Source organism: Salmo salar, chromosome 04 (assembly GCF_965601325.2).
Source record: "Salmo salar chromosome 04, fSalSal1, whole genome shotgun sequence".
Classification (NCBI taxonomy): Eukaryota; Metazoa; Chordata; class Actinopteri; order Salmoniformes; family Salmonidae; genus Salmo; species Salmo salar.
Genome location: NC_138294.1, coordinates 58,810,069 through 58,882,157, shown reverse-complemented (window position 1 = coordinate 58,882,157; position 72,089 = coordinate 58,810,069). Strand labels below are relative to the sequence as shown.

Genomic DNA, 72,089 nt, shown 5'->3' with positions numbered 1-72,089 from the left:
CTCATAATAATGCGATTAAATGGTCCATCTTCTGATACATCCAATTTTTTATGATATATTAAGTAGGCCTACATAGGCTCTCGAGTGGCTTAGAGGTCTAAGGAACTGCATCTCAGTGCTTGAGGCGTCACTATAGACACCCTGCTTCGATTCCAGGCGGTATCACAACCGGCCATGATTGGGAGTCCCATAGGGTGGCGCACAATTGGCCCAGCGTCGTCAAGGGTTTGGCCGGTGTAGGCCGTCATTGTAAATAAGAATTTGTTCTTAAATGACTTAGTTAAATAAAGGTTAAATAAAATAATACATAAAAAGAGGTAGATATCTGTCAGACCTGACGTATGCAGGCAACAGCCTTTATTCCATAATGGGTTCCTAGAGTATATCGTGTCCCATCATTATTATGTTGCTGCCTGCCTTGACGTCACCAGATACTAGCACATCAAGTTCGCACATTGTGAACAATGTTCACATCTGTACACTCTGTATGATCGAATTCATCCCCCTGAACATTGTGAACGATTTTCATATCTGTACACTCTGCTTGATCAAATTCATTCAACTTTTCCCAGGCAAAACAAGCAACAGAGTTGGGTTGCCATATTAAGTGGCCACTAGAGTCGATCACCATGCATGTACATTGTTTTAGATACGACGCTGAGGAAAAACTCTTGAAATGGACAAATGTTTCTTTATTAAAAAGTACTTCTGAACTTTCACATTTTTCTAAAAAGGCATTTTGCATACATTTCAGGCAAGACTGTATATCTATGATGATATTCTTTATAAAGACGATCCCAGGTAGATAATGGAGTGTGTTCTGTTAACACTTGTGACTGTTGTCATGACAGATGGAAGTGTGACCAGCCTTGGACCGGTACAGTCTCCCATCAGCACACACACACTTCATACAGCTGCTCCCCAGGACTTCCTCTCTTTCCCTATCCACACAGAGGTAACCTCGCACCATCTCAGCATCCAGAATCAACTGCAGAATCAAATCAAATCAAATAATATTTGTCACATGAGCCGAATACAACAGGTGTAGACGTTACAGTGAAATGCTTACTTACAAGCCCTTAACCAACAATGCAGTTTTAAGAAAATACCTAAAAAAGTAACAAATAAAAGTAACAAATAATTACAGAGCAGCAGTAAGATAAGAATAGCGAGGCTATGTACAGGGGGTACCTGTACAGAGTCAATGTGCGGGGGCACAGTTTAGTCGAGGTAATTGAGGTAATATGTGCATGTAGGTAGAGTTATTAAAGTGACTATGCATAGGTAATAATAGAGAGTGGCAGCAGCGTAGATGGGGGGGGGGGGGGGGGGGGGGGGCAATGCAAATAGTCTAGGTAGCCATTTGATTAGTTGTTCAGGAGTCTTATGACTTGGGGGTAGAAGCTGTTTAAAAGCCTCTTGGACCTAGACTTGGTGCTCCGGTACCGCTTGCCGTGCGGTAGCAGAGAGAACAGTCTATGATTGGGGTGGCTGGAGTCTTTGACAATTTTTTAGGCCTTCCTTTGACACCACCTGGTATAGAGGTCCTGGATGGCAGGAAGCTTGGCCACGGTGATGTACTGGGCCGTACACACTACACTCTGAAATGCCTTGCAGTCGGAGGCCGAGCAATTGCCATACCAAGCAGTGATGCAACCAGTCAGGATGCTCTCGATGGTGCAGATATAGAACCTTTTGAGGATCTGAGGACCCATGCCAAGTCTTTTCAGTCTCCTGAGGGGGAATAGGTTTTGTTGTGCCTTCTTCATGACTGTCTTGGTGTGCTTGGACCATGTTAGTTTGTTGGTGATGTGGAGGCCAAGGAACTGCTCCACTACAGCCCCGTCGATGAGAACGGGGGTGTGCTCAGTCCTCCTTTTCCTGTAGTCCACAATCATCTCCTTTGTCTTGTTGAGGGAGAGGTTGTTGTCCTTGCACCACACGGTCAGGTCTCTGACCTCCTCCCTATAGGCTGTCTCGTTGTAGTGAGTAAACAGGCCTACTACTGTTGTGTCATCAGCAAACTTAATGATGGTGTTGGAGTCGTGCCTGGCCGTGCAATCATGAGTGAACAGTGAGTACAGGAGGGGACTGAGCATGCAACCCTGAGTGGGCCCCCATGTTGAGGATCAGCGTGGCAGATGTGTTATTACCTACCCTTACCACCTGGGGGCAGCCCATCAGGAAGTCCAGGATCCAGTTGCAGAGGGAGGTGTTTAGTCCCAGGGTCCTTAGCTTATTGATGAGCTTTGAGGGCACTATCCTGTTGAACGCTGAGTGTGAAAGGGCAGTGTGGAGTGCAATAGAGATTGCATCATCTGTGGATCTGTTGGGGGGGTATGCAAATTGGAGCGGGTCTAGGGTTTCTGGGATAATGGTGTTGTTGTGAGCCATGACCAGCCTTTCAAATTCCTTCATGACTACCGACGCGAGTGCCACGGGTCGGTAGTCATTTAGGCAGGTTACCTTAGTGTTCTTGGGCACAGGGACTATGGTGGTCTGCTCGAAACACATTGGTATTACAGACTCAGACAGGGACAGGTTGAAAATGTCAGTGAAGATACTTGCCAGTTGGTCAGCGCATGCTTGGATGGGAGAAATCATTTAAACTGATAGCCTACACACTATGATGCACCATTCATTATTTGTTTGGGCACATTGAATTAAAAGAAGACAGTTGATGTATTTTTTTTTCTAACAATAAGACATATATTTGGAAACACTGCTTTACAGTGTCCTTATTCCAATGCAAATACATTAATAATTACAGTGTAATAAGTATTGTAATCAGGACACTGAAGTAAAGTGTTGCCGTGTATGCTATCCTAGATTTAGTGGTGTTACCCCCAGCCTTTCTTACCACTCCATCCATAGAGAGTAGAGAGATGTCCATTCTGGACACTGCCTGGGCACTGCCAGTCACTGCTTTGATATGGACTCCCTTTGGAGCATCCAGGTGGAGGGTACAGGTGGGGGCCTCTAGCCTGACCACACAGAAAGATGGGGTATACAATAAAATATATGATAATAAGAGAATGGACAATTGGTGCATACTTCACACTTACAAGGTGGAATAGGACTTGTGAATTATTTGCATGTGCAACAATAAGACTTTAGGTAGCAGCAAATCCAAACATTGGCAGTTTAGAACATTTATTAATTATACATGAAAATGAATTCAATTATGTTATCAATTAGAATTCAGAACATATTTGAATTGCATTAGTTTGCAGAGGCTGGAAGAACTGTGGGCAACTTCACTGGGGTTTTCACCAAACAATATGAGCTAATGACAGAGCTATTTACACCCAGTATCTCCAAGCTGTTGCTATGAGACCCCTGGATCCCTCCAAATAAGAAAACATCTTAATACCCCTCTGATACCTCTTATCTTAATTAAATATGTAAATTGGATTCCCTTATTTCTAAAAAAAGCTTTAAGTGTTCCCTTTACATCAACAGTAAAGCCTCTGAATACATAAGTTCCAACTTATTGGTCTGCCCACTCATGTACACAAGAGAACAGTCTTTACTCCCACCAACTGGCACTACATGGAGTGTGTGACATTAGGATTTAGAATTGTTATAAGGTAGGACACTTTGTATGCTGAGGGAGAGAACGAGCAGAGCACGGTGCATGCTGATGGCCACATACTGGGGTGAACCAAGCTGGAGGGAGAAATAAAAATGGCACAGGAGACACATGCTGCTCAGAACCCCCAGCGCAGGGGACTGTTGTTCCTGTTAAACCTGTGTTGCAGCCTGGGACATTTATATTGAGGAGAGACGACATCTTGTGAAATGTTGCCCTGCTGTGTGATATTTATGGTAATTGTAAAACGTCCAATTCTCTTTAATCACTTAAGGTATGTGTTTACCAAAGAGATGACAATATTATCAGAAGTCTAATTTAACAATACAAGAAAAGCAAAGGCCTCTCTCCCCTATGATCAGGAAAAACTCCCATTACGTGTCAAATTTTCAAAGTTACCTCAAGTCCTTGGAAGGCTCTGCCCTGACCAGGGATCTCTCTATGGAATGTTCACAAAGAGCACCATCAGATCCTGTGGAACATAAATGTAGGAGCGCTGCCCAATTTAGATTATGTTCTTATGGTAACATGTGAATCAGTATGCAGATACATTATGTATGCCACATGCCTTAGTTACATCAGACACAACTAGCATAGAATGTTTTATGATTCAACAAAGTTGGACTGTCTTCCTGAATAGTGTGAAATGTCCACATACCTGTAATGGTTAGTTTATCTGCTCCAACAACAACCTCGTCTGTACCAGCTGAAAATATACATTTCCCAGTGCCCGACATCCCCTCAAAATGTTATCCTACCGTTTCCATGATCTTCGGACCTAAAGACAAATAATCTATTATATTACCAAAGTGATTCAAACACAGACATTTAACAATTTTAAGTAAATAGATGCAAACAGTGGTTTGAGTTTAAATGTTCCCTACACATCTACTCAAATAGCATTTTGATGCAGCAGAACATAAATGTTGTCTCCCACATACATATACATTAAGTAGTGGGAGATGTGAGTTAACCCCAATATGTAAAAGATTCTTAAACAAAAGGTGCTTCATAAATGGGATCCATTGAGTTTGATAAGGCGTCCGCATACATAGGTTCGGTTTGCTCCTAGCAGATCTCGGCTAGGCGAAGCAAACGTCTGTGGTTCACATACTACCCTAAAAGACTTTGCTTAAAATACTAGAAAGAAGCGACAATATTATTGTTTGTCCCTCTTATAGCCAGTATACACTTCCTCAAAACAGTCAAAATAAATCTGAGATAAAACAAGAAATCTGTCATAAACTGACGGTTTTGCAAAAGAGGTCTTAGTCACGCAATTTTGCATCTAACTAATATGTTTGGTGCAGTATTTCTCAAGTGGAAGAATGTGCATGAAAACTAGTCATGTCTCGTGACAGCAAACACTTCCCATCAATAGTTCCCTCTCCTACTAGGAGTAATTACTGTTGACCAATCACAGACGAAGGGGCGTAGACTTCGGCTACCGAATTTCGACTTGCCTCAAGAAAAAAATGTGTGTGCACAAACAGCCGAAAAAACCTTGCAAAGGCCAAAATGAACAAAAACGTGCCAATTTCGTCATAATATATGCGCAAACTGTTTCGATTGGGAAGTATACGGTAAGATTAATGGGGGTAATTACCGAAACACAATGAATAAGGATACATTTTAAGGATTTGGGCAAACACACACAGTGTCTTTATACTAGCCGTCAAATGTAGGGATATAAAGTTTTCATCATACATTTAATATATGAACCCATAAAGTGAGGAAAATATATTTTTCAGGGCTCATGTGGAGGCATCCCATCCATGGCATTTTGATTTGAATACATTAAAAGCTATACTTTCTGATTCTTCAGAGTTGCCACACTGATATGTCCATTTCTCATAAATCCATTTAGAAGTCCAGTAGGTCTGCATCTTATCAGAGCCACAGAGAAACTCACAGATCACAATACATATCACAGTCATCTAGTGTCATTTGAAAGTAAAAAACATATACTGAACAAAAATATAAATGTGACATGCAACAATTTCAAAGATTTTACTGAGTTACATACAGTTCATATAAGAAAATCAGTAAATTTAAATAAATGTATTAGGCCCTAATCTATGGATTTCACATGACTGTGAATACAGATAAGCATCTGTTGGTCACAGATAGCTTAAAAAAAAGGTATGGGTGTGGATCAGAAAACCAGTCAGTATCTGGTGTGACCACCAATTGCCTCATTCAGCGTGACACATCTCCATGGCAAAGAGTATTTTTTATTTTTTTGTACTTTTTACCCTTTTTTCTCCCCAATTGTCCCATCGCTGCAACTCCCATACGGGCTCGGGGGAGGTGAAGGTCGAGAGTCATGCGTCCTCCGAAACACGACACTGCCAAGCCGCACTGCTTTTTGACACATTGCTTGCTTAACCCAGAAGCCAGCCGCACCAACGTGTCTGAGGAAACACTGTACAGCTGGCGACCAAAGTCATATAAGGTTTGTGTTTCGTGTAGGCTTACCCTGGCATGATGTTTTGATAGCTGTGCAAATCTCTCTCGGTCAAGGTAACTTTTATCCATATATTTGCCTGTAACTATCCCCCAAAAACGAAATGCTAATTAGCCGTTAATGTGGCTATCATACAGATCCAGATCATTCTGTCAGAACTACACATCTTGTCGCAAGCTTTGACGTCATCCAAGATGGCATAGCAGTCGGTCGTTTGTTGTGTTTGTCTTCGTCTTATCCCGTGTAATAGACGGTTTTTAAATTTTTCTCGTATACATTTTAATCTCACTTTCTATCTACGAACTAAATATACTTTCCTGCAACCCGCCTCACCCAATGTGGTACGGATTTGCTATTTTTATTCCTGGAACCTCCGTCAGGAGCTAGCCAGCTAACTAGTTACAAGTCTTTGTTAGCCACGGCTAGCGGTCTTCACCTTTTAGCTAAAACACCGCCAGCTTTAGCTCGGACAATACATGCCAGTCTGCACAGCGTGATATCAACCCAGAGCATATCGGACTGCTTCTCTCTACCACATCACCGGATTACTGCCACTCTGGATCATTACACTGGATCATCGCAGCTAGCTAGCTGCTATTGAGTGGCTACTGTTAGCTAACGCCTCTGTCCCGAAGCAAGCACCAGTTAGCCTTGAGCTAGCCACGAGCTAAGCACATACACCAGCTAAATCTAGGGCTACAATACCTCTTTTGCCAATTGGCCTGGACCCTTCGTTGTCGACACGGAGCCCCGCCAATCCATCATGACTAGTCTGCGACGTGGTCACTCGATGTGGTCTCAACTGGCTTTTCTGTTGCGATGTCGCCGAAGACCCATCTTCTCACCCCGGCCCGCAAGCTTTCTAAGCGCCGTGTCTCCCACTCGCCTAGCGTAGTACTGACGACTGAACGGCTCCCTGACTCATCTATTGCTGTTCTTTGGACCCTATGATCACTCGGCAACACAGCTGATGCCCCCTGGACTGTTTCAATAACATGGTACCTCATTTTGTTTATCTGTTGGCCCCAGCCTCGAACTCAGGTCCTGTATGTATCTAACTGACCCGCACTGCCCATTCATCGCCATTTACCCGTTGTTGTCTTAGCTCTCCCGATCAACACCTGTGAATGTTTTATGCCTCTCTCTAATGTCAATATGCCTTGTCTACTGCTGTCTCGGCTAGTCCTTATTGTTTTATTTCACTGTAGATGCCTCAGTCCCGCTCACCTTGCCTTAGATAGCTCTTTTGCCCCACCCACGACACATGCGGAGACCTCACCTGCCTTAACTGGTCCCACCAGAGACAAAACTTCTCTCATCGTCACTCAACGCCTAGGTTTACCTTCACTGTACTCACATCCTACCATACCCTTGTCTGTACATTATGCCCTAAATCTATTCTACCACGGCCAGTAATCTGCTCCTTTTATTCTCTGTTCCCAACGCACTAGACGACCAGTTCTTCTAGCCTTTAGCCATACCCTTATCCTACTCCTCCTCTGTCCTCTGGTGATGTATAGGTTAATCCAGGCCCTGTCGACCCCAGTACCACACCTATTCTCCAGGCACTCTCATTTGTTGAGTTCTGTAATCGTAAAAGCCTTGGTGTCATGCATGTTAACATCAGAAGCCTCCTCCCTAAGTTTGTTTTATTCACTGCTTTAGCACACTCTGCCAACCTGATGTCCTAGACGTATCTGATTCCTGGCTTAGGAATGCCACCAAAAATTCTGAAATTTCCATCCCCAATATTTTCCGCCAAGATAGAACTGCCAAAGGGGCGGGGTTGCAATCTACTGCAGAGATAGTCTCCAGAGTTCTATCATGCTATCCAGGTCTGTGCCCAAACAGTTCGAGCTTCTACTTTTAAAAATCCACCTTTCCAGAAACAAGTATCTCTGTTGCCACTTATAGACCCCCCTCAGCCCCCAGTTGTGCCCTGGACTCCATATGCAAACTGATTGCCCCCCATTTATCTTCAGAGTTCGTACTGTTAAGTGACCTAAACTGGGATATCTTCTTACATCTAGGCGTTCCGCTAGCGGAACCCCTAGCCAACAGCCAATGGGATCACATGGCGCGAAATACAAATACCTCAAAAATGCACTAATTTCAATTTTTCAAACATACGACTATTTTACACCATTTGAAAGATAAGACTCTCATTAATCTAACCACATTGTCCGATTTCAAAAAGGCTTTACAGCGAAAGCAAAACATTAGATTACGTTAGGAGAGTACATAGACCAAAATAATCATACAGCCATTTTCCAAGCAAGCAAATATGTCACAAAATCCCAAAACACAGCTAAATGAAGCACTAACCTTTGATGATCTTCATCAGATGACACTCCTAGGACATTATGTTATACAATACATGCATGTTTTGTTCAATCAAGTTCATATTTATATCCAAAAACAGCTTTTTACATTGGCATGTGATGTTCAGAACATGCATTCCCACCCAAAACTTCTGGTGAATTTACTAAATTACAAATCATAAACATTGACAAAATACATAACAATTATTTTAAGAATTATAGATACAGAACTCCTTTATGCAATCGCTATGTCAGATTTTAAAATAGCTTTTCGGCGAAAGCACATTTTGCAATATTCTGAGTACTCAGACAGACAGAGTTCTCAGACATCACGGCTAGCTATTTTGACATCCGCCAACTTCGGGGTCACCTAAACACAGAATTACTATTAGAAAAATGGTATTACCTTTGCTGATCTTCGTCAGAATGCACTCCCAGGACTGCTACTTCCACAATAAATTTAGTTTTTGTTCAAAATAATCCATAGTTATGTCCAAATACATCCGTTTTGTTCATGCGTTCAGGTCACTATCCAAAGGGTAACGCACGAGTGCATTTCGAGACAAAAAAATAAAAAATGTTCCATTACCGTACTTAGAAGCATGTCAAACACTGTTTAAAATCAATTTTGATGGTATTTTTCTCATAAAATAGTGATAATATTCCAACCGGACAATAGTGTATTCATTCAAAGAGGAAAAACAGCGTGCTCACGTGAATGCGCATATCCAATCTCTTTGTCACCAGGCAGACCACTGACAAACTGAGCTGCTATACTCTGCCCAGAGACAGAAGACGCCTCAATCCGCTTTCTGAAGGCTTTAGAGAGCCAATGGAAGCCTTAGAAAGTGCTACGTAACCCCACAGATACTGTAGTTTCGATAGAGAATCAAAAGAAGAACTACAAATTGTCAGACAGGCCACTTCCTGCTTGGAATTTTCTCAAGTTTTTGCCTGCCATATGAGTTCTGTTATACTCACAGACACCATTCAAACACTTTTAGAAACTTCAGAGTGTTTCTATCCAAATCTACTAATAATATGCATATTCTCGTTTCTGGGCAAGAGAAGTAACCAGTTTAAATCGGGTACGTTTTTTCATCCGGCCGTGAAAATACTGCCCCCTATCCCAAACAGGATATGCTTAACATCCCGGCCATCCTACAATCTAAGCTAGATGACCTCTATCTCACACAAATTATCAAGGAACCTACCAGGTACAACCCTAAATCCGTAAACACGGGCACCCTCATAGATATCATCCTGACCAACCTGCCCTCTAAATACAGGTCTGCTGTCTTCAACCAGGATCTTAGTGATCACAGCCTCATTGCCTGCCTCCGTAATGGGTCCGCGGTCAAACAACCACCCCTCATCACTGTCAAACGCTCCCGAAAACACTTCAGTGAGCAGGACTTTCTAATCGACCTGGCCCAGATATCCTGGAAGGATATTGACTTCATCCTGTCAGTAGAGGATGCCAGGTTGTTCTTTAAAAATGCTTTCCTCACCATCTTAAATACGCATGCCCCATTCAAAAAATGTAGAACTAAGAACAGATACAGCCCTTGGTTCACTCCAGACTTAACAGTCCTTGACCAGCACAAAAACATCCTGTGGCGTTCTGCATTAGCATCGAATAGCCCCCGCCATATGCAACTTTTCAGGGAAGTTAGGAACCAAGTCCATGAAAAATGTGAGCACCTCCTCCCAGCTGCCCACTGCACTGAGGCTAGGAAACACTGTCACCACCGATAAATCCACGATAATCGAGAATTTCAATAAGCATTTCTCTACTGCTTGACATGCTTTCCACCTGGCTACCCCTACACTGGGCCAACAGCTCTGCAGCCCCCACAACAACTTGCCAAAGCCCCCCACCACTTCTCCTTCACCAAAATCCAGATAGCTGATGTTCTGAAAGAGCTGCAAAATCTGGACGCCTACAAATCAGCTGGGATAGACATTCTGGACCCTCTGTTTCTAAAATTATCCACTGCAATTGTTGCAACCCCTATTACTAGCCTGTTCAACCTCTCTTTCGTATCATCTGAGATCCCTAAAGATTGGAAAGCTGCCACGGTCATTCACCTCTTCAAAGGGGGAGACACTCTAGACTCAAACTGTTACAGACCTATATCCATCCTGCCCTGCCTTTCTAAAGTCTTTGAAAGCCAAGTTAACAAACAGATCACCGACCATTTAAAATCCCACCATACCTTCTCCGCTATGCAATCTGGTTTCCGAGCTGGTCATAGGTGCATTTCAGCCACGCTCAAGGTCCTAAATGATATCATAACCGCCATCGATAAAAGACATTACTGTGCAGCCTGTCACGTCCTGACCAGTATAAGGGTTATTTGTTATTGTAGTTTGGTCAGGACGTGGCAGAGGATATTTGTTTTATGTGGTTCAGGGTGGTGTTTTTGTAGAAGGGTATTTGATTTATGTATTCCGGGGTTTTTGGGCACTGTTCTATGTTTATGTATTTCTATGTTTAGTCTAGTTAGTTGTATTTCTATGTTTAGGTTAATGGGGGGTTGGACTCTCAATTGGAGGCAGGTGCTCTCTCGTTGCCTCTGATTGAGAGTCCTATATATGGGTAGTTGTTTGGTTTAGTGTTTGTAGGAGATTGTTTCTTGTTTTGCTGAGTGTGCCTGACAAGACTGTTTCGTTGTTCGTTTGTTTTTGTTTTTTTTTGTTGTTTTTTTGTATTCTTGTTATTTAAATAAATATACAAGATGAGCATTCACATTCCTGCTGCATTTTGGTCCTCCATTCCAGACGACAACCGTGACAGAATCTCCCACCACAAATGGACCAAGCAGCGGAGTAAGGAGCAAGGGGAATTCAATATGGACTGGCGGGAGAAATGGACGTGGGCGGAGATGAGGATGAGCATTTCCAGGGCTATGGAGGAGTTAAGTAAACCCGAGAGGCAGCCCCAAGAATTTCTTTGGGGGGGGCACAAGGGCAGTTTTTCGGGGCGAGTATGGAGCCCCAGGCCAGCTCCCCGCACTAGCCCTGAGGTGCGTGTTCCCAGTCTGGCACGTCCAGTACCAGCACCACGCACCAGGCTTCCAGTGCGTCAGCCCAGTCCGACTCGTCCTGTTCCCGCTCCCCGCACTAGCTCTGAGGTGCGTGTTCCCAGGCTGATACCTACAGTATCAGCACCACGCATCAGGCATCTAGTGCGTCAGCTGCCCGCCAGTCAGGAGTCGCCAGAGCTGCCCGCCAGACAGGAGTTGCCAGAGCTGCCCGCCAGACAGGAGTCGCCAGAGCTGCCCGCCAGTCAGGAGTCGCCAGAGCTGCCCGCCAGTCAGGAGTCGCCAGAGCTGCCCGCCAGTCAGGAGTCGCCAGAGCTGCCCGCCAGTCAGGAGTCGCCAGAGCTGCTCGCCAGTCAGGAGTCGCCAGAGCGGCCCGCCTGCCCGGAGATGCCAGAGCGGCCCGCCTGCCCGGAGATGCCAGAGCGGCCCGTCTGCCCGGAGATGCCAGAGCGGCCCGTCTGCCCGGATCTGCCAGAGCGGCCCGTCTGCCCGGATATGCCAGAGCGGCCCGTCTGCCCGGATCTGCCAGAGCGGCCCGTCTGCCCGGATCTGCCAGAGCGGCCGCCGCACCGGATCTGCCAGAGTGGCCCGCCGACCCGGATCTGCCAGAGTGGCCCGCCGACCCGGAACCGAGGAGGTCTGCCTGTGACCCGGAACCGGGTGAGTCTGCCTATGACCCGGAACCAAAGGAGTCTAGCAGCAACCCGGAACTGAGTAAGTCTATTAATGATCTAGAACTAAAATTAAGTAACTGTGTTTCAAATGAGTATGCCGACAGTGTGGAATGGAAGAGGTCTGCCTACGATCCGGAATGAGGGGAGTCTGCCTACGGCCCGAAACGGATTAGGTCGGTCTGCATTCTGGAGGACAGTAGGCCGGAACCTGAACCACCACCTGTATAGGTGGGTTGGGGAGGGGGGGTGTAGCACAAGTGCCGTCGGTGACGGCAGCCAACCTCCCTTCCCTCCCTTTAGTTTAGGGGGATTTTTTTTGTTGTTGTGGTTTTGGGTTTTTTTTTTATTCATGAGGTGCATCCAGGGTCTGCACCTTTAGGGGGGGTACTGTCACGTCCTGACCAGTATAAGGGTTATTTGTTATTGTAGTTTGGTCAGGACGTGGCAGAGGGTATTTGTTTTGTGGTTCGGGGTGGTGTTTTTGTAGAAGGGTATTTGATTTATGTATTCCGGGGTTTTTGGGCACTGTTCTATGTTTATGTATTTCTATGTTTAGTCTAGTTAGTTGTATTTCTATGTTTAGGTTAATGGGGGGTTGGACTCTCAATTGGAGGCAGGTGCTCTCTCGTTGCCTCTGATTGAGAGTCCTATATATGGGTAGTTGTTTGGTTTAGTGTTTGTAGGAGATTGTTTCTTGTTTTGCTGAGTGTGCCTGACAAGACTGTTTCGTTGTTCGTTTCATTTTGTTTTGTTGTTTTTTTGGTATTCTTGTTATTTAAATAAATATACAAGATGAGCATTCACATTCCTGCTGCGTTTTGGTCCTCCATTCCAGACGACAACCGTGACAGAATCTCCCACCACAAATGGACCAAGCAGCGGAGTAAGGAGCAAGGAGAATTCAATATGGACTGGCGGGAGAAATGGACGTGGGCGGAGATGAGGATGAGCATTTCCAGGGCTATGGAGGAGTTAAGTAAACCCGAGAGGCAGCCCCAATAATTTTTTTTGGGGGGCCACAAGGGCAGTTTTTCGGGGCGAGTATGGAGCCCCAGGCCAGCTCCCCGCACTAGCCCTGAGGTGCGTGTTCCCAGTCTGGCACGTCCATTCCAGACGACAACCGTGACACAGCCGTACCTCATTCGACCTGGCCAAGGCTTTCAACTCTGTCAATCACCGCATTCCTATCGGCAGACTCAACAGCCTTGGTTTCTCAAATGACTGCCTCGCCTGGTTCACCAACTACTTCTCAGATAGAGTTCAGTGTGTCAAATCGGAGGGCCTGTTGTCTGGACCTCTGGCAGTCTCTATGGGGTTGCCACAGGGTTCAATTCTCGGGCCAACTGTTTTCTTTGTATATATCAATGCTGGTGATTCTCTGATCCACCTCTACGCAGACGACACCATTCTGTATTCTTCTGGCCCTTTTTTGGACACTGTGTTAAAATAACCTCCAGACGAGCTTCAATGCCATACAACACTCCTTCCATGGCCTCCAACTGCTCTTTAATGCTAGTAAAACTAAATGCATGCTTTTCAACCGAACGCTGCCCACACCCGCCCGCTCGACTAGCATCACTACTCTGGACGGTTCTGACTTAGAATATGTGGACAACTACAAATACCTAGGTGTCTGGTTAGACTATAAACTCTCCTTAAACACTTCTGTTGACAGTAAGCATCTCCAATCCAAAATTAAATCTAGAATCGGCATCCTATTTCGCAACAAAGCATCCTTCACTCATGCTGCCAAACATACCCTCGTAAAACTGACCATCCTACCGATCCTCGACTTCGGAAATGTCATTTACAAAATAGCCTCCAACACTCTACTCAGCAAATTGGATGTAGTCTATCACAGTGCCATAAGTTTTATCACCAAAGCCCCATATACTACCCACCACTGCAACCTGTATGCTCTCGTTGGCTGGCCCTCGATTCATATTCGTCGCCAAACCCACTGGCTCCAGGTCATCTATAAGTCTTTGCTAGGTAAATCCCCACCTTACCTCAGCTCACTGGTCAACATAGCAACACCCACCCGTAGCACGCGATCCAGCAGGTATATCTCACTGTTCATCTCCAAAGCCAACACCTCCTTTGGCCGCCTTTCCTTCCAGTTCTCTGCTGCCAATGACTGGAACGAATTGCAAAAATCACTGAAGCTGGAGACTTACATCTCCCTCACTAACTGTAAGCATCAGCTGCCAGAGCAGCTTACCGATCACTGCACCTGTACACAGCCCATCTGTAAATAGCCCACCCAACTACCTCATCCCCATATTGTTATTTATTTTTGCTCTTTTGCACCCCAGTATCTCTACTTGCACGTCATCATCTGCGCATCACTCCAGTGTTAATGGTAAATTGTAATTATTTCGCCACTATGGCCTATTTATTTCCTTACCTCCCTAATCTTACTACATTTGCCCACACTGTATATAGATTTTTCTTTTTTCTATTGTGTTATTGACTGTACATTTGTTTATCCCATGTGTAACTCTGTGTTGTTGTTTTTATCGCACTGCTTTTCTTTATCTTGTTCTGAACTGGCCTACCTGGTTAAATAAAGGTTAAATATTTTTAGTTGTATTTTTTTTAATCCCTCAAGGCACATTTCTCAATGCAAACTCATTGACAAGTAGCATGTAACCTATCAATTAGATATTATAGCCTTTTTAGTTTCTCAGGTAATTAATTGATATTGTGTTTCTCTTGTGTATACTTGTTTCGATTTTTCAAATGACCTTATTTTTTATTATCTCTTTTTCAACATCTGTAATCGAGAGGCATTGCTGGAGCCGTGTGATAAGGTCAGCCCTGTTTGCTAGCTGCTAATGAGCAGTTTTGGTTAGGCCAAAGATCTGTGGTTAACTAGGTGCTTATGAAAATTAGCTAGATACCCACCGACATGTACAACGCACGTTACCTTCCTTAAAAGTACAAAGAAAACCAGCATAGGCTAACAATGACTGTTGTGACCTTTTTATTGAATCTTTAGCGAACTAGCCATCTGCTTTTACAAGTGGTGATATGCTAGCTAATGTTAGTCCACCTGGGAAGGGATATTTACCTAGCTAGTTCACGTTAACTCACCGTTCATGTAGTCAGACTTGCTCGCTAACGTTAGGCCGGCACCATGGCAAGGATAGTTGGTTAGCTAGCATGTCACCTCTTAGAAAAGTCTGACTACATGAACGGTGAGCTAATGTTAACTATCTATCACTGTTGGTCCTCATCAGTGACCTTATGGCTGAGGGTTTTAACTTTACTCTTGAGAATTAGAATCAGAAGTACAGTCGTATAGCTCAGCGCAATATTTCATCTCTTCGGGCAAATAGTACCCTAGACTGTGCTGATCAACTAGTTGAGTATTCCAGATAATTCCTCCATCCCAGCAGAAATGTCCCATCCACATAGTAGGATTTTAGATGTGCAGATAGACCAAAGCCCAGTATATTTTACCATTACTACAGTCAAGTCTGTGGGTTATTTAAATATAAATGTTACCATTTAAGTAATCAACCTAACTAGTGTCATGACGTTGGCCTGTGGGTAAGGTTTATGACCCCCCCCCCCCCCCCCCCCCCCATAAATACCTTTTACCACTTCCCCTCTCTGAATCTACTGAAGGACTTGAATAGCCTGTGTTAAATATAGAGAGTCTGGGAACATCAAACAAATGGGGAAAGCTACCACATATTTTGTTAATAAAACCAGTTGGAAATATCCTTGGGAACGTAATGAGTATGTATGTCAGTTCGGTTGTCATCTGAGACATTATGACTGATGACAGGACGACATAAACTGTATCTGAGAAAGTATACGCCCTCTAGTTATCAGAGTCACATGGAATTGTTATGCAATTTAAATGTTTGATATTGAAAATGTTTGTTAGGAGATGAAATGTAATTTTAGCTTCCGAATGAGAGATTTGGGTTTTCATAAGGAAAGTGCCCTGCTCGATCAGTGGCCCAACCCTGTGAAGGGACAGGGGTTATAAACGATGAAACACCTCCCTCCCTCCCCCTCTCCACTATATAATCCTTTGACGAAAAGATAACCAGGTTGTTCCAGTACGGGAGGTCTGCAGCCTCTACGTTAGAAGGACACACATGTCAAGGACAGAACTAAGCCAACGTCGGCGTGAGCTATGGTATGAACTGGTATGAACTTTGAGCTTATTCACTACAGAAGTGCTACTTCCTAGCCGTTGAGTTAGCAGCGGCCGCTGTAACGTGGGCTAGGAAAGGACGGACGACGGATCCAGTCTAACAGACGGACGAAGATACCACCACGTATCCAATTTACCACCAGAGACATTCTTCCGAGTACAGGAAGATCTGTTGGCCAACCTGGCCAGCATCTACGACCAATCTACCGAAGCGCAGCTCAGAGTAAATATTTATTGCATTTTCCTTTTCCAAATGGGCGGTAATTTAGAATGCATAAGATAATGTATTTACGATAGCCTAGCTGCTGTTTCTGTGTTCCTAAATCTTCCCGCTCTTTCAGTCAAGCCCAACCCCCTTTCCTTTGTGTAACTAGCTTTCATACAGGTTCAGTCCACCAGGACGTTTTCTGTATGACATCATTGTATTCTGTGTATTTGTAATTCTGTGTGATTAGTTAGGTATTTAGTAAATAAATAATTAAACTCAATTTTACAGTGCCTTCTCCACTTGTTAGCAGAGTATACTCTGCTTCCTAAGAATTTAACATTGTTCAATGATCCGAAAATTTTTGGCGCCCCCTGTGTGGACTCTAAAACTAGGCCGCACGTTTGGGTAATTTCGATAACATATTGGAGCCCCCGTGCGAGGAATCTAAAATAGGATGAAGCTTTTATTTTGATTCAGCATATATAAAATTGAAAAGCAGATTACATAATATACCAAGTTGATTATATACATTATGGGAATTGTAGACTGGAATTATTGGTGCGTGTGTGTTCCGGAGAATAGCCTCCGTGTTGTGCTCTGACGTAGTCAGTGGGTAGCATAAACTATACATGTATGTATGATGGCTGATAAAGCTATCTGAGAAATAGCGCGTTTGGCCAAATGCTAAGTATTTCTGCCTCTCGCGTTTCAGACGCGTGTTGGCTAGGTCATTATTAATTTCTCGAGCGAGGACAAAGAGCCAGCCGATTGAAATTTAGGAGAGATTAGCTTGACCAGCGATAAGTATCTCTCTGTCTCTCGCGTTTCGATGCGAGTAGACCACGGTGCGTTTCGTTGTTTCCCGCGAGTTCCGGTTAAAACATCGTCAAATATCGCCGAAAAGGGTTGAACATAATACGTTATAAGTAAAACCTTTCCCTTGCCAAGGGAATCCTATGTTCAGCATTTTTCAGGCATAAAGTAGCATTAGCTTGCTCGAGATGCTAAGCTAACAAAGGGAAAACAGCCATTGTGTTTTGTGCCACATTGTAAGTCATCCGACTTGCGGAACGAAAGTCCCGCCCTGGGTACTTCCGTTTGATTTCAGTGTGTGCCCTCTGAAGAAGTCACCAATACTTTCCTTCAAATAATTAGTCAGGTGACACTCAAGTCGTTACTCGTGATATCCAGACGGATATCGATGTCTTTTTCAATTGAACTAATAAGTGAAATTGCCAGATTTACATTCTCAAGTTTAAATAATATCCAAATTGATGAGTTTTCTAAATGAGACATTGTAATCTTTTTCCACATTAACCTAGATGAATAAACCTCTCAGGTTAATTAAAGTTTAAATCCCAAATAGCATATACAGGTTTGATTTATCATTAAAATGGATCTATCAGTAAAACTTGGTTTTTGCAAAACCCATTCAGTAATCCAGTACTGACAGAAGTCCCGCCCCAGCAGGAATCCCATGTGGCTTCGGCCCAAGGAAGAAGTGTACCATAGTGGGGAGTGTTCCCAACATTTGATCTACTGTTTACACTTATGATATCCAATCAATGGAGATTGTATGGATTATCATCTCATTCAATTTAATAAGTTAAATTGTTGAACATACCTTAATGTTCTTGCAATCAAATGAGACACTTTTAAACTTCCCATATTAACCTGGATGAAGCAACCTCAGGTTAATTCAAGTTTAATACCCAGATAGCCTACCCAGGTAAGATTAATCATTGGCATTGATTAATTAATTCAATTTGCTTTGCAAATTCATTCACGTCCGACTTCCACATTACTGGTACAGTACTGATGGTTCGTCAACATCTATAAATAGATTAAACTTGTCTTTGCAGCTTCCAATGAATTCCAAACCCAAACATTGAAAAAAAAAATAGGAACATTTTTCCTCAAAATTTTTCTAATAATGTGCAAGCTACCAAAGGAGGTGGTCACCACTCCTCCGCTAATTAGTGAACCTCCACCCATAAAAGGATTGATCTCTGACCTCAGCAGTGATACCAACCCTAATTATGCCATTAGAAAAACAACAGCCGAAATTGCGAACGCTCTCCAAAATCAACCATCAAATACAGGCTTTGTGACTGTTCTCTCCACTTTAGCACTTATGTATCGCCATCAAAGGTTGGCATCGGTCCAATACCACAGTGCACAGCTGAAGCACGTGCAAGACATGGCTAACATGAGGGCACAGGTGGAGAGAACTGAGCAACTATTGACAAAAGCAGGAAATGAAAACATTCTGCTAGTCGAGGAAACGCGTTTGAAATCGGAACAATTAAAAGTAATTGCAAATACTTATGACGATGAACGAGCACAAACTCTCCAACAAAATCGTCATCTGCAGGAACAACTCGATTTAGCCAAAACTAAATGCGATGTAGTCCACGCCAAACTAGATAAATCTGTCGAGTTATCTACAAACAGGAACGCGCAATTTGATAACATGCAGGCAGTTTTGTTGAACGTTACTCAAGGTAACAATGTTCTACTCCAAATTCTGCAGACCAAAGACGATCAGTTGATGAACACAATGACAAAGTTGGATGACAAATCAGCAGAACTTATTGAAGTCGCTGACCAAATGAATGATGAGAGAACTCGGGTGATGAGGATGGAAATATTGATTTCTAAGCAAGCAAAGGAAATCTCATCACTGAATCTCTCGCTCCGTACTCGAGACCTCTATCTGCAAACCATGACAGATAAGTTTGAGACCGAAAGGAGCAGGTGTGACACTCACGTGTCCAAAATTGGTACTCTAAGCGCTCAAGTGGACTCTGCAATGCAGCAGAAGACCACCCTTAGGTACCATCTGGAGGAAGTCCAGAATGGTCACGCTCTACAGCATGACTACCCATCCAAGCAACCGGAGTCCAGTACTCAAAGGAGTGAAGACGATAGGCTTCAGACATTGCCTCCATCATGTGTCCCTCAGTCTTCTCCTCTTGGCCATTCGGAACTGAGTAATATGGAGCCTCTTGGCCAACAAAGCCAAAGCTTGGCTTCTCCTCTTGGCCTGTCGGCCCCTTATTTCTCCACAGGATGAAGCCAACCCTCTCCGCCCGCTTGGCGCGAATACCTTGACAAACTCGTCAAGAATTTCCCCACCTTTGACCCCGTTCCAGGTCAGCCAAACGATACTGAGACGTTCCTAGCTGACATAGAGGACGCGTTGGGTGGCTACCCGAATGCTACGGGTTCTGACAGGGTTTACCTATTGAAGCGAACGTCGAATAGACACGTGACGAGGTTCATTCGCCTACAACAGCAACACGTGCTAAATGACTACGCTAAACTTGCCACAGCTTTGATATTAGAATTCAGTGGTTCTGCGACTCGCAAACACGATAGCTCACTGGCTAACACCGTCAAACAAGCTCGGAACGAACACCCACAAGCTTTCTATCATAGGCTTCGTTCAGCTTACTTTGGCCTACTCACGGAAACAGGAATGGAAGAGCTGTTACCATTCAAACAAATGTTTCTGTCGAACATGTATCCCACCTTCATTACCTACTTGGGCCCTGCAGCCCACGTTGGCTTGCCTATCTTACAACTCAGAGAGCTTGCAAGCACAGCTTTTGAGGCATCAAAAGTTCACAACGCTAAGAGCCCTGACCACTCGGTTTTGAAGTTTGACCAGGAGCACTCACTCCAGTTAGAGGGTGCATTATCAGGTATTGGAGCGTCGAGAGATGACGCACCACAACAGTTTCTACCACGAAACCATGATTCCAATAACCTCCGCGGTCGAAATAACTGTAAAGTACGTAGCCATCAACATGACTACCGCTACAATCGACCCGTTCGCTACGTTCCTGCACCCAACCCACAAAAAGTGTCAGAGCACAAGGGTAACAAAGGGTTGAAGGACGATCAAAACGTAGACCAATGTTCTCCAGAAGTCCCACTACGGGAAGAACTTAAGCGAGAACAATTTGAGAAAAGGGTAAAAGATAAGTCACAAGGACTAGACGGGGAATTACCGGACACCAGGTCCGCAGAAATTAACACCCATAGCAAGGACGTTAAAGTTCAAATTTCTCCCGCTCTCATTCAAGACCCTATCCAGGGCCCGCTTGATCAAGCAACAAGCCCCAGGGCTTTGTCTGTAGACTCTGATACAAAAGTTAAGAAGAAAAAGGTCAAACTCTTCGTTAAAGCCAAGCCCACTCAAAATCGGAAAAGTCAATCTGCTTCCACCTTGAACAGAAATGGCACATCACGTCGTTGCGAACGACCACTCCACTTTGTGGGGAATATGTCCACTAACCACGAATCTAAACGGCCATACCTGGAAACAGTCCTGGAGGACTGCTTAACTTGTCATGCGCTAATTGATTCGGGTGCGACAATATCACTCATCTCTCAAACATTGTTTAATGATCTCAAAAGGGCTTTGAAGCCAACTAAACCTTGGTTAAAAGTGGAACGATGCGACACTAAACTTCGAGGGGTCACTCAGACTACCTCGCCTCTCACATTGAGAGTCATGCTGAAACTACACTTCCAGGACGTATCGCTCGTTCACCCTGTGTATGTTACCAGCCTCGAAACTGTAACCCTGCTACTTGGAGCAGACTTGATGGATCGGTTACTCCCATTGATGGATTGGAAAACCAACCAGGTATGGTCACAGGCCACAGTGCCTTCTCCACTGACCACACTGTCTTCCCCTAACGCTAGCTGCAATGCAGTCATTCACGGGGGGTATCTGTCGAAAGCACCCCTTTGGGAAAAGACGTTTAGAAACCTCTTGGTGCAGAATCCGATCCAAGGAGATATTACGATATCTCGACACATTCCACCAGCCAATCTGATTGACCATTCTTTTCATGATTTCGAGCCAGCTGTCTCTGTGAATGAGCAACTTCCCTCCTCCTTGCAGTTGTGCAATACGGTAGTTGAGATTAACTTCTCTTGCTCTTCGGACACTTCCGCAAGCACTGCGGCCGTCTCAGCAAGAAAAACATTGATGCGCAGAGTACACTCTGCTTCCGATGATACACCTTCTGCTTTGTTAGGGACTGTCACCCCTTACAATGACACTAATGGCGTCAGTCCAGCAACTGACCCGATGACTCCCACTGGTGAAACACTTTGCGATATCACAGACCGATATCCTCGTCTCAGTTTGCAGGTACTGAAGAGGTTGCCACACGCGGACGCGGTGGTGACTGACAGACCTCGACAGCCACTGAGGGTGTTGAAGCACAAACACCAGGAGATTTGGTTGAAAGGTTACAGCCATTCTCATAATAACGCGGCCACGGACAACTCGTACATAGGGTCCGACCTTTTCGTTTGCGCCTCGGACACCAACACCACCCGCTGGTGGGGGGGTCCCGAGACACAAAGGGGGGGAATAGTAGCCCAGACCCATGATGAGCCTCATCGAGGCCGGTGGGGGGGTCGAGACTACGGACAATGCCGTACGAGGCCGCCAGAGCATAAATCAAATCTAGTTGTAAACTCCCCTATGAGAACAGTGAGGAGCAGACAGGCCCCTAGACGGGGATTATCTTAGAACACGTCTAAGATAGTACTGAGGTGTACCACACTGGTCGTAAAGGAAGTCCAATGGACTTGTCCACCTCCAAAACAAATGGCAACAATAATCATACCTTGCCATGTGTAGGTTCAACTACAATACAACTAGTAATATGCTCCAATCATGTGTTCCGGTAGATAATATTTCAGAGTAAATCGGTAGGACAACTGGACCCCTTGAATACCAGTACCAATACCACAGTCAGTCCAGCAACACTCAGTAAGAGGATTAGTAACCTCACAAGTTAAATTGCTATTGATAATAGCGACATAGGAGTCACTCAGAGTGCAACACGGGGAAGGGAATCTCCATTGCACTCTTCCAATGGTTAACACATGCCACTAATAAATAGAACCCTCCGTTCAGGAGAAAATTATTAGAAGTCATGAACCATGATCACACCACGTACGACTGGTCTAATACTTAGAGTACTTCCGTCGTGAGGTTAGCTCCTCCGTGGATAACATAGCTATGAAATTGACTTCATACCTACTGCCACTACAATAGTGGAAGACACAGTGACTTGTAGAAAACTACTACAGACTCCCTTGACACCAATTCTGACTGACCTCCAGGCATTGACCTGAAAATTACCTGACTACGTCAGACTCATTCTGAACAAGTTGTAATCTGCCAGGATACTTGGTTTTCTTCCCTTGACATGCGCGATTGTGTAAGCATAAACGCACATGCACAACGGAACATCCAATTAGGATTTATGCTAGGATCACTTAAGGGTCCAAGCAAAATACCAGCCTTAGTAAAGTTGAACATTTACTTCTAGGCCTTTGACTCTACAGCACTCACCAGTTTTCTAACCAGAAGTCCATAGGTCATCCTGTTGACTGCCCAAAACTAGTGCCTTACAGCTGTAGACTTATCATATAGTTGTCAACTTAGGATAGTACCCTAAGCGCCACCCCGCAAATTAGGAAAGCCCTAGATATGACATTAGACAATGCCATGATAGGGTCATTTTGCCAAGACCATGGACGTAGATAGAATACAGTCCAATTAGATGATTAAGGTGGCATAACTATATTTTGTTTTGTTTATGCTTTCATTCATTTTGTTTCATTTTCTTCGGCACATAGAAAGTGATAGAGCCATAAACAACTCCCCCATACAACCATCAGTTAGTGCCACAACGCCGCTCATTTGGGGGGAAATGTAATGATATATTTCATGAGTGTGTGTGCGTTGTTAACATCTGCCTAAGTTACTGCCCAGATATTCCAGTCTGGACGACCAGACGACGGGTCCGGAACGGCGATCCCAATCTGGACATCCGCTGCCGAGCCATGGAAAGGACTTCTTCATTTGCAAAGACCCTACCCGGGTCGACCACCAGAGGGGGGACTGCAATAGCAACCACCAACTGGACATCTGCTGCCCAGCCTTGGAGCGGACTTCTTCATTTGCAGACACCCTACCCGGGTCGACCGCCAGATGGGGACCACAACGATGATCCACAACTAGGACAACCCACGTTCATTTTTATGTTGGGTTATAACATGCAGGTTAATCGCAAGATTGAACCCAACATGGGGGGACTGTCATGACATTGGCCTGTGGGTAAGGTTTATGACCCCCCCCCCCCCCCCCATAAATACCTTTTACCACTTCCCCTCTCTGAATCTACTGAAGGACTTGAATAGCCTGTGTTAAATATAGAGAGTCTGGGAACATCAAACAAATGGGGAAAGGTACCACATATTTTGTTAATAAAACCAGTTGGAAATATGCTTGGGAACGTAATGAGTATGTATGTCAGTTCGGTTGTCATCTGAGACATTATGACTGATGACAGGACGACATAAACTGTATCTGAGAAAGTATACGCCCTCTAGTTATCAGAGTCACATGGAATTGTTATGCAATTGAAATGTTTGATATTGAAAATGTTTGTTAGGAGATGAAATGTAATTTTAGCTTCCGAATGAGAGATTTGGGTTTTCATAAGGAAAGTGCCCTGCTCGATCAGTGGCCCAACCCTGTGAAGGGACAGGGGTTATAAACGATGAAACACCTCCCTCCCCCTCTCCACTATATAATCCTTTGACGAAAAGATAACCAGGTTGGTTCCTGTACGTGAGGTCTGCAGCCTCTACGTTAGAAGGACACACATGTCAAGAACAGAACTAAGCCAACCTCGGCGTGAGCTTTGGTGGCGAATGGTATGAACTTTGAGCTTATTCACTACAGAAGTGCTACTTCCTAGCCGTTGAGTTCGCAGCGGCCGCTGCTAACGTGGGCTAGGAAAGGATGGACGACGGATCCAGTCTAACAACCAGACGAAGATACCACCAAGTATCCAATCGACCACCATTGACATTCTTCCGAAAACAGGGAGATCTGTTGGCCAACCCGGCCAGCATCTACGACCAATCTACCGAAGCGCAGCTCAGAGTAAATATTTATTGCATTTTCCTTTTCCAAATGGGCGGTAATTTAGAATGCATAAGATAATGTATTTACGATAGCATAGCTGCTGTTTCTCTGTTCCTAAATCTTCCCGCTCTTTCATTCAAGCCCAACCCCCTTTCCTTTGTGTAACCAGCCGTCATATCTGTTCCGTCTACCGGGACGTTTTCTGTATGACATCATTGTATTCTGTGTATTTGTAATTCTGTGTGATTAGTTAGGTATTTAGTAAATAAATAATTAAACCCAATTTTGTATTGCTGATTCAACTTGTTAGCCAGGGTTCGTGAAGATAACCAAGAATTTACAACTTTCATTATGAGACTGAAAATAAAACAAGGGTTAATATTGACTGCTATCGATGTAAAATATTACAAAGTATTTTAAGAGTTTATACTGAAGATAACGGCTCTATAAACGTTCTTCCGTGGTGCCCCGACTTTCTAGTTAATTACATTTACATGATTAGCTTAATCAGGTAATATTAATTACAGAGAAATCATTTTATAAGTTAGCATGTCATATCACTTAATGCGGCATAGCCAAAGACACGACACTAGCTAGTAAAAGTAACTTTTTTTTCCTTCTTTCAGATGGGCGGACCGGAAACCCAGTGACAACACTCGGGTCTGCAGCTGGCTTTTTCCGTTGGGAAAGAAAAATGGCCTTGTATTTACCAGAAAAGGTAGCTCATCCACCATGACAGAAGAGGAAGATCCAGACTCATCCACCTTGGCAGAAGAGGAAGATCCAGACACATCCACCATGGCAGAAGAGGGAGATCCAGACTCATCCACCATGGCAGAAGAGGGAGATCCAGAAACATCCACCATGGCAGACGATGAAGTTCAAGGCCTCTCAGCCACTGAAGTATGTAGGAGGCTGTTGTCTGTACAATTGCAGAACGTTCTCACTGAGGTGCATTTTGAGGAAAGATTAGCGCAGTTGAAGGTTCTACAGGAGAATAAGCTGTATACCAGCAATAGGTATTCAGCATCACAGCTGTCTGATAAAGTACTTAGGATGGAAACAGGACTTCCAGTCAAAGACATGTTCAACATTGTTGTTGAATACTTGGAACGTTACAAATACTGCGTTTACTTTGCCAAGTGAAGAGTCGAGATGCTGTCATTTGAGGATCAAGTGTTTATGGTGCTTTTGAAGTTGCATCAGAACTACACCAACTTGCATCTGGCTCAACAATTCTGTTGTAGTGCAAGCACTGTCAGAAATGTTACCATCCCTTTCATTCACGTGATCCACAAGCTTTTTTTCATTAGCATCATGAAGACTGTTTCAAGTCGGGTGAAGAACCAAACGTGCTTGCCTGCGTCTTTTCAAGGGTCGAGCAGAAACTGCTGACTGTACTGATATAGAAGTTGCTACTCCAAGTCCGATGGATCTGCAGAAGCAAACCTATTCTGTGTATCATTCAATGCACTCCTTCAAGCTACTCCTGGGAGTTTCACCTAATGCAGTGATAACATACTGCAGTGATCTGTATTTAGGATCTGTGTCGGACAAAGCCATTGCCAAGAAGTCGGGGTTTGAGAAGATCTTCACGTCTGGAGACATGATTTTGGCAGACAAAGGCTTCTTGATCCAGAGCTCGATGCCTGCCGGAGTCACTATGAACATTCCTCCATTCCTGAACCATGGAAGGTTCACAGAGAGTGAAATAGCGAGAAACAGGATCCATGTTGTGAAGGATCCATGTTCCTGAGATTTATCCCACCTTATCTGCGTTGTCATAATAATGTACTAGTGCAGACTTGTTGTGCACTTGTAAACCTCCAAAACCCACTCCTCAGGTAAGTAGCTGTTGATTGGGAACCAAGAACAAACAATGAGGCATGAGGAGTGGGTGTTGACGGACCACTTGTCACATTGTCCAAGGTGGGGTTGTGTTATGACAAACAATGCATTTTCTTTCCAGATTTTCGTATTGTTTGTAACTTCTTCTGTAAAACATGTTTCTGCCACCGTCTCTTATGAATGAAAATATTTTCTGGATATCAGAACAGCGATTACTCGCCTCGACCTGGACAAAGATTTTTTATTTAATGAGTCGGACGCAAAGGATTTACTGCTGCTCCTGGACCAGGCCCAAATTCCGTCAATCCACACTGATACAGGGGCCGCAGATCCGGTTGCCTTGTGAGAATTCGTTGGCAAGTGGGTAACCCGCCTCTAACATCCATCCTACTGGCCAACGTGCAATAATTGGAGAATAAACTGGATTAGCTCCGTTCGAGACAATCCTACAAACGGGACATTCAAAACTGTAATATTTTATGTTTCACCGAGTCATGGCTGAACGACAACATGGATAATATATAGTTGGCTGGGTTTTCCGTGCATCGGCAAGACAGAACAGCTACTTCCGGTAAAACGAGGGGTGGTGGTCTGCGTTTATTTGTCAATAACAGCTGGTGCACGATCTGTGATATTAAGGAAGTCTCAAGGTTTTGCTCATCTGAGGTAGAGTATCTCACGATAAGCTGTAGACCACACTATTTACAAAGAGATTTTTCATCTATATTTTTTGTAGCTGTCTATTTAACACCACAAACCGATGCTGGCACTAACACCGCACTCAACGAGCTGTATAAGGGCTAGTGCTGTCACTTTTAAGGAGCGGGACACTAATCCAGAGTTTCTAAGAAATCCCGCTTTGCCCTCTGATGAACCATCAAACAGGAAAAGTGTCAATACAGGACTAAGATTGAATCCCACTACACCGGCTCTGACGCTTGTTAGATGTGGCAGGGCTTGCAAACGATTACGCTTTACAAAGGAAAGCCCAGCCGCGAGCTGCCCAGTAACACGAACCTACCAGGTGAGCTAAATTACTTCTATGCACGCTTCAAGGCATGCAACACTGAAGTAGGGCTGTCTCCGACTAAAATAAATCTTGGTCGGCCAAGAGTCTGTTCTTTTGACCAATCGTTTTACATTTTTTATTTTTCCATACTGTATATTGACACATCCTATGTACTATATTCAGTGAGCTTGTCTGATGCTTTAAGCACACGGTTTGAATAAATCATTAAGACACACAAATTACCAGAGGGAGTCTGACCAGCAATTTCTTTCATTGTGCCGGAGTCAGACTTGCTGTGTTAAAAAAAAAGACAGCAAGTGACTGTGACTAGCACCCGTTGTCGCTCTCTCCTCCCTGCTGCAGCGACCACCACAGAACATCAAAGTTGTAACTTTGATGAGTCAGGAAGCAAGTTCAGGGAGTGAGTGTTTTAATAAATAAACACAACTAAATACAAAACAAGAAACACAAACCAAGCACAGGCATGACACTGGAACAGAAACAATAACGCCTGGGGAAGGAACCAAAGGGAAGGTAATAGGGAGGGTAATCAGGAAGGTGATGGAGTCCAGGTGTGTCTGATGATGCGCAGGTGCGCATAACGATGGTGAGAGTTGTGTGCCATAACGAGCAGCCTGGTGACCTAGAGGCCAGAGAGGGAACACAAATGACAAAAGTTTTTATTGTGCTGTCCATGTTGCTGAAGCTGCAACATAATTACAGCTATTTCTGACTGAAAAGTTATGTTACCGAAAAATAATCCCTATTCCCTCAACCCTTGCTCTCTTTACATGACACGTATGCAAGGGCTGTTTTCTCATCTCCTCATTCTACTGCTGCCTCCGCAGCATTGTTCTCAACACCAATATGCTGGTTAACTTTGCTATTATGCACATAGCAACATGGTCTAAGAAAAGGCACCAAGTTAACAGCGGACTGATGTGTTTCAGAACCGTGAACAGCGACCGCTATCCGAGGGAGAAAGCACATTTGTTTTAAAATAATATTATTTTTATTAGTGTTGCACTATTGTTCTTATGTAATATAACCATATCCAATTTCAGTAGCACATGTCTTACACTGATGGACTGTGCCATTCCCAAGGCCTCCACAATGGATAAGTCCACTCAGTGTGAATCAGACAGGTGTCTTGTAAACCATGATCGATAGATATACAGTACCAGTCAAAAGGACACACCTACTCATTTTAGGGTTTTTCTTTATTTTTACTATTTTCTACATTGTAGAATAATAGTGAAGACATCAAAACTATGAAATAACACATATGGAATCATGTAGTAACCAAAAAAAAGACGTTATATTTGAGATTCTTCAAAGTAGACACTGCCGTAGACACTGCCGTGATGACAGCTTTGCACACTCTTCACATTCTCTCAACTAGCTTCATGAGGAATGCTTTTCCAACAGTCTTGAAGGTGTTCCCACATATGCTGAGCACTTGTTGGCTGCTTTTCCTTCACTCTGCGGTCCAACTCATCCCAAACCATCTCAATTGGGTTGAGGTCGGGTGATTGTGGAGGCCAGGTCATCTGATGCAGCACTCCATCACTCTTCTTCTTGGTCAAATAGCCCTTACACAGCCTGGAGGTGTGTTGGGTCATTGTCCTGTTGAAAAACAAATGATCATCCCACTAAGTGCAAACCAGATGGGATGGCTGTGGTAGCCATGCTGGTTAAGTGTGCCTTAAATTTTAAATGCATCACCGACAGTGTCACCAACAAAGCCACACCACACCAACACACCTCCTCCTCCATGCGTCACGGATGGAACCACACATGTGGAGATAATCCGTTCACCTACTCTGTGTCTCACAAAGACACGGCGGTGGACTCATCAGACCAAAGGACAGATTTACACTGGTCTAATGTCCATTGCTCGTGTTTCTTGGCCCAAGCAAGTCTCTTCTTCTTATTGGTGTCCTTTAGTAGTGGTTTCTTTGCAGCAATTCGACCATGAAGGCCTGATTCACGCAGTCTCCTCTGAATAGTTGCTGTTGAGATGTGTCTGTTACTTGAACTCTGTGAAGCATTTAATTGGGCTGCAATTTCTGAGGCTGGTAACTCTACTGAACTTTTCCTCGCAGCAGAGGTAACTCTGGGTCTTCCTTTCCTGTGGCATTCCTCACGAGAGACAGTTTCATCATAGCGCTTGATGGTTTTTCTGACTGCACCTGAAACCTTCAAAGTTCTTGACATTTTCTGCATTGACTGACCTTCATGTCTTAAAGTAATGATGAACTGTCGTTTCTTTTTCCTTATTTGAGTTGTTCTTGCCATTATATGGATTTGGTCTTTTACCAAATAGGGCTATATTCTGTATAGCACCCCTACCTTGTCACAACACAACTGATTGGATCAAATGCATTAAGCAGAAAATACATTCCACATATTAACTTTTTTTTATTTAAAATGATTTTACCCTTTTTTCTCCAAAATGTAGTGGTATCCAATTGGTAGTTACAGTCTTGTCTCATAGCTGCAACTTCTGTACGGACTCAGGACAGGAGGAGGTCGAGAGCCATGCGTCCTCCAAAACATGACTCAACCAAGACGCACTGCTTCTTGACACATCTCTACTGTACTCCACTCTGCCCTTTCCCACTTGGACAAAAGGAACACCGACATGAGAATACTGTTCATGGACTACAGCTCAACATTCAACAACATAGTACCTGTAAGGGCTGTCTTCAGGAATGGACCAGAATGCAGCGGAGTTAGTATTCATCTTTCAATTTAATTAGAAAGAACACTATAACAAACAAAACAAGGAAACTGACAGCCAACAGTCCTGTCAGGTGCAAACACACTAAACAAGAATTACCCACAAACCCCAGTGACAAACAACTCCTACATATGTGACTCCCAATCAGGAACAACGATTCCCAGCTGTTCCTGATCAGGAGTCACAAGACACACAGACTGCCACGTCCTGACCCCCAAACTACTACACCAGCTCCATCTGCTGGTCAGGACGTGACAGTACCCCCCCTCAAGGTGCAGACCCCGGAATGCACCTAACCACAACAACAAAAAACCACCAACAAACAAAATCCCCAACAAAACCCTAAAACAGTAACCCTAAACAATAAGGGAGGGAAGGGAGGGTGGCTGCCGTCAACGACGGCACTGTGCTACACCCTCCCTCCCCAACCCACCTATCCTGGAGGCGGCTCAGGCTCTGGCAGCTCGGGGATGTCTGGACAGTCTGGGCAGTCTGGCAGCTCGGGACAGTCTGGGCAGTCTGGCAGCTCGGGACAGTCTGGGCAGTCTGGCAGCTCGGGACAGTCTGGGCAGTCTGGCAGCTCGGGGCAGTCTGGCCACTCCGGCAGTTCGGGGCAGTCTGGCCACTCCGGCAGTTCGGGGCAGTCTGGCCACTCCGGCAGTTCAGGGCAGTCTGGCCACTCCGGCAGTTCAGGGCAGTCTGGCCACTCCGGCAGTTCAGGGCAGTCTGGCCACTCCGGCAGTTCAGCGCAGTCTGGCCACTCCGGCAGTTCAGCGCAGTCTGGCCACTCCGGCAGTTCAGCGCAGTCTGGCCACTCCGGCAGTTCAGCGCAGTCTGGCCACTCCGGCAGTTCAGCGCAGTCTGACCTCTCTGGCGACTGTTGACTGGCGGGCAGCTCTGACGACTGTTGACTGGCGGGCAGCTCTGACGACTGTTGACTGGCGGGCAGCTCTGACGACTGTTGACTGGCGGGCAGCTCTGATGACGACTGTTGACTGGCGGGCAGCTCTGATGACGACTGTTGACTGGCGGGCAGCTCTGATGACGACTGTTGACTGGCGGGCAGCTCTGATGACGACTGTTGACTGGCGGGCAGCTCTGATGACGACTGTTGACTGGCGGGCAGCTCTGATGACGACTGTTGACTGGCGGGCAGCTCTGATGACGACTGTTGACTGGCGGGCAGCTCTGATGACGACTGTTGACTGGCGGGCAGCTCTGATGACGACTGTTGACTGGCGGGCAGCTCTGATGACGACTGTTGACTGGCGGGCAGCTCTGATGACGACTGTTGACTGGCGGGCAGCTCTGATGACGACTGTTGACTGGCGGGCAGCTCTGATGACTGTTGACTGGCGAGGCTGGGTTGACACACTAGACTCCTGATGCGCGGGGCTGGTATAGGACGTGCCAGCCCGGAGACACGCACCTCCATGCTAGTGCGTCTGGCGGGAAACACCGGACCGAAATGGCGCGCTGGCGGTCTTGATTGTAGGGTTGGCATCACCCCTTCCGGCTCGATGCTCCCCTTGCCCTGGCACCTGCGGGGCGCTGGTACTGGGCGAACTGGGCTGTGCGTCCGTATCGGCGAGATGGTGCGTACCACAGCGTAACATGGCGCCCTCCACCTCAATTGCACCTCCCTGTAGTCACGGGTAGCTGGCTTACGGCTCTTCCCTGGCCTGGCCAAGCTACCCGTGTGCCCCCCCCAAAAAAAATCTTGGGGCTGCCTCTCGGGTTTCCTAGCCAACCGTGTTCCAGCGTAACGTTCCCGATGGTTCCTCTGTCCAGCTGCCTCCACTCTACTGAGTGCCTCCACCTGTTCCCATGGGAGGCGATCCCTTCCGGCCAGGATCTCTTCCCAGGTGTAGACTCCCTTGCCGTCCAGGACGTCCTCCCATGTCCATTCCTCCCTTTTTCTCTCCTGTCGCTGCTCCTTCCTCTTCCGCTGCTTGGTCCTTGTTTGGTGGGTAATTCTGTAAGGGCTGTCTTCAGGAATGGACCAAAATGCAGCGGAGTTAGTATTCATCTTTCAATTTAATTAGAAAGAACACTATAACAAACAAAACAAGGAAACTGACAGCCAACAGTCCTGTCAGGTGCAAACACACTAAACAAGAAACAATTACCCACAAACCCCAGTGACAAACAACTCCTACATATGTGACTCCCAATCAGGAACAACGATTCCCAGCTGTTCCTGATCAGGAGTCACAAGACACACACCAGACTGCCACGTCCTGACCCCCAAACTACTACACCAGCTCCATCTGCTGGTCAGGACGTGACAATACCCAAAAAGCTCATCACTAAGCTAAGGACCTGTAGTGGAGCGGGTTGAGAGCTTCAAGTTCCTTGGTGTCCACATCACCAACAAACTATCATGGTCCAAACACACCAAGACAGTTGTAAAGAGGGCATGACAATGCCTATTCCCCCTCAGGAGACTGAAAAGATTTGGAATGTGTCCTCAGATCCTTAAAAGGTCCTACAGCTGCACCATTGAGAGCATCCTGACTGATTGCATCACCGCCTGGTATGGCACCTGTCAGGTGTGTGCGTACTGGTAGCGAAGTCAAGTGCAGGAGAGCAGAGATTTTGTGAACAGGCGCACACTTTATTGAGGCAAAAGTGCAAAATGCGCAAAACTGTCACAAGAATTATGTTCAACAATAAACATCTTTGTGAAATATCACGGAAAAACCAAACCAGTCTGGTGCGTCAACAATAAACACGTAACACAAACAATCTTTCACAAAGACATGATGGGGAACAGAGGAATAAATACATGTAGATTGAATGGGGAATGAAAACCAGGTGTGCAGGGAACCAGACAAAATAAATGGATACATGAAAAATGGAGCGGCGATGGCTAGAAAGCCGGTGACGTCGGCCGCCGAACGCCGCCCGAACAAGGAGAGGAGCCGACTTCGGCGGAAGTCGTGACAGCACCTGCTCGACATCCGACCGCAAGGCGCTGCAGAGGGTAGTTTCCTGCCATCCAGGACCTCTAAACCAGGCAGTGCCAGAGGAAGGCTCTAAAAATTGTCAGACTCCAGCCACCCAAGTCATGGTGTTCTCTCTGCTACCACACGGGAAGCGGTACCGGAGCGCCAAGTCTAGGTCCAAAAGGCTCCTTAACAACTTCTACCCCTAAGCCATAAGACTGCTGAACAGTTAATCAAATGGCTACCCTGACTATTTGCATTGACACACTTTTTTTACGCTGCTACTCACTGTTTATTATCTATGCATAGTCACTTTACCCCTACCTAAATGTACATATTACCTCATTTACCTCGACTAACCTGTACCCCCGCACATTGACTCAGTACCGGTACCCCCTGTATATAGCCTCATTATTGTTATTTTATTGTGTTACTTTTTTTACTTTAATTTATTTAGCAAATATTTTCTTACTCTACATGGCATGGTTGGTTAAGGGCTTGTAAGTAAGCATTTCACGGTAAGGTCTACACCTGTTGTATTCAGCGCATGTGACAAATACATTTTTATTTGATACAGGATTGTAAAAGACCCACCACTGACCAAATGTCTCTTTGTTTTCCAGTCTAACAGGAGTGCATCCCTCAGACCATCTGGTGCATGGACATCCTGTGGCAGTGTGATCAGAGCGCGAGTGTCCAGTTGTGGAGACTACAGCACATCGAGCCTGTGAACGAACAGGTCAGTAACTCTTCAAATATGATACAATATTGTGTAAAACATTGAATTTGTAGATGCATCGAAATTTTGACTTTATGTCCCCCTTTTCCCCATGTATTAGTCATCAGGTGTGACATGCGAAACATCAGGCTCACCCCACGAGAAGCAGTGCATGATCAAGTGCATGAGCTGGGTATAATGAAGCGTCCACTGTGCCGGTATATAACACTTTGGACTGGAGCGCCAATTAAGATTGAGGGACAAGATGCCTTTGTGTAATTTTGTGTCAATAATGGTCTGCTTATTCTAATTCCCTGTGGGCGTCTTATCACTACAAACATGCCACTCCAAAAACAGGTTGGTTTGATTTGGAGTTTACGCATCCCAGTGGGCACACCTAGGTCTGCTGTGGGGACCGTATTACCACCACACCGGCAGTCATGAGTCATGACCACAGTAAACTTCCACCTGACCTTTGAGTCATGGTAATCTCCTCTTATGCACTCTGGACAGGTGTTGGTAGTATTAAACACCCTAACAATCATCAGGTCGCTAATGACCTGGTATTGTCCCTCTAACCACTCTGACATCAATGCAAATGAAATCGAAAACCACATCAAACACTGATCATCAAAACAATATGTGCTTTTAAAACTCACCTCACTGTGATTGACCAATTTGAAGAAAGAAGTTCAACAACAGGTTGAAACTGAGTGGAAAACATGGCTTCTGTGGCTGTTGTTTCAAAGCCTAACACAACAAAATGGACAGTGCATTCTAAGGTGATGGTTAATTCAAAAAACCCATATGCATAGGCCTTTATATGAGCCCAACCCCCCCAAAAAACGAATTCAAATAATGATTGAGCTGTTAAACAATACTTAGCCTACTGCATATTACAAATGGCTGAAAAAAACAGATGTCTTTGGTACATTATTGGTCTAGCCTATACTCCAAAATTAAACAAATTCTAGTAATTGTCTTTGACTGTGGACTGTATTATTATGCATACTGGATAGACTTGATTACCTTATCCATGAGTCTGGGAGAGAACGTGTAGGCCTAGGCGATGCTGTTGGTATATTGATTGTTCAGGGCGGCTTACAGAGTTAGCCTACAATTATAGTACATTTGTATTTTCTACAGAATATCTCACCACCTTGCGTTTCTGTCTCCTCCCCTCTCTCCTTCATTCCTTTCTCAAGTGCGCAGCGAGATGGTCGATCAACAATTTAATATGCTTAGTTGTGAAAACATGTTACTATCGATGTTCCCGAATAGATTTCACTTGGTTTCCCAAATTAAGCACTTGGTAGCTGCAGGAACACGGTTGGAGAGCCCATGGCGGAATTATGATCTGTGGCGCAGCAAGAGGCTGCATGCTCCTCAAACAATGGTTGAAGTATGGAGTGAAATAACCGGAGTAGCCTACCTGGCATGAGTGAGAAAAAACGAACTGCCGGGAAAGTGGCCATTCGAGTGCATACAGATGACATGTATTTTTTCCCCTGCCCCTGTTCCTGCCCATTTGATAAATGGACCATTCTAAATCTCAACCAATTTTACATATTAGTAAAGACAAGATTAAACTGAGAATAGTCTGATGAGTGAAAATATGATCACTTGATGAGAGAAGAGCGTGTACAGCCTGAGTCAAGCTTTTTTTTTACTTTCTCAAATCATCACTTTTTTTTTTACTTTCTCAAATCATCAATAGCCTGTGGCATCATGCAGCCCATATATGTTTTGACTTCTAAGAAATTCTAATATTTGTATCTTAGAATTCACAACTAATGTTGCCAAATAACTAAATCTAGCGTATAGGACCTGTTTCAAATGATCCCCTTTATGCTCAACATAGCCACTTCATATAAGCGTGCACTTGGGAAAAATATCCTTTCTATTTTATTCACCTAAGATCAATGATATTCTTCTTACTATAAAATAATATGAAACAATGGCACAGATCTTGTCTGCTAAATTAACAAACCTTCAGCATGGCGCATAGCCAGAAAACATACAGTAGGCCACCTCATATTCTGTTCTTCTTAAGTACATTTTTTTCAATTCATAATGTTTCTTTTGACCTGCCTAAAATAAAAAGTGAATTATTGTGTATATTAAAAATCTATTTTAGACTTTTTAAAACGTAAAGGTTCCAAAGGCGCTCATCACTTGCTTGTATGCGGTTTGTATGTGTGGAGGCCTGGAGATGTGTTTATGTTAATTAACGGTAAATTAAGTGAGACTGGCAGGCTTTTCCATGACAATACACCTGTGGACAAAATGTCATGACGGCCACAGCCGTAGGCACACATCATTAATTCATAACTTTAAATACATTTTGCAAAGTGGTTTGCACAGCTGTTCGCTCAGCATACATACATTTTAATGAGGCACTTGAAGACCAGTACATGCATTAACATTGTTTGGATTTAGCCATAAGGCTAGACAAATGTCCAGGCTATAGGTAAAGTTACAATGTTTTACCATTAAAATCCCCATGGGTGGTGTTCCAGGTAGGCCTAGTCTTTTTTGCAGTGGTGCAGTGCTGCTCAGATTATGATTGGTACAAGGATGAACAACCAGTAGAGGTGCATGAGTAAAATCACTGGGGAAGCCATGACAGGGAAAAAAATAGCCATATTACAAAATGTCTTGTAATAATTGCATTTGCTCTTTAACCTGTTAGTTCCTTGCCACCATGATATATAGGCCTAAGGCTGATACAATAAGAAGACGTTGGCAGAATAAATTCAACCACACTTGTTTCATCACAAAACAGGAGAACAACATCTGTCAAGTCCACAAAGCATAGTGCCTGTAACAAACAGTTACATGACCAATCAAGTTAATGTTTCAGACATTTACTAAACAACTATTGATTTAGAGCCAAGGTGTTAGGCTACCGTTTTTTTTATTTAAAAATGAGTTAACTAGGCAAGGTATTGGGTGCTCAATCACGACCGGTTGTGATACAACCTGGATTTGAACCAGGGTGTCTGCAGTGACACCTCGAGCACTGAGATGCAGTGCCTTCGACCGTTGCGCTACTCGAGAGCCCATACACACCGTCACATTATTGCGGTCCTACTAGGAAGACTACATTTGCGTTCTTGAGGACTGACATGAGCATAATGCTGCACATTTGCCGAAAAAAAGGCTTGTTTTGTTTGAATATAAAAAGAGGGTAATATGTTGTAACTAGAATATTTCAGTCATAGTGTGCAGCCTTGCCGGATCCCATGGAATGATGCGGCGCACTCTATGCTGATAAACCTATTCTTATCCATTTTATAGCCCTATTCGGAACGGGTATTACAAGAGAAGTTGGTATCACACAGGATTCGTTTTTCCAAACAGCCCCCTGTAATTCTTAATTTTTTCAAATTGAATTGACTTATGACGGAACACAGGAAGTTTTTGTAGGCGTGAAGATATTTCAACGTCATGTCTAGACGATAATAGGCTAGCTACACTGAAATCGTGCTTGGCGGCCAAATGTATAGGTCTCCACATAATATTTAAATCGATTAAGTGTGATCATAATAATTATTTTTGCGATCCATCCATGTTGGACGTCCTCCTAATAATAATGCCCCACATCCTGCTGATTCGAGCTATTGAACCTATTTGCACTTGTGTTTATGGATCAGTAAGTGACCGAGGTAAAGACAGTTTCTAGTTGGATATTCGACGGATATTCGCGCTTTCAAACCTAAATAGCTTTGAAACCACTTGAGCCACAGACTCCAAATAAGTGTCATGATGTTGGGAAAATTGCACACAACATTGCACAGGTCTTATTTTCATGACTTGGACATTAATTTGCTTTCCAAAGTGAATAAGCATGTGGAAATGTGAGCAGAATTTTGTATTCCTAGTTGAATTAGTTAGGGAGCGTAAACAAAGTACAAACTTTTTTTTACATTCGAATTTCAATAGCTCCTTGGTCATGTGACCTACTTGACTCAAACAAGGTTCAGAATGTCCACTGACTACCCTTCTATATTGCACACCCTTTGGTTTGTTCATTTTCATCTCACACGTTTTTACATTAATTTTTCAACTTTCAAATTTCAATAGCTCCTTGGTCATGTGACCTACTGACCTCAAACAAGGTTCAGAATGTCCACTCAGTGGGCCTACACATTGCACACCCTTTAGTTTGTCAATTTTCATCTCACTCGATTATACATGAATTTTCATGTTCAACAACTGACATTAAACTTCAATAGCTCTTTGGTCATGTGACCTACTGAACATTAGAATGTCCATGGACAAGCCATATTGCACACTCCTGTTTGTGTACTGTAAAATCACGCAGTGTAACATACATTTTTCATAGCTTTACATTTCAATAGCTCCTTGGTCATGTCAATTACACACCTAAGAAGCGTGCAGTGGATATACACCCATATTGCATAACCTCTAGTCATGTATCATCATACATATGTGGGAATGTCTTATGTCTGTCCTACATGTAGTGTTGATACATGGAATATTCCTCATGAATTGCTATTGCAAGTAGAAGTATTATGTTCAACAACTGACATTTTCAGATATTATTTTGACAAACACACTTTGTGTGTTAGAGGCATTTTTCAGCTGTGATTTTACCACTCAGAATCCATAATGGATATGACATTGGGGCCAGCACAGGACGTAATACACTCTTACAACAATCTACTTTTTGATCTTCTTGACTTCTTATCTGATAAACTGCTACTGTGTGTCAAGAAAAGAGCCCCGATTAGGGGTTAGTGTACTCCAGTAAAAAAGGTCTGGTTTAGATTAAAAACTATTGCCCTGTGTCCCCGTTCATAGGGGCATGAGAGACTAGTCAGTGGTAGAATTGAGTTGGCACTTTATTGGCCCAAACACCCACAAACCCACAAGGTTGAGGTTTCTCATGGACAGTAATTAGTCTTTTTTTATCTTTTTTTTTGCACTTACGCATTGTGTCTTCTAACATGTCCAAGAATAGGATCCAAAGTGTTTGGAAATATTTGTTCCCATAAATACAAAGGAGGATGTCTCTCCTCATACCTCTGGCACTAGTCAGACTGCCAGACTGTGTAAAAACTTTATGATGGGGCCGGCCATGGAGTTCCCATTGACTAAGCACCACAGAGCCAATCAGGAGAGAATACATACAGGTCAAGGGTGCCAATTGAAAGTCAAGGGGTGTGTCTGTGCCTTTTGGATTACTCTCTCTTTACAGAGAACCCCTGTGGTTCAAGTCAAGAGCTACCCTTCCCCTTTCAGTCTGCACTGCGCATGTCTGACAGAGCCAGCAGCCAAGAGAGTTTTTCACAGTATGTCATCAAAAATTATTACACTTATGAATGTATGTAAAATGCTAATATGTATTAGATCCAGTACAATGGAATAACTAAGACCTGAATTTGAATGCAGCGTGTTCCGATTACTCCTTCTCTTTCTGTCCAGCAGGGTCAACCAAAAACACTTGGCCTGATGGTTCATGCAGATACTGGGGAAGCAATATAGAAATGTATTGATCCCTGAAATGATTTTACTATTAAATCACCCATATCACAACCCTCATACCTCGTCACAAAAATGTTCCTAAATCAATTTTGGGAAAATGATTTTACTCACAATTAACTTCCAGTGGTTCTGGTTCACATTTAAGAAACTCATGACAGCATTGTAGTTACTGAAGTTCACCTGAAATAAATAATTTCACATGCTTGCCACTAAACCCCAAAAAATGTATCAATAGTTAATCCTTTAAAATTCCACAATCAGATTGTATTGGTTCCTTGGGCAGACTTTGCTTGCGCACTAAACTTCTTTCTCCATTTAGAATGACTTGGGCTGAGTAATGATTTAGGATGTAAATCTTTGTCCCGTGACCACAGCTTTTTGTGGTTGCTTGAAAGTACCATTCGATTGTCTATATAAGGAGAGAAAGTAAAACCACAAATGCTTTGAATGTGAAGAACATTATACAAATAATTAAGCATAAACTAAAATACATAGACATTTCAGAGAATATTGGTTAGTTAGAAGGATTGTTTATCGAGATTTAAAACAAACGTAATTACATTTGCCTTTGTTTTTATTTTTGTAATATATTCTGTCTACGTGCAATTTAATGGGTCATTGTCACATACAGTATATATGCCTTGTTAGGGAGATTAAGTATCATACATAAGGTGTTATGTAGTCAAAATTGAGTGTTATTGCTGACAATACTGTGTTTACGTTATGACACATCTTCACTATTTACTTTAAAGTGACAGAATAAGGGCCATGTCATCAGAAACATTCAACTCCAATTCCAGTTAACTACATAATGATATTACACGTCCTTAGACTTGGTTAGGTGCACATCTAATGTACTTCTATGTTAATCCTTCATACTGCATGATTTTTTCCCTGACGATATGTTTAGAATTGTGATTGAAAAAATGCTTATTGTCATGTTACGACTAGTATTTATTACCTCGCCCACAAGCCATTTGTGGGGCTGCAGCGTTTTACACTCTGAATGACGGAGAAGGAAAGAGGACTTTTTGTCTGTAGACCTCACAACAGCAACCACATTGTCCACATATTGTTTCGCTTTTTTTCTGACATTGCACTTTCTTCATAACTCATCTCTCATCACATCCTCCACTTTCACCTTCTCTGACTTCATAATACTCTCATCTAAATGCTTTTGTGATTCATCCACAAGATTACTTTTATGTTGTGATTTGAAAAGCACACACGTTTCTAAAGACATTGAGTGCCTCGAAGAAAGAGGTGCTGTTGAGCAACAAGGAAAAATCAAAAAGTTGCATACTCTTTGAGCCCTTTGTCATTTGTTTTCTTCCCAAATCCCTGTATGACAGCCTTAACGATGTGGGCAGAGCACAGATGGAGCACTGTGAAGTCTTCGCAATCTTCTTTTTCCTCCAAGGAAACTATGCTGTGGGCTCTGTTTAGATAAGAAGTGAAATTTATAAATGTTGAAAAATTCATGTAAAATCGAGTGAGATGAAAATGGGCAAACTAAAGGGTGTGCAATATAGATGGGTAGTCAGTGGACATTCTGAACCTTGTTTGAAGTCAGTAGGTCACATGACCAAGGAGCTATTGAAATCTGAAAGTTTGAAAAATTAATGTAAAAATGTGTGAGGTGAAAATGGACAAACTAAAGATTGTGCAATGTGTAGGCCCACTGACTGTACATTCTGAACCTTGTTTGACGTCAGTAGGTCATATGACCAAAGAGCTATTGAAATTCAAAATGTAAATAAATAATTTAAAATAATGTATATTGATGAAAAAAAAGATGTGCGCAATATGTCTATGGCATCGGGTTAGCTACAACCAGTTTTTAAAGTTTTAGGAGTAATGGTTAAAGAGCTATTGAAATTTGAAAAAGTTGATTTGTCACTATGTTGATGGTCCCTAACTGCTGTTGGTGGACATGAAGAAAACTACAGGCGAACATCCGACCTGAAACTAATTTTACCTCGGTGAGAAACCGAACTTTCCATTTCCAAAAAGTTTAGCGGTTTAAGAAACTGGACATTATTGTGGCTACGGCAGAAACCTTTTTGGGACCTAAGGATTTTACATCTGAAGACTTGCAAGGGGTACTGGCGCCTGAAGACCCGACCTCCCAGGTTCCCCTTAAGTCTGTGTAGGGGTCAGATCTGTTTTATTTTTTTACAGAAAACTTGTTTGATTTAGTTTAGTTTCTTTATTTACTTTTTGGTAGTTATTTTTATTTTTTATTTATTTTGGGGGGTGTTTTGTTCGATTTTTGGGAGTCATGTTTCTTTCCCCCACTGTAGGTTGCGGAACTTTACAGCCGAAATGTTACAGGTACTACTGAATGAAGAAGTTCCCCCCTCCCAGGTTCCTGAGCCTGTGTAGAGATCTGAATAGTACAGTTTTTGTTGGAAATTCAGGGTAGTAGCGTGAATTTGGTTAGTGTTTTTCGTTTTTGGTAATTACCGTAGTATGATTTGTTCATCCAAAACATGTTTTGTTGATATTGTTTACAACCCCGTACCGTAGGTGGCGGTAATACACCGTGTGAGTGTAGTTGCCAATAAAGAGAAAAATTATAATAATAAGAAGAAGAAGGAAAAGACAAAAAAAAATAAAAAATAAATAAACGTTGGCGCACATAGACATTTTCAAAACCTGACGCATTTTGGCCACCTTACCGCATATTGCCTCGTTGTGCGACGAGTATAGTTACGGAAACTAGCATTGCTAGTTAGCTATCCCCGTTTAGAGACTTCGACCTTATTTTCACCCATATTGTGACTGGATAGACCATAGTGTTATTTACGGTGAGTTTTAACATTGTCCTGCCATCCCTTTTTCAACCATGTAAGCTAACGTGTTAGCACAACATCACAATTAGCATCACAACTAGCCGTGCTAGCAGTGTTGTGGTTCTGACTCACCAGCGACATTTGCGGATGTTTACAATGAACGTTAGCAGGCTAAACTGGTCATATCTGGTTTTATCTTGTGCGACGGGTACGGTGTTAGTGTGATCTATAATTTAATTTCATGCAATGTTTTACAATTGGAGTTGGGTAATTTAGTTACAGTAGTTAGCTAACTGACTAACGTCGACTGTTACTAATAATATCAGTATGTGTTGCTAGTAGTGCGCTAGCTAGGTAGCTTAGCTAGCTAACGTTACCTAACGACGTCTGCCAGGCAGGCCACAGCGTGATGATAACATATTCTTCTGTCGCCTAACTGGCTTTGTCAGTCGTTAGTTAGCAAACCAGGCGACTGGTAGACGCTATGTTAGATATATCTAACTTTAGTTACCTAAATTGTTATAAAGCTTTCGAAATGGACTTTCGATCTTGCCGCTGGAAAATATAGAAGGGGGACTGGCAGGTGGTATGAATTGAACATGTGTGGACGGTGGTTAGTTAACTATTCTGGAAACCTCACACCAGAACGAACGAACGCTTCTCTCAGTTCCAAATAGCAACTAACTAAAGTTGATATTTTGTTGATGTTGGCAAACGTGTCATAAATGCCATTGAAGACAGGTTAAACACCTGTTGCTGAGCCCAATCAGCTGTCTCGTAGCCTGAAGCCTCTTTTGGAATGTGAACGTCATTAACACCCTGAAGTAAACAAGTTACTGCGTTCCCGCCAGAGTTATCAAGCGCTTGCATGGCTACGAGAATACCTAAAAGATATGGACTGTGACCCATACATTTTTTCCCCCACGCCAAAAATCATACATAGAAAGCTAGCTATATCGATCTAGGTATTGGTAACTTAGAACATGTGTGATTACTGTAATTGCTCTCTAACTATCAAATCTGTTTGTCATTTCTGTGTGTCTGGGGATGTCAACTTAAGTTCTGTCTGTCATGCTGAGCAGACATATGCAGTCCTACTAGCAGGGGAAGATGTTCAACAAGTCGTTTGGTGCTCCCTTTGGGGGAGGGACTGGAGGATTTGGGACTTCATCCACATTTGGGCAACAAAGTAAGTAACAACAGTGGGTGCAGGGTGTACACTTAGCTTTAATGTATGTCCTGACAACTTGAGGACCCTTATGGTTTCACGCTTGTCTCATCAATGTCTTCGCTTTGGGATTCACTCTCAAGTCAAGTTAACTTGTTGTGGATTATAAGAGGGGTGGTGTTGACCCTGTGTTTGCAGACACTAGCTTTGGGGCGGCAACAGGTGGCTTCGGAGCCTCAGCGTTTGGGACGACCAACAACACTGGAGGACTCTTTGGGGCAACGCAGAATAAACCAGGTTTGCCACATCTAATCCCTCAGTACCCACCTAGTCCTGGCGAATATCGTATCTGCTTCTGCTTAACATTCTGTACTACAGGGGCCATAGCTGCTTTCCTTTAGACTTTGTTTCATTACAATCTCAGCTGAGGCCCAATGCACTGTGGTTTCTGCCACTACATTCTTGGTTTAGGAGCAGGCTATTGTTCTCCATTGCAGTGGTTTAGGGGTTAACATGGCTGACATCTGAGTATTTAGGGTGACCATGTTCTTCATTTGAATGAAAAGCCACAGAAGAAAGGTGTCTGTGGTATAATGTATTTTATAAACTGGGTGGTTTGAGCCCTGAATGCTGATTGTCTGAAAGTTGTGGTATACCACGGGTATGACAAAACATTTCTAATTACGTTTATAATAGCAATAAGGCACCTTAGGGTGCCTTAGGGTTAAGGCACCTTAGGGTTTGTGGTATATGGCCAATAAACCACTGCTAAGGGCATCGTGCCTAAGAACAGCCCTGAGCCGTCGTATATTGACCGTATACCGCACCCCCTCGTGCCTTATTGCTTAATTGTATAACTTGCATAACCACAGCAAAGTTACAGATTCCGTTGTTACATTTCCCACTGGTGTATTAACAAAAGATTCAGGAGGTTTTATATGTTTCAATGTGATGGCACTGATAAAGTACGATGTTGGGCATGTTTAAAACTAGCTTTTGTACTGTGACGTCTACCTGAACCGTGAACCTGCATGATCACACTGCCACTCGCAGTAGACCGAGAGCTGACTATGTGCTCTCATTTTTCCATTATTCAATATACGATGGTGAGTGTTATCTGTGCCCGCCGTGATACTGCTACTGACATGTGGTGGTTTATTTATATATATATATATATATATATATACATACATACATACATACATACATACATACATACATACATACATGTGTGTCTAACCCCACCCTGTAATGCTCTACTCTCTCAAAAGTGGTGACAGCCAATCCTCAACAAATCCACACTGGTGCAGGTAGAGGAGGTAAGCATTGGCTGCCGTGCACGCACACACAACCCGCTCTTAAACAGGCGGCTGTGCACACACGAAAAGCCTGGACACCCACAGTCGGTGTTATACTCTTGAAAAGGGGCTTCCGTGCATACAAAGTATATGCAATATGTAGTGTTTGGAGCAAAGCCACAGTCTGTATTCTGCTCTTAGAGGGAGTGTGATCATGTAGACAGGTGGCACTGTGTATGGCCCTATTGTCATACAGTTGAAGTCGGAAGTTTACATACCTTAGCCAAATACATTTAAACTGAGTTTTTCACAATTCTTGACATTTAATCCTAGTAAAAATTCCCTGTCTTAGGTCAGTTAGGATCACCACTTTATTTTAAGAATGTGAAATGTCAGAATAATAGTTGAGAGAGTGATTGATTTATTTCAGCTTTTATTTCTTTCATCACATTCCCAGTGGGTCAGAAGTTTACATACACTCAATTAGTATTTGGTAGCATTGCCTTTAAATTGTTTAACTTGGGTCAAATGTTTTAGGTAGCATTCCACAAGCTTCTCACAATAAGTTGGGTGAATTTTGGCCCATTCCTCCTGACAGAGCTGGTGTAACTGAGTCAGGTTTGTAGGCCTCCTTGTTCGCACATGCTTTTTCAGTTCTGTCCACACATTTTCTATAGGATTGAGGTCAGGGCTTTGTAATGGCCACTCAATACCTTGACTTTGTTGTCCTTAAGCCATTTTGCCACAACTTTGGAAGTATGCTTGGGGTTATTGTCCATATAGAAGACCCATTTTCGACCAAGCTTTAACTTCCTGACTGATGTCTTGAAATGTTGCTTCAATATATCCACATAATTTTCCTTCCTCATGATGCCATCTATTTTGTGAAGTGCACCAGTCCCTCCTGCAGCAAAGCACACTCACAACATGATGCTGCCACCCCCGTGCTTCACGGTTGGGATGGTGTTCTTCGGCTTGCAAGCCTCCCCCTTTTTCCTCCAAACAAAACGATGGTCAATATGGCCAAACAGTTCTATTTTTGTTTCATCAGACCAGAGGACATTTTTCCAAAAAGTCCCCATGTGCAGTTGCAAACCATAGTCTGGCTTTTTTATGGCGGTTTTGGAGCAGTGGCTTCTTCCTTGCTGAGCGGTCTTTCAGGTTATGTTTATATAGGACTTGTTTTACTGTGGATATAGGTACTTTTGTACCTGTTTCCTCAAGCATCTTCACAAGGTCCTTTGCTGCTGTTCTGGGATTGATTTGCACTTTTCGCACCAAAGTACGTTAATCTCTAGGAGACAGAACGCGTCTCCTTCCTAAGCGGTATGACGGCTGCGTGGTCCCATGGTGTTTATACTTGCGTACTATTGTTTGTACAGATGAATGTTGTACCTTCAGGCGTTTGGAAATTGCTCCCAAGGATGAACCAAACTTGTGGAGGTCTTGGCTGATTTCTTTTGATTTTCCCATGATGTCAATCAAAGAGGCACTGAGTTTGAAGGTAGGCCTTGAAATGCATCCACAGGTACACCTCCATTTGACTGAAAGGATGTCAATTAGCCTATCAGAAGTTTCTAAATCCATGACATCTTTTTCTGGAATTTTCCGAGCTGTTTAAAGGCACAGTCAACTTAGTGTATGTACATTTCTGACCCACTGCAATTTTGATACAGTGAAATAATCTGTCTGTAAACAATTGTTGGAAAAATTACTTGTCATGCACGAAGTAGATGTCCTAACCGACTTGCCAAAATTATAGGTTGTGAACAAGAAATTTGTGGAGTGGTTGAAAAACAAGTTTTAATGACTCCAACCTAAGTGTATGTAAACTTCCGACTTCAACTGTATGTGAGAGTGAGTGGCCTGTTTGTGCTTAGTGAGAGGAAGAAAATGAAGCTGTGGAGAGAGGGATGAAGGGCTGCATGTTTTGTGACGACATCTCCTTGTGATGAATGAAATGATCAGGGCTCCTATAAAGTAGTTGAGCTGAACCCAAAGGTCTGTACTGGTTTTGATCACCAATGCACAACTACAGTTCTAGAGGATCCTTGGTGAACATGAAACCAAACCATTGGCCCGGTCTCCTACAAGAATTTGAGTTGTGCACTCCTACAATAAGCCAAAGGGACCTGTGTGTGAGCTAGTTTGGGTGTGTGTCCCTCCCCAGGTGGCCTATTTGGTTCCAGTACCTTCAGCCAGCCCGTGACGTCATCCACCAGTAGCGGCTTTGGCTTTGGCGCGCCCAGCGGCACGTCCACCAGCCTGTTCGGCAGCACCAACACGGGCGGCGGCGGAGGACTCTTCTCCCAGCAGGGCAATGCCTTCGGCGCCGCCAAACCAGCCTCTTTTGGCAGTCAGTCTCTTTTTTTTATTGTCTAGCATTGGTCTTTTAAACCGGTTTACCATAGAATTAGAATCAGTAGTACCAACAGGCATTCCCATTCAAATAAATTATCTTTGGCCGGTGGGACAATGGTCATATTAGGTGTTCTATATGGAGTGTGAGTTTAGAGTTCTGTGCCTTTCTCATAGTTCCATGCGTGCAACAATGGCAAATAGAACCTGTTTTGGATTTTGATTATTTTGTGCTGGCACTCCGATGGCCACTCCAAAGCCTTCTATTTAGCCTACCAAATAGTAGTAAATAGAGGGCTCTGGTCCATTCTAGTAATTGTGATTCTCTGCTGGTGTATAATGAGATCATGATGTGTAATACCTTTGTTTATTTTCTTTTAATATATTCATGTATTTTTATAGCTAGGCTACTCATGATGTATTGCTTGTTTATTATGCTTTTTAAGCGCTTTGAGATTATGAAATGCGCAATAGAAATAAAATAAATTATTCTAACATTTCAGAAGGATTTTAGATCACTCATGAGGGGCATGCGTTTTCTTAGTCGGGTCACGTCGATATCATAGATGTCTGATTAGATCGTAATGATGTGTATTTATTTTTTTTAGCATTCGGTACGAGCACGGCCAGCGGTGGGGGGCTGTTTGGGGCGACCAACTCCAACCCTTTCGGAGGGGCGTCTACCTCCCTGTTCGGAGCATCAGGGTTTACCCAGCAGGCTGCCCAGCCAGGCACCACTGTCAAGTTCAACGTGAGTTTGGCCTGAGTTTGTTGGGTTGGGGGGCACTGACAAGGTGAGTAGACGCAGAATATGTCCCCATTGAGTGATGCTTGCTTTATCCAAATTCACGTGTGACAGCTGTGGGCAGCCAGCCGCATCTCCTAACCAACCATTGGCCTACTCTGCTGCTTCTCTCTGTCCGTTCTGTCTGCATCCCCATCAGTTTTAAGATGTTATTTCGCCTTGATGCTGGGATGTGCAGACAGTGATGGGGTTTGTGTTAATAGAGGAAAAACAGAACAGAACAGTGACCGTCAACCTTGTGCCTTTATGTAAGTGAAAACCTCAAGTTTATAGCCCAAACCCCATTCTACCGTGAATGGGCGCGTGTGCTATATCATTTTATAAACCATGTCACGGGCCATTTTAAACTACTCCTGGGCCATAAGTTTTTGTTTTGATAACAAACGGCCTTGTTTAGTCATGGCTAGCTAGCTAACACCCTTGACTATGCACACATTTGGATGGCACAGGAAAAAAAGGAATGGATAGCCTTCTCAAAGAGATGCTTTAAAGGTAGGATGCATATGCCTAATCAATGTAATTGTAAGTTAAATCTTAATCAAATATTTTTTTCTGGTGTTCATAAAATTCTGGTTTCTGCTTAACTTATGGGAGGTGTGAGAGGGAGTAAGTTTGTGTGGGAGGTAGCTTGTGTAGGCTGTAAAGTTGTCTGAACAGTAGGCTAAAGATGGTTCGCCTCAGTGCCATAATTGACAATGCAGATAATCTATGCATTTACATTGAGTATAGGAAACATTAAGAACACCTGCTCTTTCCATGACAGACTGACCAGTTGAAAGCTATGATCCCTTATTGATGTCACTTGTTAAGTCCACTTCAATCAGTGTAGATGAAGGGAGGAGATGGGTTGAGGAAGGATTTTTAAGCTTGAGTCATGGATTGTGTATGTGTGCCATTCAGAGGGTGAATGGGCAAGACAAAAGATTTAACTGCCTTTGAACGGTGCGCCTGGCACCTACTACTTCTATTACTACTACTACTACGGTAGTAGGTGCCAGGCGCACCGTTTTCTGCCAAAAACTGCAACACTGCTGGGGTTTTCTACGCTCAACCTTTTCCCCGTGTGTATCAAGAATGGTCCACCACCCAAAGGATAGCCGGCCAACTTGACAGAACTGTGGGAAGCATTGGAGTTAACATGGGCCGGAATCCCTGTGGAATGCTTTCGACACCTTGTAGAGTCTGTCCCAATGAATTGAGGCTGTACTGAGGGCAAAAGGGGGTGCAACTCAATATTAGGAAGGGGTTTCTATTGTTTTGTACTCTGTGTATATTCATTATAACATTCCTCCTGCTCACAGGTAGGCCTTTGGATATGTGCAAATCAGGTATTTTCTGCAGTAGCCTTTTCTATTATACAGTGAAAGGTGCAGTGTTTCTGCCTCTCAAAAATATGATGGTGTAAAGTTTTCAGTGTTTTTATATGTATTTTTAAAAATAAAGATAATCTTTGAGAACTTACAATCACCAAAATGAAAACGGGACAGTCGGTGAGAATCAAAAATGCCAAAAATGTCCTTTTTGTTTTGTCACTCACCTAGCATAAGAACACTGCATAAGCCATGGCAAAATGTGTAGCATTGCAGGAAGTTAGCTTTAAAACAGCAACAGTCTCTGCGGCCAAGAGGAGGGCCTCTAAAATTTGCGGTCGGAGACCGCTCCATTGGCCACAACTGCTACCACTCGGTATCGTGATACTTGGCCTGGTATCACATCGTTAGTAAAATGTTGGTATTATGACAACCTCATACTGAAAATAGGCTAAATGTTTTTGCAGTTTACAGATTTTTCCAGTGTTTCTGTGCAAAAATTATTATTCTCACCTTTTTGGGCCCTCACTAGTTTGCATCCCTGTGACCTAGGCTAGCCAACTACACCTGGGCCAAACTACTGTACTAGGACTCTTTGCCATGTGTCGTGTACCAAATGTTATTTCATCTGGAATGTACTGTAGTTAATGCTGTATGTCTATGCAACTCTTTACTGTAATCCTAATTCCGAGGTCAGTTTTCTCTGCTATGTGTACAAGTAATCAGTTCAACCTGCTCTAATACAGTAGAGTTTGTATCCCAATGAATCTCCTCTGCTGTCATCCAGCCTCCAACAGGAAGTGACACCATGGTGAAAGGGGGTGTGACGACAAGCATCAACACTAAGCACCAGTGCATCACGGCCATGAAGGAGTATGAGAACAAATCACTGGAGGTGGGTCATTGTTAGGCGTTTACTTTCACCTGTCCTCAGATCAGGGAAAATGGAAGGGAAAGAGATGAGGAGAGGGATCCACTTCAGAGTATTGAGATGGAGCCAGGCCTCTCTTACCCCCTCTCTCCTTTGTGGTGTGTTGCGTCTGTGTAGGAGCTGAGGTTTGAGGACTACCAGGCAGGGAGGAAGGGACCCACTAACCCTATGGCTGCACCAACAGGGGGTCTCTTTGGGGCTGCAGCCGCAGCCACCCCCAGTACGGGGGCTACAGGGCTGTTTGGCTCCTCAGCCACTAACACAGGCTTCTCCTTCGGCCAGGCCAAAAACTCCTTCGGAACTAGTAAGTCACAGAGGCCCATAGACCGAGCCCTATAGAAAATATAAATACAAAAAATTCTATCGGAATGTTGTAACTCCCTCTCACCTCTGTCCTCAGGTACGGGTGGGTTTGGTGCAGCCACAGGCAGTCTGTTTGGGCAGCAGCAGCCCCAGCAGGCCCAGCAGGCAGTCGGCCTGTTCAAGCCCTTCGGCCAGGCCACAACCACCCCCAACACAGGCTTCTCCTTCGGCAACACCAGCACCATGGGCCAGCCCCAACAAACCAGCACCATGGTGAGAGCCTACACACACACGTTAATACACGCCTAACATAGTACCATTCCAGTAGAGTAACTCTTTCTCCATCCCAGGGGGGTCTGTTTGGGGCCACAGCAGCGTCCCAGGCAGGGGGGTTGTTTGGAAACACCGCTCAGACCACACCAGCTACGGGCTTTGGGACAGGCACCGGACTCTTTGGACAAACCAACACCGCTTTCGGCAACGTCGGCACACAGGTATTAATTGACTCAACTGCTCATGCCTTTACAAAGTTGTTCGGTACAGTATGATGGATGTTTATTAATATGATGTCTGTCTGTGCTCCTATCCCTAGCAGGGCTTGTTTGGTAATAAAACGGCAGGGTTTGGTGCCACCACCACCAGCGCCCCGTCGTTTGGCACGGGCACCGGCCTCTTCGGCAACAAACCTGCCCTCAGCCTCGGAACAGCTACCAACACATCCAACTTTGGTGAGTTGATAATCTGCCCTTATTTGTATGCACCTGTGTGACGAAGGCTAGTACATGCTAATAAACCGTCTGTAGGGCTGGGTGGTATACCGTGTTTTCCGATGTACCGGTATGATGCATTGATCGGTTTGGGTTTTTAAATTCTATAACTGTATTTAAATGTTTGGTTTGTCAAATGTGATCTGCAACTCTGGCACGTGTAATGTCCATTTCTATAGTTTACTCCGTTTGCTACTTGTCGTCTTTCTCCTTCCTGCTACTGCATGCCGTTTCCCACACCATGTTCTATGGACAGATGAGTCAAAAGTATCACTTTTTGGACGACATGAGTCCCATTATGCCTGGTGGAACCAAACACTGCATTCCACAGTAAAAAAAAAAACGCAACACGTTTTGATATGGCCTAGTCAAAGTCCAGACCTAATCCCCACTAACGTTGTCAGGACTTGAAACAAGCAGTTCATGCTTGAAAACCCACAAATGTTGCTGAGTTAAAGCAGTTGTGCATGGAAGGGTTGGCCAAAATTCCTCCCCAGCGATGTGAGAGACTGATCAACAACTACAGGAAGTGTTTGGTTGGAGTCATTGCAGGTAAAGGTGGCACAACATCCAGTTGAGTGTCAGGTGGTAATTACTTTTCACACAGGGGTGTTTGGTGTTTCATAACTTTGTTTATGAAATAAGTTTGTAATTGTTATTTGTTCACTCAAGTTTCTTTTTTTAATCTGATATTAGGTTTTGGTTGAAGATCAGATAACATTCAGTATTCAAAATATGTGTAAGTAGAGAATTAGAAAGGGGGCAAATACCTTTTCACAGCTCTGTAGATGCAGAAAGATGTTGGTGACAAAGATTCTGCTTTCTACAAGTGTTCTATAATTTCACTTCCTTTATAGGGATGGGGATTTGAAATGTTTTAAGACTTGCTAGGGTCCTTTTTTCTCAATTTCCGCCTGACTGACGTGCCCAAAGTAAACTGCCTGTTGCTCAGGCCCTGAAGCCAGGATATGCATATAATTGGTACCATTGGAAAGAAAACACTTTGATGTTTGCAGAAATGTTAAAATAATGTAGGAGACTATAACACAATAGATATGGTGGGAGAAAGTCCAAAGAAAACCAACCAGAATTATTTTTGAGATCCCATGCTCTTACAATGGAAAGTATAGGGGCATAATGAATTCCAGCTCACAGGATGCAATTCCTATGGCTTCCACAGGGTGTCAGTAGTCTGTTCAAGGTTTCAGGCTTGTAACTTCCAAAACGAGTAAGAAATTAGTTTTAGTAGAAGAACACAATCTTGGAAATTCATGTTTGGGTGCGCGATGAAGACAAGACGCACCTGCTAATATCGGTTTCCTATAAGAAATATTATAGTTTGATTACATTTTAGGTTTTAGGTTATCAAAAGCTCTGACGAAGGCCGTCAGGCCGATACGTAAGCTTATTAAATATCAGTGATACTATCAAGAACAGTGTGCGGTTTCCTTTTTTCATTCATCCTGTTTCAACTGTTGCCATGCACCTGTAACAAGATTGCTCAGATGTGCGAGTGCCTTTTGAATCAGGTTATCTGAGGAGTCAATAGAAACGTATTTTGACTTGTTTTAACAAAGTTTAGTGGTAGATTTTCGGATTCCTTTCTCTGCATGTTGAACGAGTGGATTACTCTAATTGATGGCGCCAACTAAATGTACTTTTTGGGATATAAAGAAAGATTTTATCTAACAAAACGACACTACATGTTATAGCTGGGACCCTTTTGGATGACAAATCAGAGGAAGATTTTCAAGAAGTAATATTTCATCGCGATTTGTGAATTTATGAAACCTGTGCCGGTGGAAAAATATTGATGTGGGGCGCCGTCCTCAATCAATCGCATGGCATGCTTTCGCTGTAAATCGGACAGTGCAGTTGGATTAACAAGAATTTAAGCTTTCAACCGATATGACACTTGTATGTACCTAAATGTTTAATATCCATAATTTGTATGATTATTTATTTGATTTGCGCGCCCTCCAGTTTCACCCGGAAGTTGTCCCGCTAGCAGGACGTCTAGCCCTAAGAAGTTTTTAAGAATGAAAAGTGAATTGCTTTGCCACATGTTTTGCAAAATTACTTTAGTTCCTTGTTACAAACAATGCATATTTTGGAATATTTTTTATCTATACTGGCTTCCTTCTTTTCCCTCTGTCAATTAGGGTAGTATTGTAGAGTAACTACAATGTTGTTCACCCATCCTCAGTTTTCTCCTATCACAGCCATTAGACTCTGTAACGGTTTTAAAGTCACCATTGGCCTCTGTGAAATCCCTGCTGGTTTCCTTCCTCTCCGGTAACTGAGTTAGGAAGGACGCATAGATCTTTGTTGTGACTGGGTGTAATTAATGAAGTGTAATTAATAACTTCACCATGCTCAAAGGGATATTCATTGTCTTCCTTTTTTATTTGTATCCATCTACCAATAGGTGCCCTTTGCGAGGCATTGGAAAACCTCCCTGATCTTTGGTTGAATCTGTGTTTGACATTCGCTAATCGACTGAGGGACCTTACAATGTGTGGGGTACATAGATGAGGTAGTCCTAAAGAAAATTACGTTAAACACTATTATTGCAGAAAATGAGTCCATGCAACTTATGTGACTTGTTAAGCAAATTAGTTTACTCAACTTATTTAGGCTTGCCATAATAAAGGGGTTGAATATTTATTGACTCAAGACATTTCAGCTTTTCATAAAACAAATTGTATGAAAGAAATGAAACACAATTCCACTTTGACGTTATGGGCTTTTGTGTGTAGGCCAGTGACAAACAAAATCTAAATGTAATCAATTTAAAATTCTGGCAGTAACACAACAAAATGTGGAAAAGGTCAATGGGTGTGTATACTTTCTGAAGGCACTATCTATATGCCAACAGTGCGCAACAATGCCTAATTTATCATAACCATTACAGATAACACATCCTAATGGCTAAATTTTCCCATTTCTTTTAATATAGTGTAAAAAAAAAACAAGTGCATTTTAAAATGTATTTAACCATAATATCAACTGGTTATATCGTGGAACATGCCTATGGCATTAGGGTTGGGTGATGTCAACCTTTGACCTGTTGTGATCTTCCCATAACTTTTATACCCCCCAAAATTATTTAAAAGTAATAATATATATTTTAAACCCGCTACGACAGTTTAGCTATAGCGCAAAATCAAATTCAACTGGAGCAATCATGAGGTAATGGCAAATCTTTTATTTTTATATTCCTAACGGGTGGAGGAGCAGGACAGGTTTATATGCGTGTCTGTTTCTATCTGTGTGGCAGGCACATAATAGAGCAGTGACTGAGGAACGGGCTGTCTTTCTTTTTTTTTTATGTAACCTTTATTTAACTTGGCAAGTCAGTTAAGAACACATTTTTATTTACAAACCCGGAAGACACTGGGCCAATTGTGGACTGCACTATGGGATTCCCAATCACGGCCGGATGTGATGCAGCCTGGATTCGAACCAGGTACTGCAGTGATATGCAGTGTCTTAGACCACTACGCCACTCGGGAGTCTTACCGTAGCGAGCTTGATTATAGGCCTACATCATGGGCTGGATAGACGCGGTCTTAAGTCTTCTTTTTTTACATACATTTTTTTTTACATTTAGTAGACGCTCTTATTCAAAGCGACTTACAGTAGTGAGTGCATACATTCTTCAGCATTGAATAATTGCTTTATTTGCCTCAAAATAAATAAGAAATGCATTGTTTGTGCCATCTCTCATAAAGCTGTGATTGAGAATAGCTTATACTTTCATTGTTATTTTTGAAGTTCACAACTTTAGGACAACACTTTTCGTAGGCTAGAATATTTGAGAAATAAGCTACTGTTCATAACTTTAACTAGCCTTAAAGCTTTTATGATAGGCCTAGTAGGAGGATATGTTATTGGCCATTTGGTTTTCAACCTCGCATGGAGTCTTAAAAAATGTATTTTTTTTTTCTCTTTTTTTTTTTTTAATGGTCCACATGGATAATTTCTTTGTTAGTAGGGTTGTCATAATTTTTCTATAGGCTATTGATATTGTTTGTCATTATTAGTCCCCTTGCTACCTTACGTTTTTAGGCTATTCAAGTAATTTGTTGAGATGGAACTCTGTTATATTCATTGTTTAATCGGGAGAAAGGGGGATACCTAGTCAGTTGTACAACTGAATGTGTCTTCTGCATTTAACCCAACCCCTCTGCCTGCAATGAATCCTAGCCTATCAAATGGAGAGATAATGCAATATAGGTGTTTTAAAAAATATTTTTAACAGCTACAAGATACAGTAGTTAAGGAGTGTACGTTTATATAAAAACAATAGGTGTATGCTATAAGCCTAATGGCCATGCATACAACAGAGCGAAAGATATACAATATTTTCTGACTGGATATTTTACACTGCTTTGGTGTAATTATTATCTAGTTTCTCTGGCCTGCATTTCGCTCTAGTGAATTTCACTTTTTTATTTTACATATTTTCAGCGTGGAACCTATGTTTAGGGGTTATAGCCTAGGCTAACCAATTCTAAATGGCACTAGAAGTTCGCAAAGTAGCCTAAGCGGAAAAAAGATGGGATGCAATTATTCCAAAACGGTAGCTCGTTGTTGGAACACACATACAGTATTTCCCTACTTCAATCAACTTTTCTATTTTGAATTTGTAATAAAACTAGCATCATTTGGCAAAGAATGTAGCTTGTCTATCTTGTCAGTTATGTTTTTATAGGCATTTATTTCTGTAGCCCTAACGGGAGCTTGTGGGGAGCGATTGGAATGCAATTGAGTGAGCCTTAGAGGGGAAAGGGAATTTGAGGAGAAGGACTGTGTTACTTAGCCTTTCATTTTTTTTTTTTACCCTGTAAATGCACATGTACAAATGGAAATTAATGTCTTCAAGACAAAAAAAAAAAAAAAAAAAAAGAGTGGACACAATTTCACTTGCCCATTCGGGCAGCCACAAAGTACATTCCACCAAGTAATTTTACAGTATAATTTTATCTATGGTTAAAGATAGTTTTCGAACAGACATCAATTCAATTAATCATTCCCATCCCTATTAGTTTGTGTATCTTGTCTGCAAACTACTGCTTGTTTGTAATTTTTTAGCAAGTTCTGGCCAAAATAAATTGTTGGACACTAATTCCTAGTTAGCTGGCTAGCTAGCTTGCAAAATGTCAGAGCAAATGTAGCTAGCTAATACAGCCTGGTACCAGTACTGGTGTAGGCATAGATGAGCATGTTTGTGCAACGGTATCTTTTAAATCTGAGAGAAATAGACAAAGCATGAATGTTAGCTAGCTATCTAGATACATGAGGTAAGAATGTGTAATATAACATCTAATTAGGCTCCCCTGGAAACACTGACCAACACTTTGGTTCCTACCCTGTCAATAATTAGTCTCTGGCTTATTCGTTCGTTGTCATGTCAAACAACAATGTATTCAAGGTGCTGCCCACTATATTCCAACTAGAATTTGATTAATCATTCTATTTTCCAACCGTTCACCAATTTACTAGGCCTAGATGTTTTGCACATCACGCTGCTCTGTGTGGCACAGTGTGGAAATAACAAAAATGCAGAAATTCATGAACATGTTTGAAGTTGGATTGAACTTTATAAACAACTGGACTGGAGAGAGCCACTGAAATCACCTTCTAATTACTACTCATAAAGCATATTTAGAACTTTCATTGTTAAAAAATATTAGAGACCGTTATACGGTAAAAACATGAGAAATATTGTGATATGATATTTTGGCCATATCGCCCAGCTCAACTTATAGATGATACTATTGGCTATGTCAGTGACCATGTTGTTCTTCTTTCTGTGTTGTGTGAAGGTTTTGGACCCACTGCTGCTGCCGGAAGCCTTTTTGGGAACAAGACTGCAGCAGGAGGACTAGGGACCGGCCTGGGAGCCAGCTTTGGAGCAGGTATGAACGGAACGGATGACACTTCCAGAGCACAATAGGCCTGGCATACATATAATGTTAACTTCTCATGTATCATATGGAAGATGATAATTAAACCACAAATGCATCAAATATCCATCACGTAAAAAATAGCAAAAACAAAGACCTGCCTTTTTGGATGCGTTTTATCGGAGTCTTCATTATGTCAGTCATTAGTCTGTGTTTCTCTGAGCGTGTGTGTTCTGTGTTTGTCAACAGTAGGCACTGGCCAGATGTCTCTGTTTGGGAATAACAAGACGCTGGGTTCCACTCTGGGAACAATGGGAGGTTTTGGAGTGCAGGGATTCAGCACTGGAAACAGCACTCTGGGCTTCGGAGCGCCACAACAGCCCGTTGGTAAATACCACTTCCGTCTATCACCACCACTCTATCCAGTCTGAAGCTCAATGTGAAAGCACATCCCTCGCCTTTTCCTCTAGGACAGTGGTATTCAAACTTTTTCAGCCGGGGCCCTATCTCCCCCCCAATAATTTATTGCGACCCCACCACACCCCAAATCTAATGACACAACCTTACAATCAGTTCATTTAGATTTTTACATCAACAAATAAGCTTAAATTCATTGCATTTGTATCACTTATCAAAATGAAAAGAAACCACTGAATACATTTACTCAATACAATTGTATATTTTCAAATTGTTTTTCTCAAAAAAACGTTTGTTGTCCCATACAATCTGTACTCTTAATCTCCCCACTGCAGTTTCCCCGCCAGCCCGACTTTGAAAACCACTGCTCTAGTACCTAGTTATATTACTCTTTTAGTGTACTGAAGAAACTGTCTGGATAGCATTACACAATGTGGTGTGAACTTCCCAATTCTTAATGCCTGTTTCACTTGTCTCTCTACTCAGCGGTGACGGACCCTAACGCGGTGGCGGCCCAGCAGGCAGTGCTGCAGCAGCAGATCAATGCTCTGGCCTACTCCCCCTTCGAAGACTCCCCCCTCTTCAGAAACCCCCTCTCTGATCCCAAGAAGAAGGAGGAGCGTCTGAAGCCCACCAATCCGGTGGCCCAGAAGGCGTTGACCACTCCAACTCACTACAAACTGACACCGCGACCTGCGACACGTGTGCGGCCCAAAGCTCTGACATCATCGGGCTCCTCCAAGTCCCAGCTGTTTGATGGGTTGGATGACGATGAGCCTTCTCTTACCAACGGAGCCTTCATGCCCAGGTAGGTGTCTGTATGTGGAAATTCGCTTCTAACTAGTTCACATGTTTCTGTTTCCACTGATTTACTGAATTCAGCTGTTTTCTGTTTTTCTTAGCGGATACTAGAACTTGATTTTCAATAGCTTTTCACCTCTTGTATGTAACGTCTTGTATGAGCTGCATCTATATGCTTCTGTCTGTCTGCTGACTGTGATGTTGGTGTATGGTATCTGATGTGTATGTTAGTTGATCTGTGTATGTTGTCTGATCTATGTTTCTCTGTGGTGTTATAAACTAGGAAGAGCATCAAGAAGCTGGTGCTGAAGAACCTGAATGGCAGCAGCCTGTACAGCAGCCCAATCAACAGAGACTCCGACGACCTGTCCTCTCCACCAGAGTACCCCCTCAACGGACTCGGGTCAGACACACACACAGAGTTAACATTTCAAATATTTATCTGTGGAGTGTTGGTTGCTGACCATGTGTCTCACCTACAGTGCCAGTGTGGACGAGGATGATGATGTGAGGGAGGTGGTGGAGGGAGGAGCCGAGGACGACCTGGAGATCAACAAGTTCTACGCCAAGCCCAGCCTGCAGGACACCATTTCAGAGCTCAATGCCCATAGGATGGGGGCTGGGGGCAGGAACGGGCTAGAGGTGAGCTGATAGTAAAAAGGAGTAGACAGACAGTGAATATGGTTGTCTCAAATGACACCTGATTCCCCATAAAGGGCACTTCTTTTTTGGGCCATGCTCCTCAGATAGTGCACTACTTTAGACATTTTTGACATGACTGTTCTGAACCTGCCTCCTCTGATTTCAGGTGAGCAGTGAGGACATATCGCTGGGAGATGACTCCATACAGGAGGAGCGAGTGGAGGAGGGCCCCCCCCACCCTGCAGGTATTGTTCTGGGCCGTGTGGGCTACTACACCATCCCTGCCATGAATGAGCTGGCCAAAATGGTGGACGAAAACGGGGTGTGTGTGGTGGAAAACTTCACCGTGGGCAGAAAAGGTAAGACTCTCTGGATTGGTCGGATGGACACTGCTCTTTAAAACATATTGGTCGGTAGCTCACTGCTCTGCTCTCTGATTGGCTCTCAGGTTATGGCTCTGTGTTCTTCCATGGTGAGGTGAACGTGACGGGGCTGAACCTGGATGAGATTGTCCACTTCAGACGTAAAGAGGTCATCGTCTACCTCGACGACAAGAACAAGCCCGCTGAGGGGGAGGGGCTCAACAGGTCAGTGACAGGATGGGACAGGGGCTCTTTCTCCCCTTCACAGTGGGGGCATTGTCGTTATCAGTTTCCTTGTAATGCCATCATCACAGACGTCATAAACTGATTTGACATATATTCTGATAGTGATCACAGCTGAGGCATAACTCAAGTTAATATTCTCCTTATTTCCTCTCCCTTTCTCTCATCCTTTACCACAATTCTTTACTAACCCCATATTCTTATCTCTTTCTCCCTCACTCGTCCCCTCTCCCAGGCGAGCAGAGGTGACTCTGGATGGGGTGTGGCCTAATGATAAGACCACCTGTACTCAAATAAAGAGCCCTGAGCGTCTGTCTGAGATGAACTACGAGGGTCGCCTGGAGAACGCCTCACGCAAACAGGGCGCCCGCTTCCTCGAGTACCGCCCCGAGACAGGGTCCTGGGTGTTTGAGGTAAGCATGCCTCGACACACACACAGTCTGTGTGAATCAATTTCTCCCTTCCATGTCTAACTCTTCTCTCCCTGTGTCTGCAGGTGGCCCATTTCTCTAAGTATGGCCTGCAGGACTCTGACGAGGATGAGGAAGTCCCTTTCAAAGTGGACTCCAAGAAGCTGAAGACGGCAACAAGACTTCCACCAGGGCTGCAGCAGCTGCCTCACTCCCAGCAGCAGGTGGCACCACAGGCTCAGGTAGACTGAGCAGCACAGTGCGCCCACCCACACTGACAGTCAGTCTCGCTGCTCTCTACATCACCTGAATGGCCTTAGTCAATATACAACCTAAATATACCCGATGATCTGAACAGAAGCAGTGTTTCCTTTTCGCTACCATTACAACCACATGCAGTGCTTTGGGTCCTCTGCCTATATCTCTGTTTCACCACTCCTATTATGGGTGGTATTCAATAGGTTTCTATGAAAAAGGTTTTACGTTTGGTAGCCCTGGATGATGGTGGTCTCTGCACCCCAATAAGGCTCTTAAACATCAATCTGACATCACATGATGAGATGGGAAACATCCACATGTTCTATTTATCAGTGTTGTGGGGAGGTCTGAGTTCTCCTCTCCGCCCAGGTTCATCGGTACCTGAGGTGCCACAACTCATCAATCACAGACAGGAGGTGGGCAGGGTGGATTGCACAAGTCTGTTAGTCCTGGTTAGTGGTTAAGTTCTGTCCCTCACAACCGATTCAGAATGCACACCTTCATCTGTTCTCTAAATCTTAAATATCCTGAGCTTAACATCAACCTGGATCACTAGCAAAGGCATGAAGTAATTGTTGGATTGAAAATAACATGTTTTTAGGGCTAAGTGTTGAATGAGGTTTTTGGATAAAAATAAATCCAACTGACTTAAGGAAATGTTTTAACACTGTAGTATATATATTTTTTTTCTTAAATTAAGTTTGTATTGTATAATATTTCTTTTACCAACTGTTAGTCTCATCTGCTAGGTGTTTAAAGTCAAAATTTACAAACGGTTTAATACTGATTATGGTAACTTCAGAAAACATCACATTACCATGGTTGTACCTCATTAAAATCCAGTATTAATGCAGAGATGTTAAACCTGAAAAATCTCTTCACAGATTCATAGTTGCTTATGTTTTAGCTTTTTTTGTCAATCAAGCTTTAAAAAAGTTACCAAAGATGAGTGATGTGCGATAACCTGCGGTTCTTGGGCAACTCTGCCAGTCCTGCAGAATATATTCAGGATTAGGTCTTCTGTCTGGTTGAGGGTTTAAGAAACTACAACTACTACTCTTGGTGTATTATTGGATCAAGCTACGACTTATCTTATTTTGTAAAAACTGCTCCTATATACATCTGTGATATCTGATAATGCTATGAAATAAACTGATTTAAAGATGACATTCTGCTGGTTTGTCAGACTTGTGTATGTAGAGAAGAATATAATGCTTATTGAGAGTGATGTCCACCATATGTGGTCTTCTAGTCCACACACCTGTACCATCTGCTCAGACCAGTGAAGCTCACTGACCTGGAACCAACTGCTCTGAATACAGATACTGACATTTTTACATTTACTTACGTAATCTGATTACACTAAATTGATTTTGTCTGTGTGTCTGTCTCTTCTTGGTGTTTGGCGGCACTTTCCCTGCTGTGTCGTTTGTCGACACGCTGTGTACAGTCCACAGCAGTACTGAATCGCGTGTCGGAGGTGGACAGTGATATGGCCGACATTACCCAAGATGCCCCAGGGGAGATCATGTTGGGGGAGGAGGAAGGGGAGAGTTGCATGGGGGAGAAGGGAAGTCGAGTGGGGAATGTGACCCCTACGGAACACGACTCTGTCTCAGCGTCCAGTCAGATCGCCTCCTCGCTGGGGATCAACCCTCACACACTGCCGGTAACATGCTCTACTTGTTTAATGGTGTGGGTGGGTGGTGTTTTTTCCCTCACTCACTTCATGACGGTAGCATGTGTTTCTCTTTTCTCAGATTATGAAGGCATCCCTGTTTGCTGAGGACGATGATGGTGACATGTTCCAGGAGCAGGGAGGGATGACAAGTTCTCTAGACGTGGCCTCTCCTCGCATCCACCTGCCTGGCACGCAGGGCAGGCCCTCCAGTAAGTATCTCACACACAGCCCAAACACTGATTTTATACCCTCACAAACAGTCACCATCCTTTACTTACAGACCCTAACAGGCCTAAAATGCTAATATAGCAGTCCTTCTGAATGAAGCTTTATTATTGGATGAATTAAAGGTGGTTTACTTGGATTGTGTTCATCGAGCTCCCCCCTTTGCTTTCTCTCCCTCCAGTCGGTGGTCTCCTGCAGACTCGTTTCAGCGGTGCCGGTCTCTTCTTTCAGCTGCCTGACGTGCCCTTCGGTGGGGGCCTTCCCGGCAGGCTGTCCATGTCTCGGGTGTCACCGGCGGTGCCTGAGTCGTCGCGGGTCTCCCCCTGGCCCTCTTTTCTTTTGCCAGCCCCACCGGCCGAGGCCACTGTACGGACAGTAGGGGCTCGGCGCCTGGGGGGACCTGTGGACCCAGAGAACTCAGTCACACTGGGGAAGGTATTGATAGAAATAAAGCTAATGTATTACATTTCCTGGAACTTTCCCCAAATTCCCAGGTTTTTCCAAAACTCCTGGTTGGAAGATTAACAGAATTAAGAGGGACTGAGTAGGAAATCTGGAATCCTCCAACCAGGATTTCTGGAAAACCTGGGAGTTTGGGGAAAGTTACTGGAATTTTTGCTAGACACTTCATCATACAATTGTAATAGTTAAGAGTTGAAATATCAGGTACAGTAGACTGATTTACACAAGTATACATTCAGATGTACATGGGGCAAAGAAATGAAACTTACATCAATAACATTGAGATTTGCTGGATAATTTTAATGATTCCACTGTTTTATTATGTGTGAATTGGGCTGTAAAGTACGGGTTGTTGTAATCAATCCATTCCCATCCATCCAGGGCCGTCTTCTGATGGATGCGGCTTTGTTCACGGGCCGGTCATTTCGGGTGGGCTGGGGTCCTGGCTGGACTCTGGTCCACTGTGGAGACGGGCTAAGTGGGGCCGGGGACAAGGAGCAGGACCACGGAGACACAGGAGCTGCAGGCTTTGGATTCCTGCCCAAACCTACCAAGAGTAGACAGTAAGCAACACACACACACCAGACCACTGTCATCAGACCACTTGACCCGCAGCATACCTCCATGCATCCCACTGCTGGCTTGCCTCTGAAGCTAAGCAGGGTTGGTCCTGGTCAGTCCCTGACTGTGAGACCAGATGCTGCTCGAAATGGTGTTTGAGGGCCAATAGGAGGCACTCTTTCCTCTGGTCTTAAAAAAAATATCCCAATGCCCCAGGGCAGTGATAGGGTACATTGCCCTGTGTAGGGTGCCGTCTTTCAGATGGGACGTTAAACGGGTGTCCTAACTCTGTGGTCACTAAAGATCCCATGGCACTTATCGTAAGAGTATTGTTAACCTGGGTGTCCAAGCTAAATTCCCAATCTGGCCCTCATACCATCATGGTCACCTAATCATCCCCAGCTTCCAATTTGGCTCTTCTCTCCCCTGTAAGCATTCCCCAGGTTGTTGCTGTAAATGAGAATTTGGTCTGTCAACTTACTAGTAAAATAAGGGTTAAATAAATAAATAAATCTACACAGTAGGAGTGTGGGAATGGGATCCAGACTTGTATGAAAGGAGTTGAGGTTTGTTTAGAGAGATCGAAACTAAAGCCTAAACATTCCTCCTTCCTCTCCTCTATATCCATCTTTCTCCCCATCTTTCTGTCTTTCACTGTACAGACTGTCAGACAGTCCATTCAAGGTGGTGATCGAGCAGGTGGTTGGTCTGGAGCCGCGGGACAGTGAGGAGAGCCAGGCGATGTACCAGCGGCCCCTGGAGATCAGCCTGAAGCACAGCAGCATCAGTACAGAGGGGGCCTGCCCCTTCATCCAGCCCCAGAGCGGTGTGGCCGCCCTGCACGAGTATGCAGAGTGGATTAATGACCTCAACCAGGAGGCTGGTGCTGGAGATGGTAAGAGAGGCAACACACACACACACACGATGGTAGATGGTGCACATTCATTATTGGTCCAATTCCAAAACTTCCCTATTATTCTGACATCACCCCTGTATATTTCTGTTTTAATCCTCTCCCATGGCGATCTCGATGTGTTCAGATATATAAAAAATATATGCTTGCTAATGCTATCCTCTTTATGTCCATCTCCCTGTAGCAGTCCTGGGTCACTGGGCTCAGGTGTGGACTCTGTGTGAGGCCCTATGGGGCCGACGGTGTTCGACAGGGCCTGGTACCAGTGACTACCTGCAGCAGATGGAGAGGAGAAGGAGCTTCTCAGCCTGGCTGTCCCACAGTGCCACCCAGAGGATTGAGCAGGAAGTGGGCCTGAACCAGGGGGGAGGAAACGTGGAGGCCATCTTTAGCTACCTGACTGGACACCGGATCAGTGACGCCTGCAGGCTGGCTCAGAAGAGTGGTGAGGAGAGGGGGGATTGGAGGGGTGACAGAGGTGGGGGGGATTGGAAATTGAGGGGATGTTGAGGAAGGAAGGGAGATCGGATAGATGGATGGATGGAGGAGGGGAGGGGTAGGAAGCTAAACCCTGCTGCATACAAGTGGTGTCTTACGAAACCGTTGGGACAGGTTCTAGGATCTCATTAAGTTGTCTTAAACCTGTGTGTAGGGGACCACCGTCTCTCCCTGCTGCTGTCCCAGGCGGTGGGCTCTCAGTACGGCCGGGAGCTGCTGGCACTGCAGCTTGGAGACTGGAACAGGATGCAGACAGACGCTTTCCTGCCAGAGGAGAGGCTACGGATCTTTGCCCTTCTCGCTGGGAAACCTGTAAGTAACTGTGTGTGTCCAGCTGTTGCCGTTCGTTGTGTTCAGACCGCCATTAACTGGATTGTCGTGTGTGTGTGTGTGTGTGTGTGTGTGTGTGTGTGTGTGTGTGTGTGTGTGTGTGTGTGTGTGTGTGTGTGTGTGTGTGTGTGTGTGTGTGTGTGTGTAGGTTTTGCAATCCACATCATTTGTTGGAAAATACATGAATGATAAATGTTTTCTGAGCTGTATGTACTGGTCTCTCTAGGTGTGGCAGTCTACAGACTGTGTGGTGAACGTGTGTTCAGAACTAGACTGGAAGCGTTGTATGGCGGTCCACCTGTGGTACATGCTGCCTCCCACCGCCTCCATTGCTGAAGCCCTGGCCAAGTACGAGGCTGCCTTCCAGGGCTCTGCTGAGGGTCAGAAGTACGCCTGCGCCCCCCTTCCCCCCTACCTCAACCAATCAGACCAGCCGGACATGGAGGAGGAAGAGTCTAAACGGCCGCTTTACGATATCTGCTTCCACCTGCTCAAACTCTACAGCGACAGGTACTACTACACTACCCACAACACACTGCGCCTACATACACTTCCCACAATGCACTGTATATGTTTCTCAAAATAAATAATGTTGCTTTACTAAGGGGTGGAGTGGGGCTGTAGGTTTCTCTGACTAGAACTAATCCTACATTTATTATTATTCTCAAGCAGATTTAACAGAATAACAGTAAACTACCTCTAGAGTCGGGTTTAATTGATGGCTCCCTCTCCCTCCCAGGCACTACAGCCTGCAGCAGTTGTTGGACCCCCTGGCGGTGACATGGGAGCGTCTTGACTACCGTCTGAGCTGGCACCTGTGGTCGGTCCTGCAGGCGCTGCACTACACACACCTCAGCCCCGCCCGACAGGGCCTCATACACACCAGCTATGCTGCCCAGCTGGAGAGTGCTGGCCTCTGGGACATGGCCATCTACGTACTGCTGCACATACCTGACAACACGTACGTACACTACATGACCAAAAGTATGTGGACACCTGTTTGTCGAACATTTCATTCCAAAATCATGGGCATTAATATGGAGTTGGTCCCCCCTTTGCTACCGTAACAGCCTCCACTCTTCTGGGAAGGCTTTCCACTAGATGTTGGAACATTGCTGCGGGGACTTCATCACGCACAGACCCCTTGCTTCCATTCAGCCACGCGCATTAGTGAGGTCGGGTACTGATGTTAGGCGATTAGGCCTGGCTCGCAGTCTGCATTCCAATTCATCCCAAAGGTGTTCAATGAGGTTGAGGTCAGAGCTCTGTGCAGGCCAGTCAAGTTCTTCCACACCAATCTCATTTCTGTATGGACCTCGCTTTGTGCATTTGGGCATTGTCATGCTGAAACAGGAAAGGGCCTTTCCCAAACAAAGTTGGAAGCACAGAATTGTCTACAATGTCATTGTATGCTGTAGCATTAAGCTTTCCCTTCACTGGAACTAAGAGGCCTAGCTCAAACCACGAAAAACAGCCCCAGACCATTATTCCTCCTCCCCTAAACTTTATAGTTGGCACTATGCATTGGGGCAGGTAGCGTTCTCCTGGCATCCGCCAAACCCAGATTCGTCCGTCTGACTTCCAAATGGTGAAGTGTGATTTATCACTCGAGAGAGCACATTTTCCACTGCTCCGGAGTCAATAGTGGCGAGCTTTACACCACTCCAGCCGACCCTTGGCATTACGCATGGTAATCTTAGGCTTGTTTGCGGCTGCTCGTCCATTTTATTTTTATTTTACCTTCATTTAACCAGGTAAGCTAGTTGAGAACAAGTTCCCATGGAAACCCATTTCATGCAGCTCCTGACTAACAGTTCTTGTGCTAACGTTGCTTCCAGAGGCAGTTTGGGAACTCTGTAGTGAGTGTTGCAACCAGGGACGGACTATTTTTATGCTCTTCAGCGGTCCCGTTTTGAGGTTGTATGGCCTACCACTTCGCAGCTGTGCCGTTGTTGCTCCTAGATGTTTCCACTTCACAATAACAGCTTAGTTGACCAGTGCAGAAATTTGACAAACTGACTTGTTGGAAAGGTGGCATCCTATGACGGTGCCACGTTGAACATAAGAGTTCTTCAGTAAGGCCATTCTACTACCAATGTTTTTCTATGGAGATCGCATGGCTGTGTGCTCAATTTTATACACCTGTCAGCAAAGGGTGTGGCTGAAATAGCTGAAGCCACTAATTTGTGTGTGTGTGTGTGGGGAGATGTATTACACTCATACAGACACATGTGGTTTGCTTATTAGGGAAAGGGGTATACCTAGTTAGTTGTACAACTGAAATGTGTCTTCTGCATTTAACCCAACCCCTCTGAATCAGAGGTGCTGGGGGCTGCCTTATTCGACATCCACATCTTCGGTACCCAGGGAACAGTGGGTTAACCGCCTTGCTCGGGGGAAGAATGACACATTTTTACCTTGTCAGCTTTAGGGGTTTGATCAAGTAACCTTTCGGTTGTTGGCCCAATGATCCTACCCGCCAGGCTACTTGACGCCTAGTCATGAGGAAGGTTAAGTTGAGGAGAATTTGAGGGTCAGTGCTCTCAGCAGATAACCTGGATTCATCATAATCTCACAAGTGCTACTGTGACCAGCTGTGTTCAAAGTTCAAACCCGACTCATCTGAGCAATGTGTTAGCCCTCTGTGCTCGGTGAGCTAAAGGAAGTAATAATGTCTCAGGAAAGCTTACACATTACGTGAGCAAGCACTGTTGGAGAACTTAAAACATGTTAGCTTGTTAACTTCATCGGACTTTACATGTCTTTCTCCTCTGTCCAGGCTGCGTGAGCGGGCGGTGAGGGAGATGCTGCAGCTGCACTGCCCCCTGCTGGAGACGGAGGAGTCTGCCACGAAAGAGCAATTTCTCACAGAGAGACTACTGATCCCAGGACAGTGGCTCCACCAGGCCAAAGCTACCAGAGCCAGAAGAGACACAGACAGACACGGAGAGGCCCTTCACCTGTACAGAGCAGGACACTGGAACCTCTGCCACAGTCTGGTCATACAGCACCTTGCCTCAGGTGTGCATGTAAACACACCCCCCGCGCGCACACACACACCCACCCAGACAACCTCTAACCCTGTTCCCCTGTCTCTGTGCGATTTCCCCCTGTAGATTGCATCATTAATGATAACCATGAGTACCTCTTGGAGTTCTTGGAGGGGCTTGCAGTTCCTGAGCGCAGTGCTGTGATCCAGGACTGGGACACGGCAGGCAGAGTCTACCTGGACTACATCAGAGTCATACAGACCCTACACGCCATACAACAGGTACGTGTGTCTGTCTGGACTAGACTACAACAGACATGCATACCATACTGAGTTTGGGGGATTTTGTCTGCGCACTAAAGATTTCTAACCCCCAAATCTAAATTTGTCTGTTATATTGTCCTAAATCTGTTGAGCTAGCTGTAGCCATGTGCCGTCATGATTCCCAAAAGACACAGAAAAAAGTCGTCACCACAATATCCCAGCTCAATTAACCTAAAATTCACCTTGAAATTTGCAAAATAATCAGCACGTGTCCAGACATTTGAAAGCTAGTCCCACAGCGCATCAGCTAGCGTCCACTTGTCTGTCGTCTTCATTATGTTGACTCCATTACTGTCCAATTATGTTAGCCAATTATAAGTGCTGCTAATCTCCTGATTATTTATCTCTGTCATATACAGATGGACAATAGTGGCTATGAGCTGGAGCACTCGCACATTTAGGTGTCTTTTGGCATGTTAATGGGAGAGTGTTTCTACTGTGTACTCAGATTAACATTGCTGTTTATCAGCTGGAATGGTATATTAATGAGTCTCTCTCTCTTTGTGTGTGTGTTCAGATGGACAGTACTGGTTATGAGCTGGAGCGTCTACACACTGAGGTGGCATCACTCTGCAGCAGGATAGAGCTCCTCCCTTGCTCCACCGCCAAGGACCGCCTCGCCCAATCAGGTGAGGAGATCAAGCTGTCTGCTTTAGTGTGTGTGTTCCTATATCTATCTAACCCTGTTCTCTCTCCTGTCTCCAGAGATGGCCAAGCGTGTGGCTAACATCCTGCGTGTGGTGTTGAGTCTGCAGCAGGGTGGTGAGGGTGGCGAGATCCCCTTGTCCCAGCTTGCGTCCAACATCGGCCGTCTGCCCATGCCCGAGGACTATGCTCTCGAGGAGCTCCGCAGTCTCACCCAATCATACCTGAGACAGCTCATTGTCAGCTAATGATCTGCCCCCTGCCCAATGGCAACTGAGGTAGTTTGTTGGAAGCCAATGAGAACAGTGGGGGTAGAAGGGGACTATCTGGGACAGTTTAGTAGAACTACTGGGGTTTGGTTGAGAATGCAGCGATGGACTTGAAGAGTGCTCCTTTGGGACTTTGGTTTCTCCTGAAGAAAGTGGCACAAGATTATTGGATGAAGCTTTCCTGTGTGTGTGTGGAAATGAATGACTTGCAAGTTTTTTTTGTATAGCTCTGTTGTACTTAGTTTTGTGTAAGATGTGTTTAAATATTGAACTGCTGAACCCTCCTAATACTCACCTTTCCCAACTTTGTCCCTTTTAAACAGGGTCAAATCTCATTGGCTGGTGTGTGTACCGCCAGTATAAATGCTTTCTGCAAACTGTTTGTTTGACTTGTTTTACATCAACGTGGAAACTTAAAGGTCATTATAGTAAGATTGGTTAGGGAGCTGTCAGGGATGAACTGTCAATATGTGTATACATAGGGAAGCTCTATCTAGCTGAAAATGGAGGAGACTCATGTAATATTGTACAAATAGCAGGCTTGAAATGAACAATTCTTGTTTTTGGATACCAAAAGACAGAGAAAATGTAAAATGAGAATGGATAAAGTTATATTTTTGTAGGTTCTTTTTGTATATTGGCTGAAACTGAGTATGTGTGTAGTGTATTGGAATGGAATCTAACTAGCACTTCATCACAAATATGTTTCAGATTTCTATTTTATGGGGGACTACCAGAGCTGTTTTTTGTAATCAGTGATCCAACAATAGTTTGTTTTTAATGAGCCAATCCATTTTCTCTGGTCTTTGCAAGGAGTTTGAAAGATATTTTAAATATCATTTACAAGTCCTTGGTGTTACCTTCAGTCACACACCCTCCATTCTCATCCTTTGTACTTATTGATTGTTGTGCTGCTGCCGCAGTATATTTTGGGTGGGAGACCTCTCCCCTCGCGCACAGTGCCTTTTACGAGGAGGGTCTCCGGACTTCTGTTGCTGCCGTTGCTTTGTGCACGATTGTGATGGTGATAAGATTTTTATTAGTCTGAATAAAATGCATTCTATTTTGTCCTGAATTGTATTCAACAATTATGTGCAATACTATACCTTTACTCATGCTCTATGTCAGATCTGGAATCCCTCACTAGGTTTATTTTTAGTCATTGTCATACCACCATTCTTCTCTAGGCTGTTCGTCTTCTGTATCGGACAGAATCTGCATTTACTTTCTGTTTTTAAAAGACCTAATGCATTTTTATAGTGCTTGCCTTTCTCCAGATGAAGTGCCTTGCTTACATTATGTTACAATGAACAGGGTTGCTGAGTGGGACCATGCGTGTCGATGGATGGACGGATGCGTTAAGTACCTGCCACCTGACGTGTCCACGGTACAAGCAGCTTTAGGTACCATTACATTGAACTCGGACAAGTGGCCTAGCTTCTCTGTTCAATTATTCACATCACCTGCCCTTCCTTGCAGATGCATCTTTAAAAACCTAATGGCGTGTTTTCCTCTTATGTTACAGAAGTTATGGAGTCAGTGCCAGTTGGACTCTTCTCTGGTGCCCAGTGTTATGTCTTTGGAGTTTGTTTCAAATGGATTTACAGTATTGCATGTAACCTACCATTCATTCGTTCTGCCTTCAGAAAGTATTTGTACCCAATGACTTATTCCACAATTTATTGTTAAAGCCTGAATTCAAAATGGATGAAATAGATTTTGCTTCTCACCCATTACACACAATTCCCCATAATGACAGTGAGAACTAGATATGGCCTTGTGTTTTGGGTTATTGTCCTGCTGAAAGGTGTCTCTGGTGAAAAGCAGACAGAACAAGGTTTTCCTCTAGGATTTTGTCTGTGCTTAGCTCCATTACTTTTCATCCTGGAAAAACTCCCCAGTCCTTAACAACTACAAGCATACACATAACATGATGCAGCCACCACTATTCTTGAAAGAAAACGGAACTCAGTAATGTATTGTACACTGCTCAAAAAAATAAAGGGAACACTTAAACAACACAATGTAACTCCAAGTCAATCACACTTCTGTGAAATCAAACTGTCCACTTAGGAAGCAACACTGATTGACAATAAATTTCACATGCTGTTGTGCAAATGGAATAGACAACAGGTGGAAATTATAGGCAATAAGCAAGACACCCCCAATAAAGGAGTGGTTCAGCAGGTGGTGACCACAGACCACTTCTCAGTTCCTATGCTTCCTGGCTGATGTTTTGGTCACTTTTGAATGCTTGCGGTGCTTTCACTCTAGTGGTAGCATGAGACGAAGTCTACAACCCACACAAGTGACTCAGGTAGTGCAGCTCATCCAGGATGGCTCATCAATGCGAGCTGTGGCAAGAAGGTTTGCTGTGTCTGTCAGCGTAGTGTCCAGAGCATGGAGACGCTACCAGGAGACAGGCCAGTACATCAGGAGACGTGGAGGAGGCCATAGGAGGGCATCAACCCAGCAGCAGGACCGCTACCTCCGCCTTTGTGCAAGGAGGAGCAGGAGGAGCACTGCCAGAGCCCTGCAAAATGACCTCCAGCAGGCCACAAATGTGCATGTGTCTGCTCAAACGGTCAGAAACAGACTCCATGAGGGTGGTATGAGGGCCCGACGTGCACAGATGGGGGTTGTGCTTACAGCCCAACACCGTGCAGGACGTTTGGCATTTGCCAGAGAACACCAAGATTGGCAAATTCGGCACTGGCGCCCTGTGCTCTTCACAGATGAAAGCAGGTTCACACTGAGCACGTGACAGACGTGACAGAGTCTGGAGATGCCGTGGAGAACGTTCTGCTGCCTGCAACATCCTCCAGCATGACCGGTTTGCGGTGGGTCAGTCATGGTGTGGGGTGGCATTTCTTTGGGGGGCCGCACAGCCCTCCATGTGCTCGCCAGAGGTAGCCTGACTGCCATTAGGTACCGAGATGAGATCCTCAGACCCCTTGTGAGACCATATGCTGGTGTGGTTGGCCCTGGGTTCCTCCTAATGCAAGACAATGCTAGACCTCATGTGGCTGGAGTGTGTCAGCAGTTCCTGCAAGAGGAAGGCATTGATGCTATGGACTGGCCCGCCCATTCCCCAGACCTGAATCCAATTGAGCACATCTGGGACATCATGTCTCGCTCCATCCACCAACGCCACGTTGCACCACAGACTGTCCAGGAGTT

At 44.1% G+C, this 72,089-nt stretch overlaps 1 protein-coding gene across 10 annotated transcripts; it reads left to right on the top strand.

Annotated features, from left to right (window-relative positions):
• The first annotated feature begins 41,811 nt into the window (after nucleotides 1-41,811).
• Nucleotides 41,812-69,984, top strand: LOC106603563 (nuclear pore complex protein Nup98-Nup96). 10 transcript variants are annotated; one of them, XM_014197415.3, is made up of 33 exons: nucleotides 41,812-42,042; nucleotides 43,110-43,216; nucleotides 43,394-43,492; nucleotides 44,467-44,514; nucleotides 46,664-46,849; nucleotides 47,460-47,602; nucleotides 49,754-49,861; nucleotides 50,015-50,201; nucleotides 50,298-50,473; nucleotides 50,551-50,694; nucleotides 50,793-50,928; nucleotides 56,799-56,891; nucleotides 57,129-57,266; nucleotides 57,783-58,104; nucleotides 58,381-58,500; nucleotides 58,580-58,739; nucleotides 58,906-59,098; nucleotides 59,188-59,326; nucleotides 59,580-59,757; nucleotides 59,841-59,996; nucleotides 61,463-61,681; nucleotides 61,773-61,902; nucleotides 62,100-62,353; nucleotides 62,762-62,943; nucleotides 63,604-63,836; nucleotides 64,039-64,299; nucleotides 64,507-64,664; nucleotides 64,909-65,192; nucleotides 65,422-65,643; nucleotides 67,462-67,703; nucleotides 67,799-67,953; nucleotides 68,513-68,624; nucleotides 68,701-69,984. In XM_014197415.3, the coding sequence occupies exons 2-33, from the start codon at nucleotides 43,138-43,140 to the stop codon at nucleotides 68,886-68,888; spliced, it is 5,445 nt and encodes a 1,814-aa protein (XP_014052890.3). In that variant the 5' UTR covers nucleotides 41,812-42,042; nucleotides 43,110-43,137; the 3' UTR covers nucleotides 68,889-69,984. The 10 variants fall into 10 exon arrangements, with proteins under 10 accessions (XP_014052890.3, XP_014052893.3, XP_014052889.3 ...); XM_014197418.3 differs by having other exon boundaries at nucleotides 43,088-43,216; nucleotides 50,796-50,928; XM_014197414.3 differs by having other exon boundaries at nucleotides 43,088-43,216.
• Nucleotides 69,985-72,089: the final 2,105 nt, after the last annotated feature.

Bases quoted from the DNA above. Each gene is read 5' to 3' on its own strand.
- LOC106603563 (XM_014197415.3), top strand. From the start codon at position 43,138: ATGTTCAACAAGTCGTTTGGTGCTCCCTTTGGGGGAGGGACTGGAGGA. The intron at 57,267-57,782 runs GTAAATACCACT...CTCTCTACTCAG, and splicing joins AGCGCCACAACAGCCCGTTG to CGGTGACGGACCCTAACGCG. The intron at 67,704-67,798 runs GTGTGCATGTAA...TTCCCCCTGTAG, and splicing joins CATACAGCACCTTGCCTCAG to ATTGCATCATTAATGATAAC.